The sequence below is a fragment of the Elephas maximus genome, chromosome 21 (genome assembly GCF_024166365.1).
Source record: "Elephas maximus indicus isolate mEleMax1 chromosome 21, mEleMax1 primary haplotype, whole genome shotgun sequence".
Lineage (NCBI taxonomy): Eukaryota > Metazoa > Chordata > Mammalia > Proboscidea > Elephantidae > Elephas > Elephas maximus.
In genome coordinates, this window is record NC_064839.1 from 10433481 (window position 1) to 10505569 (window position 72089).

At 42.7% G+C, this 72089-nt stretch overlaps 1 pseudogene; it reads left to right on the forward strand.

Annotated features, from left to right (window-relative positions):
• The first annotated feature begins 13929 nt into the window (after nucleotides 1-13929).
• LOC126065072 (sphingomyelin phosphodiesterase 2-like) lies at nucleotides 13930-37039 on the forward strand (annotated as a pseudogene).
• Nucleotides 37040-72089: the final 35050 nt, after the last annotated feature.

Below are 72089 nucleotides of genomic sequence, written 5' to 3' on the forward strand. Positions count from 1 at the left end.
GAATGTTACATGCTTTCCAGAATGGTAAAAAAAAAAAAAAAAAAAGCTAAAAAAGAGATAACTCTGTAAAGCTTCATTATCTCAAAACCTTTATTAAAAGAAGTGTTTTAACATAACTTCTAAAGAGAGAATCCCATGCTTTCCTGAGTGCTAAACACACATTTTTACAGATGTAACTCTGTAAAGCTTCTGATACACAAGAAGCACTCTTAAACACACAGAAGCAAACATATCTCACTCAAAAGAATCTTAAATGCTTTCCAGAGTGTTAGACACACTCTTTTACAGAGATAACTCTGTAAAGCTAATTATTAACACACACACACACACACACACACTCAAACAGATTATGTAAACACACATCTCTATAGAGATTGTTATCTGCTTTCCAGACTGGGAAGCACACTCCCTTACAAGAGATTTCCCTGGAAAGATCTTATTCATGAGCATCACACTTGTTCATGTACATAAACATGTATCTCTAAAAATAATCTGACAAGCTTTTGAGGGTAAAAAAACTCTTTTTTATACAGACAACACTGCAGAGCCTCATACTCACAAAACCCCTATTTCACAAATTGTATACATATATTTCTCTAAAGAGAATGTTGCATGTTTTTGAGAATGTTAAACACACACTTTTACAGAGGTAACTCCATAAAGATTCTTACTCACAAGAAGCAGTGTGTTAGCACACTGGGCAAACACACATCATTAAGGAGAATGTGACATGCTTTTCAGAGTGTTAAATTCTCTTAGAGATATAACTCTGTGAAGTGTCACACACACACACGCAAATCTATTTAACGAAGTTTTTTAAGCCCTGCTCCATACATTATCACGTGCTTTCTAGAATGTTAAACACATTTTTCATAGATAATGCTGTAAAGTTTTTGTTCACAAGAAGCACTCTTAAAGTATACACACACATCATATTGAAGGAGTGCTGCATGCTATCCAGAGTGCTACAAACACTCTATTACAGCGATAGCTCTGTTAAGCTGCTTCTTCCTAGGAAACACTATGAAAACACACCCCTTGAGAGGGAATGTTACATGCTATCCAGGTTGTTAAACATACACAGACATGACACTGTATCTTAGATTTTAGTGCTGCTGTCACAGAAATACCACAAGTGGGTGTCTTAACAAACAGAAGTTTATTTTTTCACATTTTAGAAGTCCAAATTCAGGGCACCAGCTCTAGGGGAAGGCTCTGTCTGTCCACTCCGGAGGCAAATCCTTGTCTCTTTCAGCTTATCTTCCTCGATTTCTTGGTGACCACCACATGGCATCAGTATTTCCCTGTTTGTGCCTCCTTTCTTCTGTGCCTAATCTGCTCCTTTTATATCTCAAAAGCGATTGACTTAAAACACACCCTACACTGATACGGCCTCGTTAACACAAAAAGGAAACCCTATTCCAAAAAGAGATTACATCCCCAGGTATGAGGGTCGGGACTCCAGCACATATTTTGAAGTGACATAATTCAATCCATAACACTCCTTGAAGCTTATTATTCCCTAGTAGCACTCTTAACCACACCGTGTAAACACACGTCTGTCCTGGTGATTACACATGCTTTCCAGAGTGTTAAAGACACGCATTTACATGGATATCTGTGTAAAGCTTCTTATTTAGGAGAAGCGGTTTAAACACAGCTTGTAAACACATCTCTTTAAAGAAAATGGTACAGAGTTTCCAAAGAGCTAAACAGAATCTTCACAGAGATAGCTTTGTGTCTTAGGCTGGGTTCTCTAGAGAAGCAAAGCCAGTATAGCATACAAGTACATATAGAGAGATATTTATATCAAAGAAATGGCTCACATGGTTGTAGAGACGCAGAAGTCCCAAGTCCTGGGTAAGGCCGGAGGATTCTCTTGATTCAGGTAGCTGCAGGGGCTGTCAAACCCAAGATCGACAGGTCAGATAGCAGGGCTCTGGCTCACAGGCTGCAGAGACTGACGAATCCCAACATTGTCAGGCGAGATGGCAGGTAAGCCGCTAGCTCAAGTCCTAAGAACCGGAGATCAGATGAACAGGAGCCAGCTGCAGGGCCCAGAGCAAGCAAAAGCCCACTAGCTTTGCCAGAAAGTTCACCTATATTGGATTCAGACAGCATCCCCAAGAAAACTCCCTTTCAACTGGCTGGCTACTCACAGCAGATCCCATCATGGAGGTGAATACATAATATCAGATCTCATCATGGAGGGGATTACATCATTATATGACTGCCAAACTATGCAACTGCCAAGCCAATGAGAATCATGGCCCAGCCACATTGACACACAACCTTAATGATCACACTTTGTAAAGCTTCAAACTGACAAGAAAAAACCTTATATAAGAAATCGTTTAAACATTTCTCTTTAAGGAAAATGCCACATGCTTTCCATTCTGTTGAACATACACTTTTACACAGATAGCCTTTGCCTTAGTCTGGGTTCTCTAGGGGAGGAAAACCAATGAAGCGTATATATAAATATGTAGAGAAAAGATTTACTTAAGGAAATGGCTCAGAATTGTGGGGGCTGGCAGGTCCCAAATCTGTAGGTCAGGTGGTGGGCTGAAGGCTTCTGCTGGTTCATGTGGCTTCAGGAGCTGATAAGCTCAAAATCTGCAGGTCACGTGTAGGCTGAAAGCCTATGCTGACTTATAAGGTTGCAGGGGATGGCAAACACATCCCAAGAACAAGATGTAAGGTCAGATGACCAGAGAGTGCAGGGTCTAGAGAGAGAGAACCTTGCTAGAACATCCACTTATGTACAGGAGACAGGCCATACTCCCAAGGAAACTTCCGTTTCAGCTGATTGGCTGATCACATCAGATCACATCATGGAGGTGATTGCATTATGTTGTGTATGGTAGAGCAATCAGTCCAATGTCTGCCAAACCAGTGAGAATCACAGCCTAGCCAAGGTGGCACATAACATTAACCATCACAGCTCTGTAAAGTTTTTTAAACACAAGGAGCACTCTTAAACACAGCATGCAAACACACTTTTCTAAAGATAATATGCCATGCTTTGCTGAATGTTAAAGTCTTTTACAGAGAAAAGTCTGCAAACCTGCTTATTCACTTGTTGTTGTTGTTAGGTGCTGTCAAGTCAGTTCCGACTCATAGCAACCCTATCACAACAGAACGAAACACTGCCTGGTCCTGAGCCATCCTTACAATCGTTGTTATGCTCGAGCTCATTGTTGCAGCCACCGTGTCAATTCACCTTGTTGAGGGTCTTCCTCTTTTCTGCTGACCCTGTACTCTGCCAAGCATGATGTCCTTCTCCAGGGACTGATCCCTCCTGATGACATGTCCAAAGTATGTAAGACGCAGTCTCGCCATCCTTGCTTCTAAGGAGGATTCTGGTTGTACTTCTTCTAAGACAGATTTTGTTGGTTCTTTTGGCAGTCCACGGTATATTCAATATTCTTCACCAACACCACAATTCAAAGGTGTCAACCCTTCTTCAGTCTTCCTTATTCATTGTCCGGCTTTCACATGCATATGATGCTATTGAAAATACCATGGCTTGGGTCAGGGGCACCTTAGTCTTCAAGGTGACATCTTTGCTCTTCAACACTTTAAAGAGGTCCTTTGCAGCAGATTTACCCAATGCAATGTGCCTTTTGATTTCTTGACTGCTACTTCCATGGGTGTTGATTGTGGATCCAAGTAAAATGAAATCCTTGATGACTCCAATCTTTTCTCCTTTTATTATGATGTTGCTCATTGGTCCAGTTGTGAGGATTTTTGTTTTCTTTATGTTGAGGCGCAATCCACACTGAAGGCTGTAGTCTTTGATCTTCATCCTTTATTCAGTAAAGAAAGAAATATCTGAGATTGTATCCTCAATTTCTGAGTTAACTTTCTCTGTAATATGCTTTCATTTTAATGTAGTTTTTAAATGTGCTTTAGGTGAAGGTTTACACAGCGAATTAGTCTTCCATTAAATAGTTTTTACATAAATTGTTCCATGACATTTTTTGCAATCCCAGAAATGTGTCCACAAGCTCCCCATTACCACCCTTAGTTCCCCATTTCCATTCTTCCTGTTTTCCTGCCCCTTCCTCTCTTCTCATTCTTGCTTTTGGGTGTATGTTGTCCTTTTGGCTGTGTGCTGTCCTTTCGGTCTCATGTGGATGACTGCTCTAGGAGCTCTTTCCTCACATGTGTTATTGTTTATTTATAGACCTGTCTATTATTTGACTGAAAGGTGATCACTGGGATTGGCTTCAGTTCCAAGTTTGAAGGGTGTCTAAGGGCCATAGTCTTGGGGCTTCCTCCAGTCTCTCTCAGACCAGTAAATCTAATCTTTTTTATGAATTTGAATTTTGTTTTACGTTATTAATTTTTTTTTACCCCACTCTAACTGGAACCTTTTGTTGTGATCCTGGTCAGAGCGGTTGGCAGTGGTTGCCAGACACCACCTAGTTCTTTTGGTTATCAGTCTGGTGGAGGCTGTTCCTGTGGTATGTTAGTCTTTTGAGCTAATTGTTTTCTTGAGTCTTTGGTTTTCTTTACCCTCCTGCACTCCAGACAGAAAGAGACCAAGAGCTATATCGTAAACGGCCACTAGTAAGCTTTTAAGATCGCAGATGCTACTCACTGAAGTAGGCTGTAGAATATTTTCTTTATGAACTACATTGTGTCAGTTGACCTAGATGTCCCCAAAGACTATGGTCCTTAGCCCTAAAGCCTAAAGCCTAGTAACTCAGTCCCATGAAGTGTTTAGTTATGTCTAGGCTGCTTTCCTGACTGTGCCCACTGTGAGCTCTATTATATGTATGAATATACATGCAACACGTACAAATATGTATGTAGAAAGCTCCACAGCCAAACCTATATATGCATGTGGTCATACTCCCATGCACCCTCCCACACCTGTTTCAGCATACTTATCTCCCCATGTATCCACTCATAAATTATTGTCTGTTATTACTGTTGTTGCAAGGTTATGTGTGTTATAGTATTTTTTGTTGTTGTTGTTGCCTTTATTTTGTGTACCTCTCAGTGTCTTCCCTTGCCGTGGTTATGTTGTGCTGGGTTGTCCCATATTGTGTACTGCCTTTCCCTTCACCAAAGTTACATGTCCGTTGTCATTGTTATTAGGTGCCGTCGAGTCGGTTCTGACTCATAGCGACCCTATGCACAACGGAACGAAACACTGCCCGGTACTGCGTCATCCTTACAATCGCTGTTATGCTTCAGCTCATCGTTGTAGCCACTGCGTTAATTCACCTCATTGAGAGTCTTCCTCTTTTCCACTGACCCTGTACTCTGCCAAGCATGATGTCCTTCTCCAAGGACTGATCCCTCCCGACAACATGTTCAAAGTATGTAAGACGCAGTCTCACCATCCTTGCCTCTAAGAAGCATTCTGGCCGCACTTCCTCCAAGACAGATTTGTTCGTTCTTTCGGCAGTCCACGGTATGTTCAATATTCTTCACCAACACCAGAATAAGTCTTCCTTATTCGTTGTCCAGCTTTCACATGCATATGATGTGACTGAAAATACCATGGCTTGGGTCAGGCGCACCTTAGTCTTCACGGTGATATCTTTGCTCTTCAACACTTTGAAGAGGTCCTTTGCAGCAGATTTGCCCAATGCAATGCGTCTTTTGATTTCTTGACTGCTGCTTCCATGGCTGTTGATTGTGGATCCAAGTAAAATGAAATCCTCCACAACTTCAATCTTTTCTCTGTTTATCATGATGTTGCTTATTGATCCAGTTGTGAGGATTTTTGTTTTCTTTATGTTGAGGTGTAATCCATACTGAAGGCTGTGGTCTTTGATCTTCATTGGTAAGTGCTTCAAGTCCCCTTCACTTTCAGCAAGCAAGGTTGTATCATCTGCATAACGCAGGTTGTTAATGAGTCTTCCTCCAATCCTGATGCCCCATTCTTCTTCATACAGTCCAGCTTCTTGTATTATTTGTTCAGCATACAGATTGAATAGGTACGGTGAAAGAATACAACCTTGATGCACACCTTTCCTGACTTTAAACCAATCAGTATCCCCTTGTTCTGTCCGAATAACTGCCTCTCGTTCTATGTAAAGGTTCCTCATGAGCACGATTAAGTGTTCAGGAATTCCCATTCTTTGCAATGTTATCCATAATTTGTTGTGATCCACAAAGTCGAATGCCTTTGCATAGTCAATAAACCACAGGTAAACATCCTTCTGGTATTCTCTGCTTTCAGCCAGGATCCATCTGACATCAGCAATGATATCCCTGGTTCCACGTCCTCTTCTGAAACTGGCCTGAACTTCTGGCAGTTCCCTGTCGATATACTGCTGCAGCCGTTTTTGAATGATCTTCAACAAAATTTTGCTTGCATGTGATATTAATGATATTGTTCTGTAATTTCCACATTCAGTTGGATCACCTTTCTTGGAAATAGGCATAAATATGCATCTCTTCCAGTCTGTTGGCCAGGTAGCTGTCTTCCAAATCTTGGTATAGATGAGTGAGCACTTACAGCACTGCATCCATTTGTTGAAAAATCTCAGTTGATAATCCGTCAGTTCCTGGAGCCTCGTTTTTCGCCAATGCCTTCACTGCAGCTTGGACTTCTTCCTTCAGTACCATTGGCTCCTGATCATATGCCAGCTCTTAAAATGGTTGAATATTGACTAATTCTTTCTGGTATAATGACTGTATTTCTTCCATCTTCTTTTGATGCTTCCTGCATCATTTAATATTTTCCCCATAGAATCCTTGACTATTGCAACTCGAGGCTTGAATTTTTTCTTCAGTTCTTTCAGCTTGAGAAATGCTGAGCGTGTTCTTCCCTTTTGGTTTTCCATCTCCAGCTCTTTGCACATGTCATTATAATACTTTACTTTGTCTTCTCGAGAGGCCCTTTGAAATCCTCTGTTCAGGTCTTTTACTTCATCAATTCTTCCTTTTGCTTTAGCTGCTTGACGCTCAAGAGCAAGTTTCAGAGTCTCCCCTGACCTCCATCTTGGTCTTTTCTTTCTTTCCTGTCTTTTCAGTGACCCCTTGCTTTCTTCATGTATGATGGATGTCCTTGATGTCATTCCACAACTCATCTGGTCTTTGGTCACCAGTGTTCAATGCATCAAATCTATTCTTGAGATAGTCCCTAAATTCAGGTGGGATATACTCAAGTTCATATTTCAGCTCTCGTGTACTTGCTCTGATTTTCTTCAGTTTCAGCTTGAACTTGCATATGAGCAGTTGATGGTCTGTTCCACAGTCGCCCCCTGGCCTTGTTCTGACTGATGATATTGAGCTTTTCCATTATCTCTTTCCACAGATGTAGTCAATCTGATTTCTGTATGTTCCATCTGGCGAGGTCCATGTGTATATATAAAAAAAAAATGTATATAGTCGCCGTTTATGTTGGTGAAAGAAGGTATTTGCAATGAAGAAGTCGCTGGTCTTGGAAAATTCTATCATTCGATCTCTGGCATTGTTTCTATCACCAAGGCCATATTTTCCAACTACTGATCCTTCTTCTTTGTTTCCGACTTTCGCATTCTAATCACCAGTAATTTTCAATGTATCTTGATTGCATGTTCTATCAATTTCAGACTGCAGCAGCTGATAAAAATCTTGTATTTCTTCATCTTTGGCCCTAGTGGTTGATGTGTATATTTGAATAATAGTTGTATTAACTGGTCTGCCTTGTAGCCGTATGGGTATTATCCTATTACTGACAGCGTTGTACTTCAGGATAGATCTTGAAACATTCTTTTTGACGATGAATGCAACACCATTCCTCTTCGCGTTGTCATTCCCAGCATAGTAGACTATATGATTGTCCAATTCAAAATGGCCAATACCAGTCCATTTCAGCTCACTAATGCCTAGGATATCGATGTTTATGTGTTCCATTTCATTTTTGATGATTTCCAATTTTCCTAGATTCATACTTCGTACATTCTAGGTTCCAATTATTAATGGATGTTTGCAGCTGTTTCTTCTCATTTTGAGTCGTGCCACATCAGCAAATGAAGGTCCTGAAAGCTTTACTCCATCCCTGTCATTAAGGTCAACTCGACTTTGAGGAGGCAGCTCTTCCCCAGTCATCTTTTGAGTGCCTTCCAACCTGGGGGGCTCATCTTCCAGCACTATATGAGACAATGTTCCACTGCTATTCATAAGGTTTTCACTGGCTAATGCTTTTCAGAAGTAGACTGCTGGGTCCTTCTTCCTAGTCTGTCTTAGTCTGGAGCTCAGCTGAAACCTGTCCTCCATGGGTGACCCTGCTGGTCTCTGAATACTGGTGGCATAGCTTCTAGCATCACAGCAACACACAAGCCCCCACAGTATGACAAACTGACAGACACGTGGGGGTTTACATGTCTAGTTAGTGATTTTCCCTCCCTCCCGCTCCCTGGTAACTATCAGAGAATATTTCTTCCTCAGTGTAAACCTTTTCTTGACTACATATAACAGTGATCTCATACAATATATGTCCTTTTGTGATTGAATTATTTCATTCAACATAATATCCTCCAAGTTCATTCACATTGTGAGATGTTTCACAGATTCATTATCATTGCATAGTATTCCATTGTGTGTATATGTACCACAGTTTGTTTATTCATCCATCCTTTGATGGACGCTTAGGTTTTTTCCATCTTTTTGCTATTGTGAACAATGCTGCAATGAACGTGGGTGTGCATATGTTTATTCTTATCATGACTCTTAGTACTCTAGCATATACACCTAGGAGTGGGATTGCTGGATCATATGGTATTTCTATTTCTAGCTTTTTAAGAAAGTGCCATACTGTTCTCCTTAGTGGTTGTAATAATTTATATTCCCACCAGCAGTGTATAAGAGTTCCAGTCTCCACACAACCTTGCAGTATTTGTTGTTTTCGGTTATTTATTTTTTTATTTATATCAGTTCTGTTTTGCCTGGGTGAGATGGTAGTTTTGATTTGAATTACTTTAATGGCTAATGATCATTGAGCATCTCTTTATGTGTTTGCCACCTGAATGTCTTCTTTGATGAAGTGTCTGTTTATGTCCTTTGACCATTTTTTAATTGAGTGTTTGTTTTTTGTTGTTGAAAAAAAAAATGAAGTGTTGAAATTTTCTATAAATTTTAGAGATTAGACCTCTTTTGGATATGCTGTAGCTAAATTTTTTCCCCCAGTCTCTAGGCTCTCTTTTTATTCTTTTAGTGAAGTCTTTTGGTGAAGGTGTTTTTTTAGAAGATCCCAGTCATCTAGTGCATTTATAGTTATGTTTGATATTCTATTTATGCTGTATATTAGGGCCCTGAGCTTTGTTCCTATTTTTTCTTCCATAATCTTTATAGTTTTAGGTTTTACATTTAGGTCTTTAATCCATTTTGAATTAGTTTTTGTGTATGGTGTGAGGTATGGATCTTGTTTGATTTTTCTGCACATGCATATCCAGTTTTGCCAGCACCGTTTATTAAAGAGACTCATCTCTTCCCCATTTAATGAACTTTAACCTTTTGTCAAAGATCAGCAGTTCATAAGTAAAAGTTCATAAGTAGGTGGATTTAATTCTGGGTTTTCAGTTCTGTTCCATTGTTCTATGTGTCTGTTGTCGTACCAGTCTCAGACTGTTTTTACTGCCTTGGCTGTATAGTAGGTTCTGAGATCGGGGAGTGTGTGGCCTCCTGCTTTGTTCTTCTTCTGCAATAATGCTTTGCTTATCTAGGGCCTCTTTCCTTTCCATATAAAGTTGGTGATTATTTTTCCAATCTCATTAAAGAATGATGTTGGAATTTGGATTCGTATTGCATTATATTTGTAGATCACTTTGGGTAGTATTGACATTTTCATGATGTTAAGTCTTCCTATCCATGAGCATGGTATGTTTTTCCATTTGTGTATGTCTCTTTTGGTTTCTTGCAGTAGTGTTTTGTAGCTTTCTTTGTATAAGTCTTTTGCATCTCTAGTTAGATTTATTTGTAAGTTTTTTTTTTTTTGAGGGCTGTTTTGAATGATATTGTTTTCCTGATTTCCTTTTCAGAGTTCTCTTTTTAGAGCTGAGAAATCCCACTGATTTTTGTAGGCTGACCTTGTACCCTGCCACTTTGCTGAATTCTTTTACTAGTTCCAGTAGCTTTCTTGTGGAGTCTCTAGAATTTTCTATGTATATGATTACATCATCTGTGAATAGGGATAATTTTACTTCTTCTTTACTGATTTGGATGCCCTTTATTTCCCTTTCTTGTCTTATTGCTTTAGCTAGGACTTCCAGTACAATAATGGATCAATGTGTTTTAACACACCTCACCAAAGAGAATGCTGCACGCTTCCCAGAATGTTAAAAATACATTTTTACACAGAAAACACTGTAAATCTTCCTATTCACAAGTAACACTACTAAGCATACTATGTAAGCACACTTCTCTAATGAAAACTGTACATGGTTTCCAGAGTATAAAAGTTACACATTTACAGAGATATCACTATAAGGTTTCTTATTCACAAGAGGCACTCTTAAATATAGTGTGTAACCACACCTCTCTAAAGAGAGTGTACATACCTTCCAGAAAGCTAGACAGACTCTTTAACAAAGACAGCTTTATACTCACAAAAGCACCTCTTGAAAATGAAGTGTTCAAACACTCTTCTCTGAAGAAAATGTTACATGCTTTCCAGAGTATTAAATACATTCTTTTTTTAAAAAAAAAAAAGTTGTTGAGAATAAACATCGTAAAACATACACCAAATCAGCAGTTTCTGCATGTACCATTTAGTGACTTTGATTACATTCTTCAAGCTGTGCAACGGTTCTCACGCATTTTGTCCGTGGCTATTCCTCCTCCATTAACTTAGATTCACTACCTCCTTAGGTTCCTGTGTAGTCTGTCAAGTTGCTGTTGTCAGTTTGATCCCATATAGACTGCTCTTAGAAAAGCATAGTACTCAAGGCAGACAATTTTTACTAGTTAACCTAAACTACTGTTTGATTTTAGGAAGACTTCAGGGGATATTTTTGGTTAAAGGTTTAAAAAGATTATCTCAAGATAATAGTTTCATGGGTTCATTGAACCTTCATGGCTCCAGGACATCTGGAGTCCATGAGAATTAGAAAGAAATAGTCCTGTAAAGACACTTATTCACAAGAAGCACTCTTAAACACAGCATGTAAACACTCGTCTCTAAAGAGAATGTTAGGTGCTTTCCAGGGTGTTAAACAAATTGTTTTACAGAGGTAACTCTGTAAAACTTCATACTCACATAAACCCCTATTTAACGATGTGTTTAAACACTCCTCTATAAAGAGAACGTTACGTGATTTCCACAGTGTTAAACATGCATTTTTAACAGAGATAACTCTGTAAAGTTCTTTTTCACAAGAGGCACTCTGAGACACAGTATGTAAACTCATCTTTCTAAAGATAACTGTGCTTTCTAGAATCAAAAACACTCTTTTTCCTCTGAGATACCTCTCAAAGCTTCATACTTATAATACCCCTATTTAACAAAGTGTATAAATACTCCTCTCTAATGAGAATGTTACACATTTTCCCAAGTGTTAAAAACACACTTTTACAGAGAAAACTGTAAAACTTCTTAATCACAAGAAGCACTCTTAAAACATATAAACACACTTCTCTAATGATGATTAAACATGATTTTCATGTGTTAAAGACACCCATTTACAGAGATGTCTCTGTAAGGCTTCTTATTAACAAGAAGCACTCTTTAACATGTATTTAATTGAATCTCTCTAAAGAGAATGGCTCATACTTTTAAAAAATGCCAGAAGAATGAACAAATCTGTCTCGGAAGAAGTACAACCAAAATGCTCCTTAGAAGCAAGGATGGTAAGACTTCATCTCACATATTTTGGACATGTTATCAGGAGGGACCAGTCCCTGGAGAAGAACATCATGCAGTAAAATAGAGGGTCAGCAAAGAAGAGAAAAATCCTCAATGAGATAGATTGACGTGGTGGCTGCAACAATGGGCTCAGGTTGGTGCAGGACCGGGGAGTGTTTGTTCTGTGGTACATAGGGTTGCTATGAGTCAGAGCTGACTCAATGGCATCTAACAATAACAACAACAACAACAAAACACACTTGTTAAGAGAAACAACTTTGTAAGGCTTCATACTCACCTAAAGCCCTATTTTACAAAGTTTTTAAACTCTCCTCTCTAAAATGAAGGTTACAAGTTTTTCAGTCTTGTGTTGTTAGGTGCAGTTCTACTCTGTCCTTTAGGGTCGCTATAGATTTGCTCTTTGTTTGAGTGCAGCAGATTTACCCAATATGTTGTTTGATTTCTCAACAACTGCTTTCATGGGTGTCGATTGTGGATCCAAGTAAAAGTGAAATCCTTGACAAGTTAGATCTTTTCTCCATTTATCATGATGTTGTTTATTGGTCCAGTTGTACGGATTTTTGTTTTCTTTATGTTGAGGTGTAATCATACTAAAAAAAACCCTGAAGGCTGTAATTTTTTATCTTCATCAGCATTTTATTTCCTCTTCACTTTCAGCAAGCAAGGTTGTGTTATCTGCATATCGAAGGTTGTTAATGAGTCTTCCTCCAATCTGGATGTCCCATTCTTCATATAGTCTGTCTTCTCAGATTATTTGCTCAGAATACAAGTTGAATAAGTATGGTGAAAGGATACAACCCTAAAGCACGCCTTTCCAGATTTTAAACTGTTACACTATTCCCTTGTTCAGTTCAAATGATTGCCTCTTGGTCTAAGCACAGGTTTCTCATGAGAACAATTAAGAGTTCCGGAATTGCCATTCTTTGCAATGTTATCCACAATTTGTTAAGATCCACTCATTCAAATGCCTTTGCACGTCAATAAAAAAACAGCTAAACATCTGTCTGGTATTCTCTGCTTTCAGCCAAGATCCATCTGACATCAGCAATGATATCCCTCATTCCACGTCCTCTTCTGAATCTGGCTTGAATTTCTGGTAGTTCTCTGTCGATGTACTCCTGCAGCCACTTTTGAATTATCTTCAGCAAAATTTTACTTGTGTGTGATATTAATGATATTGTTCAATAATTTCCACATTTGGTTGGATCACCCTTTTTGGGAATAGGCATAAATACGAATCTCTTCCAGTCAGGTGGCCAGGTAGTTGTCTTCCAAATTTCTTGGTATAGACTGGTGAGCAACTCCAATGCCACATCCGTTTGTTGAAACATCTCAGCTGGTGTTCTGTCAATTCCTGCAGCTTTGTTTTTCACCAATGCTTTCAGTGCAGCTTGGATCTCTTCCTTCAATACTATTGGTTCTTGATCTTAGAATCCACTGTTAAAAACTAGGCCCCAAAACAACACCCCTGTGTTTTCTTCTATGAGTTTTATGGTTTTAGTTCTCACATTTAAGTCCTTGGTCAATTTTGCATTAGTTTTTATATATGATGTGGATCCAGCTTCATTCTTTTGCATGTGAAAATTAGTTTTCCCAGTACCATTTATTGAAGAGACTCTTTTTTCTCCACTGGGTGGATTTAGCACCCTTGTTTAAAATCAATTGACTATAGTGGTATTAGTTTATTTTTGGACTTTTAATTTTATTCCACTGGTCTTCATGTATATTATTATACCAATACCAGGCTGTTTTAATTACTGTGACCTTTTTTTTTTATCATATGTTCTGGAAACAGGAAGTGTGAGTCTTCCCGATTTGTTATTTTTCAAGATTGCTTTGGCTATTTCATGCTACTTGTTCCATATGCAAGTTTCCCCTGCTCTCTGAAAGTAGAGTGTTCCTATGAAAACTTTTCTAGTAAGGGGAAGAAGTAATTATCATTAATTTATATGGGAAATTTTTTTGAGTGTTCACAGACCCAAAACTTAACCTACCAATCATATCAAATAACACATAGAACCAGGGCAGAACTGTGGAGGATGGTCCCAGCGGAGCCAGCTGCCTGGGGACCAGTGGGGCACACCCAGGTGGAATGCACCCAGGGGCTGTCAGGTAGGGGAATGGCAGCCACCACTGCCTCCCTGACACAGTTAGAGGACAAGGACACAGAGAAAGAGGAGTGGATAACAGCAGAGGAAAGTGAGGAGGAGATGGAGGCATCAGGGGAGGAGCTGCCAGGCTTTCTGACCAGGCTGCCCTGCTGTTGGCCTGCACTGCAGTGCCCTGAACCAGGCCTGGATCTGCCACCACCTCCTACGGGCACATCACACTTAGAATTCCCTTACTACCATACCCCCAAGGCTACCAAGATGACAACAGGAGACTGGTACCCATCTACCATCGCTGACCTGGTTTTCACTTATATATGTACATTTACCATTTCCAACAGAATCCAAATAATGTCATTAATACCACACCCAAGTAAAATTTTGCTGAAGATAATATAAAAATGGTTGCATCAGAACATTAACAGGGAACTAATAGAACTTCAAGTCAGATTCAGAAGATGACATGGAAAGAGGGATATCATTGCTGTCAGATGAACACATGAATGAAAGAAAAATGTTTATGTGTGTTTTATTGAGCATGCAAAGGCATTTGATTCTGTGGACCATAACAAATTATGGATAACATTGAGAAGAATGGGAATTCTAGGAAAGTTAAGTGTGCTCATGTGGAACCTGTGGATAAACCAAGAGTCAGCTGTTCGAACAGAACAAGGGGATATTGCATGGTTTAGAATCAGGAAAGGTGTGTGTCGGGGTTATAGCCTTTCATCATACGTATTCAATCTGTATGGTGAGCAAATAATCTTCAAGTTGATTCTCACTCACAGCCACCCTATAGGACAGAGTAGAACTGCCCTACAGGGCTTCTTTCCAAAGAGCAGCTGGTGGATTCGACTGCTGAACTTTTGGTTAGCAGCTGAGCTCTTAACCAGTATGGACTCGTGGATATTTATTTTACACTTTGGGTTCTAACCCAAATCTATTTCACTTTATCTTTTGTTACAGCTTTGACTATTGGGAAGTCTTTCAGTTGGCTCCTGAGTTCCTTTGACATACTCTCATTAATTATTTTTTAGCATTTCATTTCTTTTTGGTACTACAATATGCATCAGGTTCATTTTGCTTATTTTCTACCCCAGTTCTATATTCAACCATATCTCAAAGGAGCCCTGATTCCTTTTATTGGACAAGAACGTTAGACATCAAGATACAGGCACTAGGTGTGCTCATTGCTACTGGGGTGCCATTGTTTCTAGGTTCTTTCAACTGACAGAGCAATAAAATGTGTGCATGCATGCGTGTGTGTGTGTGTGTGAGAGTGCATGCTCTAAAAACTAAACCTGTTGCTGATGAGTCGATTCCGACTCATAGCAACCCTACAGGACAGAGTAGAACTGTCTCGTAGGATTTCCAAAGAGCAGCTGGTGGATTCGAACTGTGACATTTTGATTAGCAACTGAGCCCTTAACCACTGCACCACTGGGGCTCCATTTATATACCAAACCAAAGAAACAAATCCGTGGCTGTCAAGTTGATTCCAACTCATGGCAACCCCATGTATTCCCCCAAACCGCATGTATTACAGAGTAAAATTGCTCCATAGGGTTTTCTTGGCTGTAATCTTTATGGAAGCAGATTTTCAAACCTTTCTTTGGCAGTCTTGCTGGGTGGGTTCAAATGGCCAGCCTACGTAGGTTAGTAGTGCAGTACAAACCATTTTCGCCATCCAGGAACCTTGTGTATATACACATGTCTGTAAATATGTTGATTTCTAATTATCTGTATCCATCCATATTAAATAAAACATGAGAGCATATTAATGTCTCCAACTCTAAGCTACTACCACGTAGATGATTCTATCCTCCTCCCCTTGCTTATCTATAAGTTACCACGCCAACAGTGAGAACTCTGTTTCCCACCATCTGCCATCCATTTACTTAATTGTTCAATTACAGTATACATATATAGCCATATCAGAATTGGTAACCAATACCCCAGTGAGAAACAGTTGTATCAACTAGAGTGCAATGCTTGTGTGCAGTTCCTTTTGCCATTAGTCTTAAAGACTCATTCATTTTCAAAGCTACTTGAGACAGCACCTTTTTCTCCCATCATCTTCTGTGAGGTTGTTTAGCAAATTTGTAGTATAGTTAGACTATTTTGTCATTGTCTGCATTCCATCCCGGGATTCTCTAGCCAAAATTCTTTGTTTTAATTTGCGTATATTAAGGTTCACTCTTTGTGCTTTAAAGTTTCATAGGTTTTGACAAATACGTACATCATGTATCTACTACTACAATAGCATAAAGGATAGTTTCTCCACCCTCAGAACTCCCCTGCATTTCATCTATCCAACTCACTCCCTGAATCCCTGGGAACCACTGATCATTTTACTAACTCTATAGTTTTTATAGTTTTGACTTTTCCATAACATGATATAATTAGAATCATAAAGTATGTAACCTTTTTAGACTGGCTTCATTTACTTAGTAATGTGCAATTAAGATTCTCCAATGTCTTTTTCTGGATTGATAGCTCATTTCTTTTTATTTCTGAATAATATTCTGTCATAAGGATGTACCACAATTCGGTATGCATTCACCTGTTGAAGAAGACGCTGGTTGCTTCCAGTTGGGGCAATTATGAATAAAACTTTATGAACATTCACATGTAGGTTTTTGGGTAAACCTAAGTTTTTCAATCAGCCGAGTAAATACCTAGAAGTTCTATTTCTGGCTCATATGGCAAGACTTTGTTTATCCTTGTGAGAAATTGCCCAACTGTCTTCTAAAGTGTCTGTACCATTTTGCATTCCCGCCAGCAATGAGTAAGAGTTACTGTTGATCTTCATCCTTGCCATAATTTGGCATTGTCAGCTTCTTGGTTTTCAGCCATTCTAATAGGTGTGCAGTGGTATCTTGTTTTTGTTCTAATTTGAAATTCCGTAATGACAGATGACGTCAGCCTGTTGTATCTTATTTGCCATCTGTACATCTTCTTTGGTGAGGTTTCTGTTCAGATATTTTGTCCAGTTTTTAATTTTGTTGTTTTCTTATTATTGAGTTTTAAGAGTTCTTTTTGTAGCTTGGGTACAAGTCCTTTATCAGATATGTGTTTTTCAAATATTCTCTCCTAGTCTGTGGCTTGTCTTTTTCTTCTCTTAACACTGCATTTTGCACAGAAGAAAATTTAATTTTACTGAAGCTTATCTTATAAATTTTTTTCTTTCAAACCTATATCACCTAGATTTTCACCTATGTTTTCTTCTTTAATTTTCATGGTTTTCTGTTTTACATTTTGACCTCTGCTCCATTTTGATTTAAGGTTTGTGAAAGATGTAAAGTTGTGTTCAAATTTATTTTTGCATATTCACATCTAATTCTTCTGGTATCTTTTGTTGAAAAGAATATCCTCTTTCCATTTAATTTTTGCTTCTCTTTCAACGATCAATGACTGTATTTGTAAAAGTCCATCTCCAGGCTCTCAGTAATGTTCCATTGATTTGTGTATCTATTCTTTCACCAACTCTTTAATTATTTCACCCCATTATCATCTTGGCTGGATGAATTCCGGCAATAAGTCCACTGTAATTCTCATCCTTCTTGCTTTACAGGAAGATATTCTTCCCCTCTGGATTCTTTCAGAATTTTCTCCTTTTATTTGGTTTTCTAAAGTTTGAATATGAATGCTTAGGCATAGATTTTGTTTTGGTATTTATCTTTTTTGATGTTCTCTGAGCTTCTTGTATCTGTGATCTGGAGTCTTTTTTTTTTTTTTAATTTGGGAAATTTCAGGTATTATTATGCCAAATATTTCTCCTGCCTCATTCTTCTTTCTCATCTGCTATTCCAAATATGCCTACGTTACACTTGTTGGAATTGTCCCATAGTTCTTGGATGTTCTTTTCTGTTTTTGCCTTTTTGTGGTTGTTTGTTTGCTTTTTCTTCGTTTGTCTACTTGGTATTTCAGCTTGGGGAGTTTCTGTTGACATATCTTCAAGGTCAGTAATTCTGTCAGCTGCCATGTCCATTCTACTGATGTACCCTTTAAATGCATTCTTGATTTCTGTACAACGTTTTTTGACTTTTAGCATTTATTTTTGGTTCTGTCTTAGAGTTTCCATCTTTCTGTTTACATTACCCATCTGTTCTTGCATATGTTCAGTTTATTTCCACTAGAGCTCTTAGGATATTAAAGATATCTACTGTAAATTCCTTGTCTGATACTTCCAAAACCCTTGTCCTTTCTGAATCTGATGCTAATACTTACATTGTCTCTTCAGACTTTTTTTCTTCTTGCTTTTTAGCATGCCTGGTAATTTTTTCTTGTTGTTGTTGAAAGCCAGACATGATGTATTGGGTGACAGGAACTGAGGGAACAGCGCTTAGTGTGAAGTTTTATGTTAGTCTGGCTAGGAATTGGGCTGTGTTGAATGTTTTCTGTAGATCTAGTTTCCTCTAGCATCCTTGTTTTAGTCTCCCGTGTTACCTTTGGGCTTCCCTGAGAATGCCTCCTTACATAGAGTCTGTACTTTGCAGCTCTTTCAACTATAATCCACTTTTATGATATTGGATCCATTCACGTGCTGGAAAGGTATGGGAGAGAGAAAGCATTCAATAATGTCAAGATTATATCTCACACTTTTCGTAGACCTGTATCCCTGGGCTGAGATCTTCATAAGTGCTTCTTATCTCCCCAACCTCTCCCCCCACCACGCACACACACTTAGGACAGACAAGAAAGCTGGAGTTAGATAAATGTCCTTTCCCCTAGGTGATACAAGGCTCTTGTAAAGTCTTTTCCCCTGAAGAATAGACCATTGCTATAGAGAAGGCTTTTGGTATGTTTCAGAAGGGTTTCTTTTCCCTTCTACCAGCCAGAATCAAAAGGGGATTTTTTTCTCTGATTTTCACTGTGAGAATCTGGTGGTGTTCCTGGAGTTAAAACCTGTGAAAGTGTGTGTTCCCCACAAGACTGTGGTCTCAAGGGGTTTCTCACTCTCATGCTAGTCCACATGCAGCCTCCATAAATTTGTCAAAATTACCGCTGAAGTGTTCCTACCTGATTACAGCTCCGGTGACTTCTCTTGGAAGCACGTCTCAGCTATGACTCTGTATATGCCTGTCTCTCTAGATTTCAGAGTGGTGATTTGGCCTTCAACCTGAATTCTGTGATGGGTTGGAGGAAAGACATCGATTTTCAGTTTGTTCAGCTATTTTTTTCTTGTATGGATGAAAGTGATGACTTCTAATCTCTGCATGTTGGAGTTGAAACTGGAAGCCTCATACTTTTAATTTAAAATTTTTTTCTCAAATCTTGGATTTATAAATATAAAAAAAAATTTTTTTTTCTGTACTAATTACTGGAAAAGCAACTCACCTCACAACAGCTACTCAAGTCATCACAATGTGTTTTTAACACTCTGATTGAAAACCATGTGCGAGTAATGTGTTTTATAATGTCTTTGGAGGAAGGTAAGCTTGAGGGAAAGGGATCAGGATACAGCTCTGAACATCCATCCGTGAGCTGACATCATTCCCAGCGATGACTGTTTTCCATCCTGGGAGCTAGTGATCTGTTGATCTGATGTCTCTGATAATTGTGTCTCGCAGGAACTGTGAGAAAGGAGGTATTGAGTTTGTAAATTTTAACAGAAAGTTAACATTTCTGTTCCTTGTATATCTGCATCCATAGTTAGCTCTAAAAATCACCAAATATTGGGGGGAAAAAGTTCCTTTTTAGCTATTTGAATCATTTTTAACCATACTTATGTTTGAAGTCTTACTTTCATATGAATAGAGTTTGAAGCAAAGTGTTTAAACACTTCTCTTATTTTATGGATATAATTGTAGGCTCTATTTATTAAACAATAGAAGGAAGATCAGTTCTCAGACTGTCATGTCCTGTTCTCATGTTGGAGAAGAGTCAAGAGGAGTTTCAAGGGATGAAGCACCTTAGATGTACCCTGGATTGTTTAATTAAGTAGTGAATCCTGAAGGTGGCTGTAATTATACCTCTACTGGTTGGCTTCTCATTAATTACAGCTCTGCTAATGGGGGACATTTTTCATTTATCTGCATCTTCACAGAAGAGAACTATGGATAAAAAAAAAAAAATTGTAGAAAGGGAAAACCCCATGTGTTACAGCACGATTTTAGTGCCCAGTGGAGAAGACATCCCGCATTTCAAAGACTCTACTTAGAGATGAGGAGAAAATACTGGGCCCTTCTCCGGAGGGATGCAATCTGTTATAGCTACAATAAAAATGGTCAATAGCTATGTTTTAAGGATCTGAAAGAAGTCTGGATCAGAAACTGTTAGACAAGAGAAATGTAGTATTTGTCAGAGGCTATGATCTGCCATCCCTTTCTTTCCCCCACTGTCCCTGGACTCAGAAGTTTTATTTTTGAAGGGATTATCTTTAGTCAGGGTGAAGGAGTAGAGTAAAAGTTATTCAGGGAGAAAGACCAGGTAATTATGAATCAGATTAATATCAAAAGTACATTTGGCTACTTAATGATTTGAGACTCTTTTATTTTTAAGGGATCTCAAAAGATGAATCTGAGGCAATGACGTGGGGGAGAAGAAGAATTACACTGGATCTAGCTACACCACCCTAGTCTGTGTACCCTATATCATTCACCCTGTGACCCCACTTCTACCCTAACCTCTTTTTCTACTCATAGACTTCATAGACTTCTTCTCTACTTGCTCCTGTTCATGTAATTGTCTCCATTTCTGAGCTTCTACTGAAACCTATGGATATCTTTCACCTGGGCAAACAGAGTGAAAGCTTTATTTAGGCAATTTTCTGTCTCCCCTACAGACCTCTCCTGAACTTCACATCCATCACGGATCAGATGTTAGGCTTGTTGACTTACTGAGGCCTCTTCCAGCTCCCGGACCATGAGCTATGTGAGCAAACAATCTAGTTCCCCTCAGCAAAGTGTTCACCTACTCTTTTAAGATGATTGACACTGTGCCCTGTTCTCAGCAGACTCTTTCAGAGACCACTCCTTAATGCGTGTGGCAGATGCCAGGTGAAAGCCTGGATACCTGAGTGTCATTGTCCGGTGAGAGTTGGAGGATGGCATCTAATTAGCAGTGGGGTAAGAGCCCCAGGCACACATGGGTTCATTTCTTGCCTCTCCCAGCACTGAGACTTCAGAAAAGTTTAATTTTTCCAATCCTCAATCTCCACACTGATAAACAGAAATAATAATAATAATGGAGCTCTCTGCTTTGAGGATAATATGTAATATCATACGTAGACTACTTGGCAAAATGCCAATGTACAGTTAGTGGAGAATAAAGAAAATTATTACTTTAGTTATCTTATAAAACAGACTAAAATAACATCACGATAAATGGAGAATAAACTGAAGTTGTTAACAGTTCCATTCTGCTTGAATCAACAATGTCTATGGAAGCAGCAGTCAAGAAATGAAAGATGTATTGCATTAGGCAAATCTGCTACAAAAGGCCTCTTTAAAGTTTTAAAGAGCAAAGATGTTGCTTTGATGACTAAGGTGCACCTGACCCAAGCCATGGTTTTTTCTATTGCTTCATATGTATGCCAAAGTTGGAAAATCAAAAAAGGGCAGAAAAAGAACTGACGTATCCTTATGTGGAGTTGGCAAACAGTGTAGAATATACTGTGGACTTCCAGGAGAATGAGCAAATCAGTCTTAGAATAAATACCACCAGAATGTTCCTTAGGAGAGAATATGGCAAGACTTCAGCTCATTTGCTTTGAACACATCATTAGGAAAGACCAATTGCTAAAAAAAGGGCATCACGGTTGGTGAAGTAGACAGTCAGCAAAAACGAGGGAAACCCTCAATGAGACGGATTGACACAACAGCACAACAATGAATTCAGGCATACCAATGATCATGAAGATGGCACAGGACCTGGCAGCATTTCGTTCTGTTAAACACAAGGTTGCCATGAGTCAGAGTCTACTTGATGTCAACTAACAACAGGTGGGTCCCAGATGATGAAGTCCACTGATGCCCCCGATTGCAGTTATGTCAGACTACCCTAGGACAAAAACATTTTTCTTCACTAATACAAGACTACCAGTCCAGTCCTTGATACTTATCTAACACTTATTTAGCACCTACTGCATGTTCTCCTGGAGCCCTGGTGGTGCAGTGGTTAAGAGCTCAACTGCTAACCAAAAGGTTGGCAGTTTGAAACCACCAGCTGCTCCTTGGAAACCCTATGGGACAGTCTACTCTGTCCTATGGGGTTGCTATGAATTGAAATCTACTCCTTGGCAGCAGGTTTGGTTTTGGTTGGTATGCTGCCCCATGAGGTGACATTGCCGAACTCAAACCAGTATAAAGAAGAGGAATTTAAAGGGTCAAGAGATTGAGGGAGGAGCTTTCTTACAAAATCATACCAAGCAGATGAATTGTCTTCAGTCTGGAAAGATGGTGACTCAGAGGGGGTATAGATAAAGAAATAAATAAAGTTACTGCTTTTGAGCTCTTGGTCTGTGCCAGAAAATGTGTTAAGGTTTTAGCTCCATTACATGTTTAACCCTCACAAGGGTCCACTTAGGTAAGCACTATTATTATTACTATTAAATTACAAATTAGGAGAAAAAGGCTCTAATGGAGAGGACTTGCTCAAAGGCCATGGTGTAGTAAATGGCATCAGCAGGAAAAGAACGTGCAAAGGCGGATTTAGTAAAACTAGATTTCTGTGGGCTTGAAACCAAAAGTGATTTTGGCTTCATACAAAGAACCACAAATTGATGACTTCCATTAATCTGAAAATCGATATCAGTTTTTATGGATAAAAGATACATTGCATGCCACTAAGGAAAGATAATTGATGATGGATCAATGAGAGTGCAATGACGCCTTTTAATAATGCACTTTTGAAACCAAATTGGGGACTTGGTGGAGTATGAGTGGTTGATAAGGGTTTGGAGGCCATTCTCCCAGAATTCAGTGGCCATAGACAGCTCCGGGCCTCCTGTCCCAGCAAACCATTGAATTGCCTCCGTTTTGTTATCCTAGGTCCCAGCTTGGAGTGGTGGGAGCCTTCAACATCCATGAGAGATGATGTGTATGCTGATGGAGTCACCTCTGTGCTCTCTATCTCCAAGAGTCAGATTTGCCAACTTTCAAAGGGAGACCACTTCATGCTGAAATGAGCCAGAATGATGAAATCTTCCCTTCCAATCAGAGTGCCATAGATACTATCTCAGTTTCTGAGCAGATTGATGGTATTAATTCTGCTGCAACTGTAGCCTTCTCAACTGATGGGGAGAGTAAATCACAATGACTTGATCGTTCATCATTCAGTGACACCAGTCTCCCCCTCTCTTCCTCTTTTCCGGCTGGGATTTAACAAACTCTCATAAATTCTGGGAAGACTCACATTGGCTCCAAGCACTTCTGGAAAAAGCATGGTCAGTAGACCCTCCTCATTTCTAGTAACTGTGAACATTACGAGACTTTTTTCCTTCCAATAACTTGGAAAAGACCCCAATACAGTTGCAAAACATAGCTCAAGACCTCCGAGACAACCCTTCACTAGAGCACACAGTATATAATGCACAAGAAGGGAAGCATTGGTTTTAATAAGGAATAGCACTGATGTCTGCTGTGGTGGATTTACTTAAGCCCTTGAGAAGAGAGATTCCCATAATTCCTACAGTAGTAGATGAGGTGACAAAAAGAATGGGGTATAGAGATGAATGTGTTGACGTAGATCCCTAAGTAATTCTGTACCCATAAAACAAGTTAAAACAGAATATGATTCTCCTATTAAGAACTAAATGATCTCAGCTGTGGCCTAAAGTGCTAATAACATATTATAAATCACATGTTTAGAGGGTGAATGGAATTCAAGAATTATTTTCTCTTAAGTCATTGATGGGTCGAGGCAGGCAGGCCTGTGGAGAACCATTAAAGCTTAAGGTCTGTGTCAGAAAATTGACATAATCACTTTCTGATGAATGAGTTCATTTGTTTTGAATTACTCTGTAGAAGGCCTATTTCTCTCTCCTCAGCCTGCAGAGTCACAAGCCACACAACTCCTTCTGCCAGCACAACTACCAATGCACGCCCTTTTCTTCACTTTTCCATTAAGTAGTCATGGACCCATAAAGAGAGGTACAAAGTTTACACACCAACAGAGACTTGGAATATCGACAAATCCATTCAATTTAGAATTAAGGCCAGAAATAAGGCCACTAATTAATGTGGAAATGAAACATTTAGTCAAGACAGGATGGCAAATTAGGACAAAGATGATAAGATATTTTGGTCCAATTGTTCCTACTTAGACGCCTGTCTCACAGAGAAGATGTCATAAACAACCTTCTGGAGCCAAATCTCCCCCAACACCGAGCGAGTGGGGCCAGAACTCTTTCATTACCCGTCCCTTTCTGTGGACTCCAGTTCCCCGAAATACAACAAAAAGTGAGAGAAAGCAGATGAGGTGGAGGGAGGAGCTGGACCTACAGATGTAAAGAAGAAGGTTGGAGGGGCTGAGCCTAGACAAATGATGAGAATGGCGCTCTCTAGGGTTAAAGTTTGTTTTCTCTTTCTAGCAATAAATAAACCACATTTTTAGTTAAGATTATACTAAAACCAAAAAGAAACCCGTTGCCATCGAGTCTCTTCCGACTCTTAGTGACCCTGTAGGACAGAATAGAACTGCCCCTTAGAGTTTCCAAGGAGTGCCTGGTAGATTCAAACTGCTGACCTTTTGGTTAACTTAACCACTGTGACACCATGGTTTCCAAGATTATACTAATTCTTATAAATTCTCTTAAAGTAAGCAAATATAAACCCATTAGAAGACTTCAACTGCTAGAAAGATAGCTAGAGAGGATGCACCTTAGCCTGGGTGTTCTTGTAATGAAACACAGAAGAGCTGATACTATTTGTGCATCACTCTGGAGGAAGTTTTTGAGGCCACTGTGAGCAGAGGCAATACCTGACCCTGCCTGAGCATTGTGAGTGCTCTACGAGATGATTTTTGATTCCAGAAGGAAGTAGAAACTGCATTACCATTTTATTTAGCAATTGACAAAAATGTGAACACTATGTATCTAATCCCACGGTATATAGCTAAGGCTTTCCTCAAGAGAGGCCTCATGACATATATATTTTTAAAATGTAGTAATTTTATGAAGTTTTAAAAATATTAACAAATAAACCCATTAGTATATTAAAAGAATATTATATTATGCCCAAGAATACAGAAATTATTTCATAATATGTACATGATAAATATTAGTTGTTATTATTCTAAAAGATTTCCTAATATGTACTTGACACTGTTATAAGTACCTCGTTTGTATTATTCAGTTTACAATTCAAAATAGCCCAATAGGTGGTAGTATTATGATCTCCATTTAATGAGTAAAGAAACGGAGACTCAGAAAGTTTTAATAACATGTCTGCAGTCACACAGACCAGAGGTTGTGGACACCAATAACCTAATAAAAATTTTAATGTCAACCCAGTAACTGCTCAGAGGGCTGTTGACACAACCTTAACACCTATTTTTCAAACCATTTTATTAATATATAATTCACATACTCATTTAAGTGTACATTTCAATGGCTTTTTTAAAAAATGATTTTTATTGTGCTTTAAGTGAAAATTTACAAATCAAGTCAGTGTCTCACACAAAAACCCATATACACCTTGCTACACACTCCCAATTACTCTCCCCCTAATGAGACAGTCCACTCTCTAGTTTCATGTCCATTTCACCATCTTCTAACCCCCTCCACCCTTTCATCTCCCCTCCAGGCGAGAGATGCCAACATAGTCTCCAGTGTCCACCTGATCCAAGAAGCTCACTCCTCACCAGCATCCCTCTCCAACCCATTGTCCAGTCCAATCCCTGTCTGAAGAGTTGGCTTCAGGAATGGTTCCTGTCCCGGGGCAACAGAAGGTCTGGGGGCCATGACCACTGGGGTCCTTCTAGTCTCAGTCAGACCATTAAGTCTGGTCTTATAAGAATTTGGGGTCTGCATCCCACAGCTCTCCTGCTCTCTCAGGGGTCCTCTGTTGTGTTCCCTGTCAGGGCAGTCATTGGTTGTAGCCAGACACCACCTAGCTCTTCTGGTCTCAGGATGGTGTAGTCTCTGGTTCATGTGGCCCTTTCTGTATCTTGGGCTCGTAATCGCCTTGTATCCTTGGTGTTCTTCATTCTCCTTTGATCCAGGTGGGTCGAGACCAATTGATGCATCTTAGATGGCTGCTTGCTAGCGTTTAAGACCCCAGACGCCACTCTTCAAAGTGGGATGCAGAATGTTTTGTTAATAGATTTTATTATGCCAATTGACTTAGATGTCCCCTGAAACCATGGTCCCCAGGCCCCTGCCCCTGCTACCCTGGTCTTCGAAGCATTCAGCTTATTCAGGAAACTTCTTTGCTTTTAGTTTAGTCCGATTATGCTGACCTCCCCTGTACTGTGTGCTGTCTTTCCCTTCACCTAAAAAAAAAAAAGTAGTTCTTATCTACTATCTAATTAGTGAATGCCCCTCTCCCACCCTCCCTCCCTGCCCCCTCTCATAACCACAAAAGAATGTTTTCTTCTCAGTTTAAACTATTTCTCAAGTTCTTATAATAGTGGTCTTATACAATATTTGTCCTTTTTTAAAAAAAAATAATTTTTATTGTGCTTTAAGTGAAAGTTTACAAATCAAGTCAGTCTATCACACATAAGCCTATATACACCTTACTACATACTCCTGTTTACTCTCCCCCTAATGAGTCAGCCCACTCCCTCCCTCCAGTCTCTCATTTCGTGACCGTTTTTTGCCAGTTTCTAACCTTCTCTACCCTCCCATCTCCCCTCCAGACAGGAGATGCCAACACAGTCTCAGGCGTCCACCTGACACAAGTAGCTCACTCTTCATCAGCATCTCTCTCAAACGCATTGTCCAGTCCCTTCCATGTCTGATGAGTTGTCTTCGGGAATGGTTCCTGTCCTGGGCCAACAGAAGGTCTGGGGGCCATGACCACCGGGGTCCTTCTAGTCTCAGTCAGACCATTAAGTCTGGTCTTATGAGAATATGGGGTCTGCATCCTACTGTTCTCCTGCTCCCTCAGGGGTTCTCTGTTGTATTCCCTGTCAGGGCAGTCATCGGTTGTAGCCAAGCGCCGTCTAGTTCTTCTCGTCTCAGGATGATATGTCTCTAGTTCATGTGGCCCTTTCTGTCTCTTGTGCTCATAATTCTCTTGTGACCTTGGTGTTCTTCATTCTCCTTTGATCCAGGTGGGTTGCGACCAATTGATGAATCTTAGATGGCTGCTTGTTAGCGTTTAAGACCCCAGACGCCACACTTCAAAGTAGGATGCAGAATGTTTTCATAATAGAATTTATTTTGCCAATTGACTTAGAAGTCCCCTTAAGCCATAGTCCCCAAACTCCCGCCCTTGCTCCGCTGACCTTCGAAGCACTTTATCCCAGACACTTCTTTGCTTTTGGTCCAGTCCAGTTGAGCTGACCTTCTCTGTATTGAGTATTGTCCTTCCCTTCACCTAATGTAGTTCTTATCTACTAACTAATCAGTAAATAACCCTCTCCCACCCTCCCTGCCTCCCCCCTCTCATAACCACAAAAGAGTGTGTTCTTCACAGTTTATACTATTTCTCAAGATCTTATAATAGTGGTCTTATACAATATTTGTCCTTTTGCATCTGACTAATTTCGCTCAGCATAATGCCTTCCAGGTTCCTCCATGTTATGAAATGTTTCACAGATTCGTCACTGTTCTTTATCGATGCGTAGTATTCCATTGTGTGAATATACCACAATTTATTTAACCATTCATCCGTTGGTGGACACCTTGGTTGCTCCCAGCTTTTTGCTATTGTAAACATAGCTGCAATAAACATGGGTGTGCATGTATCTGTCTGTGTAAAGGCTCTTATTTCTCTAGGGTATATTCCGAGGAGTGGGATTTCTGGGTTGTATGGTAGTTCTATTTCTAGCTTTTTAAGGAAGTGCCAAATCGATTTCCAAAGTGGTTGTACCAGTTTACATTCCCACCTGTGTTGCTGACAGTTTCTTTTTCCCACCTGATTTTATGTGTTGCGTAGATTTTCTTTATATATTGTCCTTTCCTCATATTTGTTGTTGATTTTGTTTCTGCTGAGTCTGTATTTTTCCCTTGCATTTTATTTTCATGAGTAGGATAGTTTGTCTCCTTTGTGGTTACCTTATTATTTACCCCCATTTTTCTCAATTTAAAACTAACTTTTATTTCTTTGTATCACCATATCTTCCTCTCCATATGGAAGGTGTGTGATTACATTTCTTAGTCCCTCTTTATTATTTTAATGTTGTCTTCTTTTATATAATAACATCGCTGTTACCCTGTGTTGGGCTTTTTTTTTTTTAATATATAATCTTGCTTTGTTTGTTTGGATTTCCCTGTCTGGGTTGACTTCTGCTTGCTCTGCCCAGTGTTCTCATCTTGGGTTGATACCTGATATTGATTTTCTAACCAAAGAACTCCCTTTAGTATTTCTTGTAGTTTTGGTTTGGTTTTTATGAATTCCACAAACTTGTGTTTATATGGAAATTTCTTAATTTCACCTTCACATTTAAGGGACAGTTTTGCTGGATATATGATTCTTGGTAGGCAATTTTTTTCCTTCAATTTTTTTAAAATATGTCATCCCATTGCCTTCTTGCCTGCATGTTTTCTGCCGAGTAGTCTGAGCTTATTCTTATTGGCTGTCCTTTGTAGGTGACTTTTCATTTATCCCTCGCTGCTCATAATTCTCTCTTTATGTTTGGTTTTGGCAAGTTTGATTATACCATGTCTTGGTGACTTTCTTTTAACATCTACCTTATGCGGAGTTCGATGAGCATCTTGGATAGATATCTTCTCATCTTTCTCAATATCAGGGAAGTTTTCTGCCAACAAATCTTCAACAATTTTCTCTGTATTTTCTGTTATCCCTCCCTGTTCTGGTACTCCAATCACTCATGGGTTATTTCTCTTGATAGAGTCCCACATGATTCTTAAGGCTTCTTCATTTTTTTAAATTCTTTTATCTGATTTTTCTTCAAAAATATTAGTGCCAAGTGATTTATCTTCAAGTTCAGAAATTCTAGCTTCTACTCGTTCAATTCTGCTCCTCTGACTTTCTATTGAGTTGTCTAATTCTGTAATTTTATTGGTAATCTTCTGAATTTCTGATTGCTATCTGTCTATGGATTTTTCCAGCTTATTAAACTTTTCATTATGTTCCTGAATTATCTTTCTAATTTCTTCAGTTGGTTTATCTGTGTGTTCCTTGGCTTGTTCTGCATATTGCCTCATTTCCTTCCTGATGTCTTGAAGGGTTCTGTATATTAAACTTTTGTATTCTGCATCTGGTAATTCCAGGAATGCTGTTTCATCTAGAAGATCCCTGGTTTCTTTGTTTTGAGAGCCTGTTGAAGTGATCATGGTCTGTTTCTTTATGTGACTTGATATTGACTGTTGTCTCCAAGCCATCTATAAGTTATTGTATTAGTTTATGCTTGCTTACTGTGTCATAGCTTCTGGCTTTGTTTTGTTTTCATATATCCCTATGGGTTGCTTGAGTGAGCTAGCTTGATTATTTTCGCCTTTCGAGCTCTGGTGTCCTGTCCCCAGCTGGCTAGAGCTGTTATCAGGTATATCAGTCTAGGAGTCCATTCAGTTTTCTTGTATGAATTCAGCTCAGGTTTCCAGGTAGCTGATCATCAAGTGTGTGGTACAGGCTCTGTCCTACAGTCTTAGAGGGGCAGGGGTGATTGGCATATATACCGGTATCTGATTGCAACAGGGGGTCATGCTCTGAACAAGGCAGGAGGCTGAGAACTGACCCCCGAGTGTCTCTGAGGAAACACATCTCTGTTCTCTAGAGCGTGCTGGTGGGTGGGTTCTGCAGAGGGACCGTGAGCACCCAAAGTTTTTGGTTGTAAGGACTGGGAAGTACCAGTTATCTTTGGACCCTTGTCGCAGGTGGTTGGGTGACCTGAGTGGAGCTACCAGTCCTTAGGTCCCTGATGTGGGTAGGTGAGGACCTTGTTTAATAGGCAAAGCAATGTCAAACGTCAAACCCCCACCTCTCTACCGCACAGCTGAAATGGTTGGAGTTTGCCAACAAGGACCTATTCTCCCAAAATAGGCCCACACAGGTCCATGCAGAAGGGAAAGGTGCTCAAGGTCCACGGATGCTTTATGCCTGGACAGGAGCTGCTTCTGTCCTGATCTCCCCCAGTTAATGGAGCTAGCAAATTATCTTTTCCCCCCAATTGCGAATTTTTTCCTTCCCCAAGGCTGAGAGGATAGCTCTAGGTGCTCACCAGGGTCTATCTCAGGCCCAGGGTGGGGGAGGGGGGCGTGGTAAAACATATGCAAGTACTTAGCTTTTGCCAAGAGTGCTGTTCTCCTCAGGTTCCGGAGGTGTGAGTGGGCTGGGTGGCTGGCTGCTTCTCCCTGAGGAAACTGCAGCCAAAACCGAATGCTAGTACCAGCCCACCTCTACCGCCACCGCTCCAGGAATGGCACCTGAGGGCTTCCTGTGGTTCAGGTCTGGTAACTCCTCTCCATTTCTGAATGATCTTTTCCTCCCCCTGCCCCTCAGTTCATTGCCTAAGCTTGCCTTTGATGCTCAGGGTTCCCAGCTTGTCACAAATATACTCGTTTCACTTGTTTTTTTGGGTCTTTGTTGTAAAGAGGGCTCGCTGGAAGCATCTGTCTATTCTGCCATCTTGACTTCGCCTCTCAATGGCTTTTGAAGTCTACAAAGTTGTAGCCATCACCACAATCAATATTAGATTTTTTTGTGTGTGTGTGCTTCAGATGAAAGTTTACAGAACAAAGTAGTTTCTCATTAATCAATTAGTGCACATATCATTTGGTGACATTGGTTACCAATCCCACAGCATGTCAACACTCTCTCTTCTTGAACTTGAATTCCCTATTATCAGGTTTCCTGTCCTCTCCTGCCTTCTAGTCTTTGGCCCTGGGCTGGTTTGCCCCTTTAGTCTCATTTTGTTCTATGAGTCTGTCTAATCTTTGGCTGAAGGGTAAACTTCAGGAGTGATTTAATTACTGATCTAAAATGGTGTCTGGGGGCCATACTCTTGGGGGTTACTCCAGTCTCTGTCAGGCCAGTAATTCTGGTCTTTTTTGTGAGTTAGAATTTTGTTCTATATTTTTCTTCATCTCTATTTGGGTCCTTCTGTTGTGATTCCTGTCAGAGCAGTCAGTGGTGGTAGCTGGGCACTATCTACTTGTGCTGGACTCAGTTTGGTGGAGGCTATGGTAGTTGTGGTCCATTAGTCCTTTGGACTAATCTTTCCCTTGTGCCTTTGATTTTCTTCATTTTCCTTTGCTTCCAATGGGATGAGACTTGTGCAGTATCTTAGATGGCTGCTTATAAGATTTTAAGACCCCAGCTGTTACACACCAAAGTAGAATGTAGAATATTTTCTTTATAAACTACGTTATGCCAGTTGAGCTAGATGTTCCCCAAGACCATGGTCCCCACAGCCCTCAGCCCAGTAATTCAGTCCCTCAGGGAGTTTGGATGTGTCTATGGAGCTTCCATGACCTTGCCTTGAACAAGTTGTGCTGGCTTCCTCAGTACTGTGTACTATCTAAATAGACAATAGATAGGTGGTAGCTTTGATGAAGGATAAGACAAAACAATTTTAGAATGCTTTTATCACTCCATAAAAAAAACCCACACCTCTTAGCTGTCACCCCCTAGACCCACATGACTTCTACCATAGCCAGTCATTAGTACCCTTTCAGTCTCTATAGATTTGCCTGTTCTGGACATTTCATACTAATATAATAAACAGGGAAACCCTTGTTGCCTAGTGGTTAAGTGCTATGGCTGCTAACCCAAAGGTCGGCAGTTCGAATCCACCAGGCACTCTTTGGAAACTCTAAGGAGCGGTTCTACTCTGTCCTATAGGGTCGCTATGAGTTGGAATCAACTCGGCAGCAGTGGGTTTGGTTTTGGTTTATAATAAACAGTATATAGTCTTTTACGAGTGACTTCTTTCACTTAGTCAAATATTTTCAAAATTCATCCATGTTGGAACATGTATCAATTTTTCGTTCTTTTTTACAAATAATATTTAACTAAATGGCTGTACCACATTTTGTTTATTTATTCATCAGTTGATAGACATTTGGGCCACTTCCACTTTTAGGCTCATATGAAAAATGCTGCTATGAACACTTGTGTACAAGATTTTACCCGGGTGTATGTTTTCATTTTTCTTGGGTGTACATCTAGGAGTGGAATTGCTAACCAAAAGGCTGGCAGTTCGAATCCACCAGTCACTCTTTGGAAACCCTACAGGGCAGTTCTACTCTGTTCTATAGGGTCATTATGAGTCAGAATTCATTTGAAGGCCATGTGTTAAGGTTTGGTTTTCTTTTGGTTTTCTGTCTGCCAGATGACCTGTGAGGACCTGTGTTTCAGGTGGTGTAGCTACAAGATGGTGGAGTGATGCCCATTATCGCTGTGCATCATTGAACCGATTCTGACCCATAGTGACCCTGTAGGACAGAGCAGAACCGCCACCAGAGTGTTTCCAAGGCTGTACTCTTTATGGAAGCAGATTGCCACAACTTTCTCCCACAGAATGGCTGGTGGGTTTGAACTGCCAACATTTCGGTTAGCAGCCAAGCACTTAACCACTCTGCCATCATGGACGGACATTAAATTGGTTATGAGTGAGAAGTACACTGTTGATAAACCACTGAGGTTTTAACAGCTTTTCTATTTTAGCTGCTATTGGTAATTTTCTGAACAAATACAACACAAAAATAAAGTAATACAACAAATGCAAACAAAAAATGGAGACTATTTTAAACCAAACTTTAGTAACATTATTAATGAGAAGCCCAAGATATATTTATTGAATTGCAGTAACAAGGTTAAGTATGCCAGCTATTTTTCAAACTACGACGTGAAGTAAAAAATTTGAAGCTTTCTTTTATAATGGTAATAACTGCCTAGAAGATATGGAGACAAAGAATCCCAATTTATTAAAACAGTTACAAACCTATAAAATATTTATAAATAAGCTAACAAAAACGTCTATGTCTAAGACGGGGGGGGGGAACCCTACAAGATGTTATTACACTGGGTAAAAAAAAAAAAAAAAAAAAAACTAAAATTTTGATGAAGAGACTGACTGAGTCAGCCAAGGTCCCAGAAGAAAACAGGTGGCATGCTGTAATGGGGTAGCTGAGGAGAGCTCAGTAAAGGACACAAACAGAAATGTAGGGGCTGGTGAAACACTGTGAGGCTACCAACATCCGGGAGCTGTTACCACCACCTCTAGGCCTGAAGGCATGTAGAGAAGGAGCATGTTCCAAAACCTGGAGGGAGTAGGTGTAGTTAAAAGACAGACAGTAGCATCAGTAGAGGGGTACAAGGTGTGTGGATCGTACTGGGTGGCACTGTCAGAAAGGGGTGACTGCAAAATGACTGTCTATAAAATTTTTGTGCAGTGTTTCAGCAGAAATTTTTTTTAAATAAAAATATCTCTGAGAGTCATGTCTTAGGCTGTTGGCTCTGGAGGAAGGTCCTTGTCATCAGTCTTCCTCTGGTGTAGGATCTTCTCTGCACAGGAATCCAGGGTCCAAAGAATGAACTCTGCTTCTGGCACTGCTTTCTTGGTGGTATGAAGTCCCCCTGTCTCTCTGTTCGCTTCTCTCTTTTATATCTCAAAAGAGATTGGCTTAAGACACTATCTAATCTTGTAGATCTCATCAATATAACTGCCAATAATCCATCTCATTATATCACAGTGATAGGATTTACAACGCCTCGGGAAATCACATCAGATAACAAAATGGTGGACAATCATACAATACTGGGAATCATGGCCTAGCCGAGTTGACAGATATTTTGGGGGGGACACAATTCAATCCATGACAGGTAGTTATAACAACAAAAACATTTTTTTTTTTAAGCCCAACTTATCGTTGTTGCTGTCAGGTGTCATCGAGTCAGTTCCCATCAAAGCGACCACATGTACAACACAACAAAGCACTGCCTGGTCCTACACCACCCTCAGTCATTGTTATGCTTGAGCCCATAGCTGCAGACACAGTGTCAATCCACCTGGCCGAGGGCCTTCCTCTTTTTTTGCTGATCCTCTACGGAGCATAATGTCCTTCTCCAGGGACTGGTCCCTCCGATAATATGTCCAAAATACATGAGAGGAAGTCTTGCTATTCTTGCTTTTAAGGAGCAACCTGGTCGTACTTCTTCCAAGACAGGCTTGTTCATTCTTCTGGCAGTCCATGATGTATTCAATATTCTTCAGCAACACCATAATTCAAAGATATCAATTCTTCTTCTGCCTTCCTTATTCATTGTCCTGCTTTCACATGCATATGAGGTGATTGAAAATACCATGGCTTGGGTCAGACACACCTTAGTCCTCAAGGTGACATCTTTGCTTTTTAACACTTGAAAGAGGTCTTTGCAGCAGATTTGCCCAATGCTTACATGTATCAATATACCCACAGGGCTAAACTCTATGCCAATTTACTTTTTGAACCTTCTAATGAACTCTCGTCAGAGCTGCCATTATTATCCAATTCCAGTGATGCTTTGAATCACATGGTTTCATCTGTACATGCTGTTTTTGTTGCCATCGGTGTTTTTCAGTTGCTGATTTTGTCAATTTTTCTGGTGTTTTAGCTACAATACTGTGGTAGTTAGTGTTTGTGAACCTACATCAATAACTTTTTTGAGAATTAAGTAGTAATTATAGAAAAAGAAGGAGAAAAATAAAAAAGGCTTCCACTCAGTTACCATTTCAGTGTGGAAAGATTTTACAGAACAATTTTGTTGTTAGTGTTCATATAATGTAAGAAATATTACATTTAAGTAATTTGTAACTATACATATCACATACTATTCTATGACTAAAATTGATAATAAAAATTACTAAGGATTCTCTATGGTCTGGCATGGGATGAGGTCCATGGGATGGTGATACCATGTGTTACTGCACTGGGTGATACCAACCCTAGTGAAGCCACTGGCATTCCTTACTGGAACAAGCATCACGTAGACCACCTGAAGCACCTGGGAGACATTCTGAACATTGAGAGCTTTGATCTGGCTCTACTGGAGGAGGTAGGGTTGTGGGGAGCTGACATGAAACTGAGACTGGGAGGAGGGCAGCTAGGGGTGCAGGAGGGGACGTTTCCCCTAGGAGAAGGGGCCAATCAGGCATCCTCACCTCTTCCTCCACGTGTATAGTGAGCAGGACTTTGAGTCCCTGAGACAGGAGCTGTTACTCACCTACCTGGTTGCACGTTTCTTCAAGGTGTGAGAAGAATACTGTCCTGGCAGCCTGTTCTCAGAGCAGGAAGCTCTTGGACCTGCCAGCCATTTCCTATCAGGCCTGCACCTTCACCTCCCCCCCACCCTCTTCCAGCATCCTCTCCCTCTGGGTGTGGGAGCAGAAGACGGTGGAAACAGGAAGAACTTCCGCCCAACTCAGCCTTATTATCAGGCCACCCCATCATCCTCCTACAAAGGCCGTAGGAGGTTTGTTCTTTGTTCCAGGGCTGGTCTCATCAGCAGAGAGAAAGAAAGCAACCAATCAGAGTTGGGAGACAAGGGAGGGGATGAGGGAGGAAAGTGGGGTGGGGTATTTCTCTTCCTGCCTTTCTGGCTATTTAACAGGGCTTGGTTCTCAATAGAGTCATTGGCAGTGGCCCTTGAAGCCTAATCCTGAGAGGCAGAAGTGGGACTCCTCTAGCTGTGCAGTCTGGGGTGGGGTGTAGGGACAAGATCTTGTAAGGTCACAGCAGGCAAGTTTCACCCATTCTATGCTGAGCATAGTGCCAAGTGACACACAAGCTTGATTTAGACTTTGCTCCTTGGACTCTCAGCCTTATCTGCCGTAATCTCATTTATCTTGCTCAGCTCCATCCAGAGTACAATTGACAGAGGAATATCTACCTGGCACATCTTATGACCCAAGCTTGCCAACTGGCCCAGTTTATCCAGTGTGTGAGATGGGGAAGTGGGATGGGACCCAGGGACTGAGGGGTGGCCAAGGCCCCATTTATAGGAAGAAATTCCTGCCTCACCAGCCTGGCTTCCCCCAGTCACACATCCAAAAGGGCAGACATGGTTCTGTTGTGTGAGAACCTCAACTTGTACCCAAAAGACCTGGCCTGCTGAAGGAGTGGACAGGGCTGCAAGATGCCTACTTCGAGACCCAGGACTTCAAGGCATGGCCACAGCCCAATGTTTCCCCACTTACACCCTAGCTTCTCTCCCTCTTCTTCCCCTCATCCTAACACAAGCAAGTATTCACCTGTGAGGAAGGTGCCCCAGAACTGCTATGTCAACCAGCAGAGGGCATCTGCACTGACTATGTGCTTTACAAGGTCAGGTTCCTCCCCCACAATGTGCCTCCACCACTGTGTGCCTTCCCTCACCTGCCTGTACTGATTCTTGCCAACTGATCTCTGGAGCATGGGGTAGCCGGGACCTGGTTCTCCGGGAAGAGGCCCTCAGACAGATGCTTCTTTAGGCCCTCACTCTTCCTAGGCGGTTTCTGGGGTTTACATCTCCTGCAAAACCCTCAAAACTACTACAGGCCATGACCCTCACAGTGACACCCCCCTCTCTGGTCATGAGGCTCTGATGGCGACTCCGTGTGTGAGGCCCCTCCTGTAGTACAGCCCCAATCCTACTCACGGTGAGTCCTTGGCTGCTCCCTGCTCAAGGTAGCCCCTCCGCTCTGACCCTCTCTTTCCTGCCCACTGCCCTGACTTGTTCTAGGACCAGCAGAGATGTTGTCATTGATCACTGTGCTAAAGGAGGCCTGGATGGAGCTAGGCTTGGATGTGGCTCAAGTTCACTGGTGGGCTGCCTCTGCTAGACATGTAATTGGTATGGGGCTGCTCCTTCTGGTATTGCAGTGTGCACCAGGGACCAGAGGAGAGGGCAGGGAAGTTAGCTTGCTGCTCTTGAGTCCTTGCATGGGACAGGTGCTGGTGGTAGGTGCATTCTAGCTCTTCCACATGCAAGGGGTCAAAGGCTTATGTTGGGCCTGAGCTGAGCTGCAGCATGTGCTGGGAAGGGCCAGGGAAGCCCAGGACCTGTACTCAGTGCCTCTGTCAGCCTAGCTCCTGGGGTAGCAGGTGGAGGACAGAGCTGAAGAGCAATAAAGCTTGACACTCTTCAGTGGCTCTGCCTTTTTTCTTAAAGGCGCAGTGATGGGGCCAAGGGTCAGTGTAATTGTCACAGTGTAGGCCACAAGGCTCCCACACATCTTCTGCCCTCTCTGCACACCCCTAACCCCAACCTCAGGCAGCATGAGCCTTGTTTGTGGCAGAAACATTTTTATTGTAAACAATGAGGCCCTCTCCCAGGCAGCCTAGATAGGCAGGGGTGGCACTGTCCTCGGCAAGGTTGTGATACCAGGCACTGGTCCTGCAGACGTCTCTGGGAGATGCACTATGGCCATCTTCCTTACAGCTTGCCAAGCCTGCATTCTTCCCGGAAGCACATGAGGGCATCTTGCTGGCCCACCACGTCCAGCAGCTTCTTCAGGACCTGATCCTCAGCCTGCTCATCAGCTGCTGTCTTTTTGGGAGAGACGGCTGGTGTCGAGAGACGGCTGGTGTCAGACTTGTTGAAAAGGTTGGAGGGCCGAGGTTTGTCTGACCTCCGCCTCATAGGATCAGCCTGGAGCTGTGGATGCTGCTACTGATTCCCCTCCTTGCTTGTGAGGTTAGACCAGGCAATTCTACTCCCCTACGCCACCGTTTTCACAATCAGACACACCCACACTTAAATACATGGTACAAAAATGTTCTAAAGTCCACTACGAATGGGTTACCAGCCTTTAGGACCATCCCACTTCCCTTTCGTGAGCTGCTAACAACCAGCCGCTCCAGCATTTGCAGGGGCCCAAAAGGGTCGGGCCCTTGACCCAGGAACTTCCTTACAGCCAAACAGGACAATTAGGCTCTCTGAATGGCAAATGGTAAAACTGACTCTCCAAAGATCACAGAACAAGAATGACTTCACCAGTGCAAAGAAACCCCTGCCTTGGAGTTTCACTTTATGATAATGAAAGGTACACGCCAGAGCATAAAGCAAGGAGGAATACAGAGGTCTGGGACCCAGCTCTGTTCAGCTTCCCCTTTGTTTCATGCAAGCCTCCTGAGATCTAGGAAACCCTATGGGGCAGTTCTACCCTGTCCTGTAGGGTTGCTGTGAGTTGGAATCGACTCAATGGCAATGGGTTTGGTTCTGTTTTTTCTGACCTGGGAAAAGTGACTAATGACTACTCTGCCGTCTTCTTGTCTCTAAATGGAGGCAATGTAATTACTCAACCTCCTCGGTCCATTTCGATTCTAAAATCCTCTTATTCAATGTTAGTGGCTCCAAGAATTGTACAGACTGGAAAAACCCAAACCAAGCTCTATTTATAGAATTTTTTTTTTTTTTTAAAAAAGACCTCTATTAAAGCTAAAAGAATAAATTTATTATTTATCTGCAGATACTTCTCGCCTTCTTTAGAATCTTCTGTGAGTCGTGACCCACGTTATATCTGTACATAGAACTTAAATAGTGGCACCGTCATGTTGGATAATTCCTATTGAGTCAAAGAAGAGGCTGAAACATGAAAAGTCAGCTTGAAAGGATCACAGTCTAGTGCTTTTGCCAATAGTCATGCCAGCAGTGGCTTCCGTTTATAAACCTGAGTCATTAAGACAGGCTCCCCTTTCCCCTAACCCTCGCTGTGTTCTGTCTTCTTGCAATGCCATCTTCTGGGCTTGGAGCCAGAAACTAGGCCCCTCGCATTCCACGTGACATGTCTAAGCCAACCTGTAATATGGCCTTGCACCTGCAGGTCAGTGCATTCAAACAATCCAGGAGCTGTGGATACAGTGTGACCAGAAAGACAGTTCCTGACGTGAACAGAATTACAAACTAAGCCCAAAGTACACAGGGTGCCATGAAAGGATATGACAGGGTGGCTTGATGAAGATTAGGGGGTCATGAAGAGCCTCCCTGAAGAAGTGACACTTAAGATGAATCCTGACAGATGAGCAGACATTAGTCAGAGAGTAGGGGGCTGAGACCTTTCAAGGCTGAGACACTGCCTGCCCCAAAGCCAGGAAGCAGAAAAGAGCTGGGTGTGTTTGGGGAAGAGCAAGGAAGCTGCCGTGACTGGAAGTGAGCTGGGGAAAGAAGAGCCCAAGAGGAAGCTGGTTTGCGGTTTTATTCTAAGTGCAGTGGGATCAAGGATTTTAAGCAGAGGCCTGATCATACTCGCATTAGTAAGATCGCAGGCCCATTCATTTCGCAAGGCACTGTGCTTGATGCTAAGGGGACAATGCAGTGCACAAATAGGATACTGCTTCCAGCAGAGAAAGAAGGTGGGTGCGGGCTGGAAAGGATCAGTCAGGCCTGGGCAGGAGTGCAGCAAAAGCCATGTCATCACAGTGGGGATGGGAGAAGTGGAGGGATTCAAAATGCACCTTAGGTGAAACTGGCATGACTGGGGATGGGTTGTGTGAGTGTGTGTGTGATGTGCGAGCGGTAAAGAGGGTGCTATTAAGAATGGCTCCCAGCTTTTTCTCTTGGCTGATTAGGGTGGGAGAATCACAAATTTGGGTCCCTCATTCTTTCTCACTATTTATCTTTATGCTGGAGCCCTCCTGGCACAGTTGTTAAGAGCTTGGCTGCTAACCAAAAGGTCGGCAGTTTGAATCCACCAGCCACTCCTTTTAAACTCTATGGGGCAGTTCTACTCTGTCCTATAGGGTCACTATGAGTTGGAATACACTCGACAGCAACAAGTTTGGTTTTTTGGTATCTGTATGCTGGGAGCTCTGGTGGTACGGCGGTTAAGCACTTGGCTGCTAACTGAAAGATTGGCGGTTCACACCCACCAGCCTCTCTGAGGGAGAAAGATGTGGCAGCCTGCTTCCATAAATATTAAAAACGAAAACATTGTTGTCTAGTCAATTTTTACTCAAGGACCCTGTGGAACATGGTAGAACTGCCTGAGGGTTTCCAAGGAGTAGCTAGTGGATTCAAAGTACCGACCTTTTGGGTACAGCCTTGGAAACCTTGTGGGTTGGTTCTACTACTGTCCTATAGGGTTGCTATGAGTTGGAATCGACTCAACAGCAATGGGTTTGGTTTTGGTTTTTATCTGTATGCTGCTTTTTATTTAAGTACCTTACTCAGAAGTCAAAGTGGAATCATTTCATAAACTCCAAAATAACACAAGGAACTCTACTCTGAGAGGCTGTGAAAATTAAAAATAAAAATAAGTTCAGGATCAGTTTAAATATTTTCTGGTATTTTTGTAATGAGAGTGCCTACATGCTTCAAAAACTAAGATTATTGGAAAAATTTGCCCAGAGGCCACTTAATCATACTAAAATTTTCTATGAGAGGTAGATTCTAAAAACGTAGACTGTTTTGTTATTAACTCTAATTTAGCCTAAGGAAGCTTCAGTTTAACTTTTCATTTAACAAGGTTAAAAGCAACATGAGCTAAAACCTAGAGCAAAGCTATTCTTTTGAAAAATCATATTCAGATTCATATTTGATTTAATCCTATGCATTTTTTTTTATATTAAGCATTAAAAATAAATAATAAATCCATGCTGTAAGATTGAGGAGGTTCCTTGTCCTGACCCCAGCTCGATTTTTTTCCCTATCTTTCTCCACTTCACATTGTATTTGTTGTTGGTAGGTGCCATCGAGTCGGTTCCAACTCATAGCGACCCTATGTACCACAGAATGAAACACTGCCCGGTCCTGGGCCATGCTCACAACTGTTGTTATGCCTGAGCCCATTGTTGCAGCCACTGTGTCAATCTATCTTGATGAGGGTCTTCCTCTTTTCCACTGACCCTGTACTCTGCCAAGCATGATGTCCTTCTCCTGGGACTGATCCCTACTGACAACGTGTCCAAAGTATGTAAGACACTGTCTCACCATGCTCACTTCTAAGGAGCGTTCTGGTTGTACTTCTTTCAAGACAGATTTGTTTGTTCCTTTGGCAGTCCATGGCATATTCAATAGTCTTCGCCAACAGCACAATTCCAAGGGGTCAATACTTCTTCAGTCCTCCTTATTCATTGTCCAGCTTTCACACGTGTATGATGTGATTGAAACTACCATAACTTGGGTCAGCACACTTTAGTCATCAAGGTGACATCTTTGCTTTTCAACACTTGTTTCAAGAGATCTTTCGTGTCAGATTTGCCCAATGCAATGCGTCTTTTGATTTCTTGACTGCTGCTTCCGTGGGTGTTGATTGTGGATTCAAGCAAAATGAAATCCTTGAGAACTTCAATCTTTTCTCCACTTATCATGATGTTGCTTATTGGTCCAGTTGTGAGGGTTTTTGTTTTCTTTATTTTGAGGTGCAATCCACACTGAAGGCTGTGGTCTTTGATCTTCGTCAGTAGGTGCTTCAAGTCCTCTTCTCTTTCAGCAAGCAAGGTTGTGTCATCTGCATAATGCAGGTTGCTAATGAATCTTCCTCCAATCCTGATGCCCCATTCTTGTTCATATAGTCCAGTTTCTCGGATTATTTGCTTAACATACAGATTGAATAGGTATGGTGAAAGGATACAACTCTGACACACACTTTCCTGACTTTAAACCAGCAGCATCCCCTCGTTCTGTCTGAACAACTGCCTCCTGATATATGTACTGGTTTCTCATGAGCACAATCAAGTGTTCTGGAATACTCGTTCTTGACAATGTTATCCGTAATTTGTTATGATCCACACGGTCGAATGCCTTTGCATAGTCAATAAAACACAGGTAAACATCCTCCTGGTATTCTCTGCTTTCAGCCAGGATCCCTCTGACATCAGCAATGATATCCCTGGTTCCATGTGCTCTTCCGAATCTGACTTGAATCTCTGGCAGCTCCTTGCCCGTGTACTGCTGCAACTGCTTTTGAATGACCTTCAGCAGAATTTTGCTTGCATGTGGTATTAGTGATATTGTTCTATAATTTCTGCATCCATTTGGATCACCTTTCTTGGAAATAGGCATAAATATGGATTTCTTTCAGTCTGTTGGCCAGGTAGCTGTCTTCCAAATCTTGGCATAGACGAGTGAGCACTTACAGCACTGCATCCATTTGTTGAAACAGCTCAGTTGATATTCCGTCAGTTCCTGGAGCCTCGTTTTTCGCCAGTGACTTCAGTGCAGGTTGGACTTCTTCCTTCAGTACCATTGGTTCCTGATCATATGCTGCCTCTTGAAATGGTTGAAAGTTGACCAGTTCTTTTTGGTACGGTGACTCTGTATGTTCCTTCCATCTTCTTTTGATGCTTCCTGAGTCATTTAATATTTTCCCCGTAGAATCCTTTACTATTGCAACTTGAGGCTTGAGTTTTTAATTCAGTTCTTTCAGCTTGAGAAACACTGAGCGTGTTCTTCCCTTTTGGTTTTCCATCTCCAGCTCTTTGCACATGTCATTAGAATACTTTACTTTCTCTTCTCGAGCCGCCCTTTGAAATCTTCTGTTCCGTTCCTTTACTTCATCATTTCTTCCTTTTGCTTTAGCTGCTTGATGTTCAAGAGTAATTTTCAGAGTCTCCCCTGACATCCATCTTGATCTTTTCTTTCTTTCCTGTCTTTTCAATGACCTCTTGCTTTCTTCATGGATGATGTCCTTGATATCATTCCACAACTCACCTGGCCCTTTGGTCGTTAGTGTTCAATGCGTCAAATCTATTCTTGAGATGGTCTCTAAATTCAGGTGGGATGTACTCAAGGTCGTACTTTGGCTCTCATGGACTTGTTCTAGTTTCCTTTATTTTTAACTTGAGCTTGCATGTCAGCAATTGATGGTCTGTTCCACAGTTGGGCCCCGGCTTTGTTCTGACTGCTGATGACATTGAGCTATTCCATCATCTCTTTCCACTGATGTAGTCACTTTGATTCCCGTGTATTCCACCTGGTGAGGTCCATGTGTATAATTGCTGTTTATGTTGGTGAAAAAAATATTTGCAATGAAGTTGTTGGTCTTGCAAAATTCTATCATGCGACCTCTGGCATCATTTCTATCACCAAGGCCATATTTTCCAACTACCAATTCTTTGTTTCCAACTTTCTCATTCCAATCACATTGTATAGAGTATCACATTTCAGATTCATGTTTTTAAAGAAAAAAAGCTAAGACAATCTCTTGCTGTTATCTAAATGTGTTTAAGCTCCTACAGTTTCTGTCTTGAAAATTCTGATTGAATGAGCGTCAGTTTACAACCTCTCTTAATATGATTCAGGTTTCAAGATGAGAATGAAATACACATGAACAGATGTATTCCAGTCAACAAAAACCTTTGCTGCTTAATTATGTGTAAGGAATTTGAAAGCAAGGCAAATAATCACAACAACTTTCAGCTTCTTTTAGAGGGCATTTCTTGATATCTGCTATTTATAAAAGGAAGGCAAGGGGACTTTTCTAGGGGTCGTTCCCCCATACCTAATATTTACAAAGGCAAGGCAAAAAGGGGTTTTCTTTCAAATCTTAAGAACTCCGTTTATTTAAACCTGGAAACTGAGGATGAAAACTTACTTCATTGCTTAACAAGTAAGTGTAGAGAAAATAAAACATGGGTACTCTAAATTTGAAATGTTCTCCATCAAAAGTTCGAAAACTGGACTCACTTAGCTAAGTCATTTTCATTTTAGCAGTAACTTTCGTACAGTTGGTAAATTTCAGTTCAGCTTTAAGTCAGTTTTAGTCAAAAAGGTGTTATTACATCAAGCTGACCATATATCAAGAGAAAGCCAGCTCAAAGTTTCAAAAGACTGGTGAGAGTAAGCAGCAGAATGGGATTAGGTGGTCCTATGCCCAGTTCTAGCTCTACTGCTTAGTGTGTGATCCTGAGACAGTGACTTCATGCCTTTGGGCCTCAATGTCCTCATCTGTAAAATAGGCATAATATTGCAGGAATGTCATGGAGATTAAGATAAATGTGCTTCAGATGGGTTACATGTGTGTTCCAGATGCTGCCCTCTGGGTGCCAATCATGGCCTGAGGTGACTGTCATCCCCTAAACACAAGGTACTATTATGCATCCTATTTTTTGTGTGCCAGGACATGAAAAAGTTTTGAGAAATGCTCAGCTAAGACATTGCTCTAATGCACTAGCTTCGCTTCCAGCATTTGTAAATATGGGGCAGATGTTAATGTTGTTGCTCCAATTTAAGATGTAAGAGTGTCATTTTACTCCTCAGGATTATCTAACCGGCTGCCTGCAATATTTAAACCACAAGAAACAACTGCAGAAAATACACAGGAGAGAAGGGTTTTAAGAAACATAGGAGCCAGCACATGAGTAACTTACTTTGATGATAACGGTTCAAGTCTTCCCAAGGCTAGCCCCCTACTGCAAGCAAACCAGTGGAATTCATCTTAAAAAGTGACAAAGTGAGTTTCAGTAGCTGTTGTCGTTGTTTTTAGGTGCCATCAAGTCGGTTCTGTCCTTCAGGGAAACTGTGTATAACAGAACAAAACACTGCCCAGTCCTGTGCCATCCTCACAATTGTTTCTATGTTTGAGCCCGTTGTTGCAACCATTGTATCAGTCCATCTCATTGAGGGTCCCCCTCTTTTCCACTGATCCTCTACTTTAACAATCTTGATGTTTTTCTCCAGGGACTGGTCCTTTCTGATACTAAGCCCAAAATATGTGAGACAAAGTCTCACCACCCTTGCTTCTAAGGAGCATTCTGGCTGTACTTCTTCCAAGACAGACTTGTTCATTCTTCTGGCAGTCCATTCAATATTCTTTACCAACACTGTAATTCAAAGGCATCAATTCTTCTTTGGCCTTCCTTATTCATTGTCCAACATTCACGTGCATATAAGGTGACTGAAAGCACCATGACTTGGGTCAGGTGCACCCTAGTCTTCAAGGTGACAGCTTTGCTTTTAAACACTTTATAAAGAGATCTTTGCAGCAGATTTGCCCAATTCAATGTGTCCTTTGATTTCTTGACTGCTGCTTCTATGGTGTTGATTGTGGATCAAGGAAAAATGAAATTCTTGACAAAGTCAAACTTTTCTCCATTTATCATGATGTTGCTTATTGTTCCAGTTGTGAGGATTTTTTGTTTTCTTTATGTTGAGGTAAGTATAATCCATATTGAGTACTGTAGTCTTTGATCTTCATCACTAAGTGCTTCAAATCCTCTTCACTTTCGGCAAGCAAGGTTGTGTCATATGCATATCACAGCTTGTTAATGAGTCTTTCTCCATTCCTGATGCCATGTTCTTCAAATGGTCCAGCTTCTCAGATTATTTGCTCAGCATACAGATTGAATAAGTATGGTGAAAGGATACAACCCCTTCCAGATTTTAAACCACACAGTATCCCCTTGTTCTGTTTCCTTAGCTAGAAATCATAATACTCTACAGTTTCCTAAGAAGTACACTTTGTATCTCCATACTCACTAAAAAAAATAAAAAATTGTACACATTTAGTAGGGAATGAATTGTGAAACATTGTGACGGCAATATAAGCTCCTAAAAATATGTTAGAAACATTTTTACGTATATAACATTTCCTTTGTGTTTAGCATTCATTGAACTTTAGAGATTTCATTCAAAGGGGAGAATGTGTGTTTGGTACACGGAAAAGATGCTAGATTTATAAAGCCATACTTTTCTCCCTTCCCTTTGACAGCTGGTCAAATAATCCAGAACTCTTCCAGAAAATATGTTTATGGCTGGGCCTGGCTCTCAAGCTGGAAACAGCAGCCACGACCACATGTGGCTATCGAGAACTCGAAGTATGGCTAAAATGAGCAAGAAACTGAATTTTAATTTTATTTAATTTTAATATAAATTTAAAAATTGATATTCGTTTCAGTTATTGAAGAAAATTTTAAACATGTTTGGAAGTACTTGACCATTTGAACCTAGGTTTCAGCTGCAGCCCCGGTGGTGCAGTGGTTAATAGCTCAGGCTGCTAACCAAAAGTTTGGCATTTCAAATCCACCAATCTCTCGTTGGAAACCTATAGGGTCACTATGAGTCGGAATTGACTTGACAGCAATGGGTTTGGGTTTTTTTTGGTTTTATATAGAGATCAAGTATATCTGATGAACATTACATCCACAGTGAGGTGTGCAGTAAGTAGGTATGAAATACACACCACGCTCTGAAGACTAGTATGAAAAAGAGGGTGTAAAATATTATTTCATTAATGCATTTTTATGTTGATTACATAATGAAATTATATTTTTTAAATATCAGGTTAAATGAAATAGGTTATTAAAATTAATTTCACCTTTTTTTTTAATGTTTTTAACATGGCTACTAGAAAATTTAAAATTGCACACATTGCCTGTATTGTGTCTATGAGGCAGCACTGAAGCAGACTGTCATAAGGCTAGTCAAACATGTCTTACAAATAGCCATGTAACCACATTACCTGATTAATTACCTAGCGATTCAGAGTGAGTAGTCAAATATTCATTTACTTTAATACCATGTACACCTCCTGGAGAAAATGTGGGCCAGTAAAAGCTTTCTGTTTTAAGAATAAGGTTAAACGGTTTAAATGACTAAATCAAGAACCTGAAATAATACTTAAGATGTAATAGTATTTGTAGAATTTATACCTTTGCGTTCGTCAGGTCTGATTTAACATTACTTTGGTTGATACATGTAAATTGTATCAGTTTGCAAATTTCATGAATTATACACCATAATGTATAGCTTGGCGGATATGCTACAAAATAATGCATTCATCTTGCCTCAGATCTGAAGAATTCACTATTACTTCAACCTCCAAAAATCAGGGCTTCGAACCAGTTCATTCCGGTTTGAACCTTTGCTGAGAATTTGCATTTCCACACTTAGATACACTGAATCAGAATCTATATTTTAACGAGATTCCCAGGTGATTCCTGGTCTGCGGAAGAGGTTCAGAGTGCTTCACTCTTCACTCTGCAAACATAAAGCTTATTAGAATGGAATAGGGAGGTGGTGTTTACCTGTGTGTTCCTAGAAGTTTCCTTAGCTGAGACACGTCTGTGAATTTGTGGTGGCACTGGTTGTATTCTGGTAATGAGTGGCCTTGTCACAGCAATAAAAAAAAGTATCAGTGCATTTATGTTCTCCCTGTGTTTCTTCAGTGATTTGTGTTAAAGCACTTCCCTGATAAAGAATCACTTTAAATATGGTATTTTAATGGAAAAACAGTAATTTTTTAAATTAATTTGGTAACAGTTGATATTTTCTTATGCACTTTAACCCACAAGAATGCACTGCTTCCCCAAGAGAGCTGCGACCCTCCCAATCTTCCTAAATGTAACCTCCTTTTTTCTTGAAGCACAGGTGTGCCTACAGTCAAGTGATCTCAAAGGGCACTCTCAACCCCCTTTATCCTTTCTTATCAGCTGACAGGAAAGTAAAAAGGACAACGGGTAGAGCCAGGTGGGAGAGAGCCTGGACTTAGAGCCATAGAGCGGTGACGACTCTGTCTGGGCACCACCACTGACCAATTGCCTGGTGGCGCCCTTCTAGGCAAGTGGTGCTTTTGAAAGATACCAATTCTGAAGGGCTTCTGTGCGTCACACGAAAACTAAAAAAAACCCTTTGCAGTTGAGTTGATTCTGACTCATAGAGACCCTATAGGACAGAGTTGAACTGCCCCATAGAGTTTCCAAGGAGTGCCTGGTGGATTCAAACTGCTGACCTTTTGGTTAGCAGCTATAGCACTTAACCACTACGCCACCAGGGTTCCCCACACAGAAACTGTAGTATAAAAATTAAATATAAATCACACAGCAAGAGAGAATAACGCAAGGCCATCTAATTTTTATTGCTTTTAAGACCCTTTCCCCTAAACACTCCCTTCTCATCTACAATTTGAATCTAATGTTTCAGAAACTATTCGTTTGTATCTGTGTTCCCGCCACCACCAATCAAAATTTTCTCCTGCTTTATTGTATCTGTGTGAACTCGGTAATGGCCCTTTAATTGCCTTTTCTGGATGAAATACTGTGCACAATGATCACAGGTAAAGGACTTCTGTTCTGCTGAATAAAAAACAAAACACTAAAACATAGAAAAACCGTACAGAACTAGAACGCTCACCAATAAGGTAATTCTGATACCCGTTTTCTACAAAATAATACACATGACTTATCTGCCAAGCCAAATGTCTTCAGAGTCTATGGCAATAACAAAGATGAGCAAAAGTATGTGAGACAATAGGGAGTGGCAGAGATTGGGTAGAGCTGGAGAATTGAGATTCCCTCAAAGGCCTTCAAAGTAAAATCATTCTAACCTCTATGGCTAAACAAAACATGTTCGCACACTGAAGTCCTAGTGGCCAGCTTACAAGCCCTATTTTTAAGGCTTAATGATGAGCAGAACTTTAAGCTATACTGTGAGAGGCATAATTCCATCTTTCAAAGACACCATGTGGGAAATGACACCAGGCTTAGAAAATACCACTTAGATCACGGGAATGTCCACCCTGAGAATGGGAGCCTGGTGGTAGTTGGCTCCGTGGTGCATGTGGGGCTGCCTGAGTGCAGGCTCATGTGCTCTGGCAGCGAGTGCTTGGTGGTCACAGCTTTGGTGCACACAGTGCAGGTGTAGGGCCGCTTGTCCATGTGCATCCTGGTGTGGACCTGCAGGGAGCGCTTCTGGGCAAAGCCTTTTCCACATTTGAAAGGTTGCTCCCCTGGAACAAGAGCCCCAGAGACATGGTGTAAGCAAGGATCAGCATGTCTTTCTGTTCCCTCCTAAATTAAAATGACAGTAAAGGGATCTCTCTTAAAAGGCATAGACCCCAAAGGACAGTGAGCAGGAGAGAAAACACCAGCAAAACAATTTTGGAAGTGGAGACAGATGAACTTGAAGCCAGCAGTGAGGAGAGTGGAGACCGGATCTAATTTTTTAAACCCAGCCTCCAAAAGGCTCTGGAATTGGTGGCATGTGATAACTCTGAAAATGGAGGTGAGGGAGGGTAATTGACAGACCATTTCAAAGGCAGTTAGCCTCCCCAGATTCAGTCCCCCATTCCATGTAGCCAGGAGACTGGCCCTCCCCTAAAAAGAAGATGGAGATTGATCTCTGAAGAGGGTAAAATAGAGGGACTGAAGGTTACCAGGAACAGCTGAGTGGGACTACCTCAGGGAGAGCAAGAGCAAATCAGATTTCACATCTGAGGTGAGACGACCTCCCTGGCCTTCTCCTGCCTCCTGGTCCAGGACATTGGCAGCCAGGCCTCCAGCCTCCAGGCAAGAGAGCAGAGTATCTTCTCCCGGAATGTGAAGGGCCCAAGGTGAGAGAGCTCAAGATGCTGATGCCAGACACCACCAAGGAAATGGGGCCCATACACACCAAGTCCAGTGAGGCCACTGTCAGCAGGCCCTATTCATACTCAGAAAGTTCCCACTTAGCTTTTTCTTACATTGAAGATGAATTTAAAAAACCACCAGACATTCTCGGGAAGCCTCTAACAGTAGAGGCAGTGGCCAAAACGAACAAGAAGATAAAAGCAACTTGCAGAAAGCAGAGACTGCCCAGGGTAAAGAAAACATTAAAAAATAACAAACAAGTGAATGTAATCACTAACATGCTCACAGAGGTAAAATATCACATTGTGAATAAAAAAAAAAGAGGATGCTAAAAAAAAAAAAAAAAAAATCCAAAAACAAGAGCTCCTAGAAATAAAGAAATAAGATTAGAAATAAAAAAGGGGCTGAAAGATAAAGTGTAAATCTCCCATAAAGTAGAACAAAAAATAAAGAAAAATATGAGAAAAGATAAGGAAGTCATAGGATTCAACCAGGAGGTCCAACTACAAATGGCAGAAGTTCCAGGTAGAAAAGACAGAGAAAACAAAACGAAACAAAAATGACAACAGGGGAAAGGAAATCATCTATGAAATAATTCAAGAAAATTTTCTAGAAATAGGGTATGAGTTACCAGACTGTACAGAGATGCCTGATGTCCACTCCAATGCAATAAAGCACACCCACACTAAAGTGATTGTCTTAGTCATCTAGTGCTGTTATAACAGAAATACCATGAAGGGATGGCTTTAACAAACAGAAGTTTATTCTTTCACTGTCTAGGAAGCTAGAAGTCTGAATTCAGGGCACCAGATCCAGGGGAGGTCTTTCTCTCTCTGTTGGCTCTGGAGGAAGGTCCTTGCCATCAATCTTTCCCTGGTCTAGGAGCTTCTCAGTGAAGGGACCCTGAGTACAAAGGATGCGCCCTGTTCCTGGCACTACTTTCTGGGTGGTATGAGGTCCCTCTGTCTCTCTGCTCCCTTCTGTCTTTTATATCTAAAAAGGGATAGACTCAAAATACAACCTAATTGTGTAGATTGAGTCCTCCCTCATTAACATAACTGCCTCTAATCCTGCCTCATTAACATCATAGAGGTAGGATTTACAACATGTAAGAAAATCATATCAGATGACAAAATGGTGGGTAGTCACACAATACTGGGAATCATGGCCTAGCCAAATTGGCATACATTTATGGGGGACACAATTCAATCCATAATAGTGATTCACTGCAAAATTTCAGAATACTTCAAGCTGTTTCTCTCAACAAGCCTTTCTTAACTATTTAAATTCTCTAAACTATATATATCTTTGATAAAACATCTATATATCTTTGATAAAAATGATAACCAAATTTACAAAACAGAATTTAGTACAGTTCAATGAACATGCATCAAGTGTCTACTTTTTTCAAAGTACCAGGATTTAGGGCTCTCAACTTATCTGTACTTAAAACCCCTGAAAACCCATTGCTGTTGAGTCATAGCGACCCTGTAGGACAGAGTAGAACTGCCCCACAGAGTTTCCAAGGAGCATCTGGTGGATTTGAATTGCCGACCTTTTGGTTAGCAGCGTTAGCACTTAACGGCTACGCAACCAGGGTTTCCAAAACCCCTGAGGAGCTTTTAAAAACACTAAAACTCCAGGTAGTTGAATGAGAAGTTGTGTTTTTTTCACCACATTACAGATGTCAGATGAATCCTGGCTAAAAAAAAAAAAAGGCAGAGAATACCTGTGTTTTATTGATATGCAAAGGCATTTGACTGTGTGGATCATAACAAATTATGGATAACATTGAGAAGAATGGAAATTGCAGAACACTTAATTAATTGTGTTCATGAGGAAGCTTTACACAGATCAAGAGGCAGTTGTTTGGATAGAGCAAGGGGATACTGCATGGTTTAAAGTCAGGAAAGGTGTGCATCAGGGTTGTATCCCTTCACCACACCTATTCAATCTGTATGCTGAGCCAATAATCCGAGAAGCTGGACTATATGAAGAAGAATGGGGCATCAGGATTGGAGGAAGACTCGTTAACAACCTGCGTTATGCAGATGGCACAGCCATGTTTGGAGAAAGTCAACAGGACTTGAAGCACTTACTGGTGAAGACCAAAGACCACAGCCTTCAGTATGGATTGTACCTCAACATAAAGAAAACAAAAATCTTCACAACTGGACCAATGAGCAACATCACGATAAATGAAGAAAAGATTGAAGCTGTCAAGGATTTCATTTTACTTGGATCCACAATCAGCACCCACCGAAGCAGCAGTCAAGAAATCAAAAGACACACTGCACTGGGCAAATCTGCTGCAGAGGACCTCTTCAAAGGGTCAAAAAGCAATGATGTCACTGTAAGGACTAAGGTGCACCTGACCTAAGCCATGGTGCTTTCAATTGCCTTCTGTGCATGTGAAGCCTGGATGATGAACAAGGTAGACCAAAGAAGAATGGATGCCTTTGAATTGTGTTGGAGGAGACTACTGAATATACCATGGACTGCCAAAAGAGTGAACAAAGGATGGCAAGACTATGTCTCACATACTTTGGTCATGTCGTCAAAAGGGATCAGTCCCTGGGAAGGACATCATGCTTGGTGAATTAGAGGGTCAGCAAAAACGAGGAAGATCCTCAATGAGATGAACTGACACAGTGGCTGCAACAATGGGCTTAAGCATAACAACAATTCTGAGCACGGTGCTGGACTGGGCGATGTTTCATTCTGTTGTACATATGGTCCCTATGTGTTGGAACTGACTTGATGGTACCTAACAACAACAATAATGCACTCTAAGCTCTCATTATTACTCAATTACAATGATGCTTCAAAAAAAAATTTTTTTTTTTTTTTTTTGTCTGCAGAAGTTACCAGCATGGGTTGTTTTGTTGCTGCTGGTGTTTTTATAGTCACTTTTTTTGTCAAATTTTCTGGTGTTTTAGCTACAATATTGTGGTAATTAGTATTTATAAACCTGTGTCAATAGCTTTTTTGAGAATAAAGTAGTAATTAAAGGAAGGGGAGAAAAATAAAAAAAGGTTTCCGCTCAGTTACTAACAATTTTGCAACGAATAATGTAATCCAATGTAAGAAGATTTTACAAAACAATTTTGTTGCTAGTATTCATATAATCCAGGAAATACTACATTTAAGCAATTTACAACTGTATCACGTATTATTCTATTATTAATATTGACAATAGACACTACTAAGGATTCTGTAGGGTCTGGTATGAGAGGAGGTCCATGGCGGGGAGTGACACCATGAGTTACCGTACTGGGTGACACCAACCCTAGTGATGCCACTGGAGAGAGATCAGTTGACAAGAACTATGGCCTTCAGGAGAGGAACGCAGCCAGCAAAGGCCTGTTATCAAGGAAGCTGGTTGGTAAATCTCTCTCTTTTCTCACCTTCCAGTGTCTCGCCAGAGCCTCCCAGTAGCTAAACCCAACTGGAAGTCATAGAGCAAGGGAGCCTGGTGATGCTTTCATAAAACTAAGCCTCCTGGGTGCACAGCAGGATGGGAAAGGGTAGAAAAGGAGTCTGGAGGGATATATGAAGACTCAACACAATACCATTTTCCTAAGTGGAAAGCCAAATGAAAAATGTCACCTCTCCTCAGATTAATTTATAGATTATCTTAGTCATCTAGTGTTGCTATAACAGAGATACCACAAGTGGATGGCTATAACAAAGAGAAATTTGTTCTCTCATAGTAAAGTAGGCTGAAAGTCCAAACTCAGGGTGTTAGCTCCCGGGGAAGGCTGTCTGTCTGTGTCAGCTCTGGAGGAAGGCCCTTGTCCTCAATCTTCCCATGGTCGAGGAGCTTCTCAGGCAGAGGGACCCAGCGTCCAAAGGACACCCTCTGCTCCTGGTGCTGCTTTCTTGATGGTATGAGGTCTCCTTGTCTCTCTGCTAACTTCTTTCTTTTATATCTCAAGGGATTGCTTTAAGACACAATCCAATATTGTAGGTTGAGTCCTTGCCTCACTAACACAACTGCTGCCCATCCTCCCTCATTAACATCACAGAGGCAGGATTTACAACATATAGGAAGATTGCACAATACCAGGAATCATGGCCCAGTCCAACTGATTCACATATTTTTGAGGGGACATATTTCAATCCATGACATAGATTTAGTATCATTCTAATTACAATACCGATAAGAGTTAGAGAAATTTTACAAAATAATTCTTAAGTTTATCTGAAGAGTAAAGAGGTGAGATAGCATAATATTAATAATAATAATAACTTAAAAGAATGGTATTAATGGGAAATTTTAATTCACAGATACATAATAACCTACATAATTTTGATTTTAACATATGCATTTAAGTGTGTGTATATATGTTATATATACATGTGGTCTCCATGAGTCAGAATCAGCTCAGTGGCAACTTTTTCTTTCTTTTTTTTGGTTGTATACGCCCACACAGACACACGGGCAAATTAATGAAATCAAATGAGTGACTCACTTCCATCCAAATCACCTAAATACATGGCTGAGTTAGATCAGAGCAGGATGTATAAACGAAGGGACCACCTAGAGAAATTGAAGAAGGCTAGACACTTATCAGACAGCTCTTTGGACTTGAGTACTTACACATACACCCCTTCGCTCTGTGTAAGACATGGCCATTCTTACCATCTTAGAACCTGATTGTTGGGAAAATCTGTTTATTAATGGGAAATTCATGGCAGAAAATGAAGATGACTTAAAACACTTACTGATGAAAGTTACATCAGAATGTAAAAAAAAAAAAAAAAAGAAAATCCTAACAAGTGGACCAATAAACAACATTATGATAAATAAAGAAGAAATTGAAGTTGTCAATGATTTCATTATACTTGGCTCAACAATCAATGCCCATGGAAAGCAGTAGTTGAGAAATCAAACAACATATTGAATTGGGCAAATCTGCTGCAGAAGACCTCTTTAAAATTTTAAAAAACAAAAATGTTACTTTGATGACAAAGGTGCGCCTGACCCAAGCCATGGTCTTTTCAAGCACCTCATATGCATGTGAAAGCTGGACTCTGAAAAAGGACAACAGAAAAAGAATCAATGCACTCAAACTGTGGTGTTCGCAAAGAATATTGAACATACCACGGACTGCCAGGAGAATGAACAGATCGGCCTTAGAAGAAATACAACCAGAATGCGTTTTAAAAGTGAGGATGGTGAGACTTCATCTTGCTTACTTTGGGCACATCATAAGGACAAAGCAATCACTAGAAAGGGCCATTATATTTGGTAAAGTCAGTGAAAACAAGGGAAACCCTCAATGAAATGGATTGACACATAGCCAAAACAATGAACTCAAACATAGCAACAATCGGAAGATGGCACAGGACCAGGCAGAGTTTCATTCAGTTATACATATGGTCACTATGGGTTGTAGCTGACTAGTTGGCTCAATGGCAAACAACAAGCTGTAAGATAGAATGCCCATTGTAGGAATTTTCCTCTCGGTCAGCATCTCTGCTCACGTAAATTATGATTTAATTCTGTGGCTCGTTATTCTCAGTTTCCCTTTCAATCTACGTTTCATGTAGCTGATCTTTCCCCATGGTGGATTCAGATAAAAAGCTGGACATTATGGGACAGGATCCCTTCATTAATGCAACACTAATTTTCTCTTGCTGGGTTAATTTTCTGCTCCTGTCACATCCTCCACAGATCTAAGGCAAGAACTCCAACATAGCAACCTCCACGCTGCTACCCAGGGAAATTCTTAACCAGCAGGCCCTCTCAGACAAATGGACCATCAAGTATTTCATAGATGGATGGGAGAGCTTGGCTCATCTGCTTTCTTCTTATTTCTCTTCCTTCTATTCAGTCTCTTTGTTCTAATTGAATTAGTCTCATAACTCACATCTCTCTTTTTTTTTTTGAGTGCAGCTCAGATAAAGCCTAATGAGGTCAAAGGTGTTATTACTCTGCATAGAGAGGTGGTTTAAAGCTGAAAAAGCACATATGTCTATCCTTAGAAATTTCTATGATGCTATTTTGATGGGCAGATAGAGCCTGAACTAGAGGCTAGGCCAGATTTCAGGAGAAGACAAAGAAAGGGTTGGAATTTAAGCATTTTATGCTTCCTTAAAAGGGACAGGACTACTCTCCATGCTACCCACCTCCAGGGGCATGGCTTACATCATACTCAATGCATGGCGTACAGGTACACTTGTCAGGCAGCAGGACACTGACAGAGGGGCTTCTGCTCATAAGATGGGAGCAAGCATACTTTTCTTATACTAGTTCTGTAAGACTCACCACACACTCAGAAAAGTTCTATTTTGGATCTCCTGGACGTGCTATTCTGTGATATTAGGGGAAATGTGCCACAATGTGTTGTCACTGTGTATGTGGACGGAGTGTAGGTGGGTGTACCTCTTAATGCTGTAGTAAAGATCCTAAACTGGACCTCTGCTATGCCCACTTCTGGGATTCAGTCACCTGTGAGCATGTCCATAAAATGGGTGTGAATTCCTCTATAAGGGCACAGTCCTAAAAGAGGGAGGGATCGTACACAACCAGTTTGACTCAAACGCAAAACGTGCGTCAACAAAAGTAAGAATTAATTATGAACAAAGAACAGATCCCGGCTCCTGGGAAGTGCATTTGGGTCCTAGGAAGAGAGCAAGGGATACAAATCAATACCAAGAGACCTGTGTCACTGAGGCGATGTGAGACGTGGAGGCACACCCAGTACTACTATGGAGTCCAACTAACAGAGAGGAACACAGGGAGAACAAACTCACCCACTTGGCCAAGCACCACCCCAGAGCCTGGGCGGCACCAGGGACCCAGCATCCCAGTGGTATAGTTGGGAAGAAGACCAAGGTGCTGGTGCCACTGCAGTGACCCCTAACCAGGCCAAACCCATTGCTGTCCAGTCTAATCCAACTCACAGCAACCCTCTAAGACAGCGTAGAACTGCCCCATATGGTTTCCGGTGAGCGGCTGGTGGATTGGAACAGCCAGCTTTTTTTGGTTAGCAGCCAAGCTCTTAACCATTGTGCCACCAAGGCTCCACAGTGACCCCTAGTGGGAGACTAAAGCATCAGGCAAGAGAAGAATTTTTTGTGTGCTCAGAAGTGACACCTTGTAGGGACCCCCAGGAAATTTAGAGAGACCTTTCAAAGAACTGAACTGTACAAGCGTGTGGTGACATGAACCAGGAGTCAATGCCACTGCTGTCAATGTGACCCAGGCTATAGCAGCAGGCTGGTCTGGTTCTGCAGAAATGTAGAATATACTAGAAAAAGCACTTTTTTTTTTTTCCCATTGAGATATAAAAGGGCCTGAGAGACAGGTGGGAAACCCTCAGAGGTGTGGAAAACCTTATACCTGTGAGAGCCAAGTAAATCAGAAGTGTTTCAAAGGTGCACTTTATGTCTCCCGGCGCCCTGATGGTGCAGTCCTTAAAAGCTTGGCTGCTAACCAAAAGTTCAAATGCACCAGGTGCTCCGTGGAAACTCTATGGGGGCAGTTCTACTCTGTCCTGCAGGGGCTGCTATGAGCTGGCATAGACTTGACAGCAACCAGTTTTTATTTTCTGTTTGTTTGGTTTTACATCTCCCAGCTCTTGGCCAGCACTACATATCCTGAGATGTTAACAGTATCTTATTCCGGTCTCCATGTGACCCAATGTTCCTTAGGATATTTAGGTATTAGCAATGCCGCTACTAGGATAGTACAGTATAGTGGTTAGCTAGCTGTCACTGAGTCAGCTCTGACTCATGGCAACCTTACGCACAACAGAACAAAATGTTGCCTGGTCCTGTGTCATTCTCACAACTGCTGTCATGTTTAAGTTCAGTGAGGCAGCTATCGTGCCAATCTGGCCCACTGAGGGTCTTCTTCACTCTCGCTGGCCCTCTCCTTCACCAAACACGATGTCCTCCCCCAGTGATTGACCCCTCCTGATGATGTGTCCAAAGCAAGTGAGCAGGATAATGTTCTGTTGTCATCCATAAGGTTTTCATTGGCTAATTTTCAGAAGTAGGTTGCCAGACCTTTCTTCCTAGTCTGTCTTAGTCTGGAGGAGCCCTGGTGGCACAGTGGTTAAGTTTTCAGCTGCTAATCAAAATATCGGCAGTTTGAATCCACCAGCAGCTCCTTGGAAACCCTATGGGACAGTTCTACTCTGTCCTATATGGTCGCTATGAGTCGGAATTGACTCAATGGCAACCGGTGTGATTTTGGTTTTCCTAGTTTGGAAGCTTCACTGAAACGTGTTTACCATGGGATACCCTGCTGGTTCGTGAAATACTGGTGGCATAGTTTCCAGCATTACAGCAATACGCAAGCCACCACAGTGGAACAGACTGACAGGTGGTATACTACTAATACACCAATGAGTCGATTCCTGCTCATAGCGACCCTATAGAACAAAGTAGAACTGCCCCGCAGGATTTCCAAGCAGCAGCTGGTGGATTCAAACTGCCGACCTTTTGGTTAACAGCCTGGGCTCTTAACCACCGTGCTATAGGCATGGAAAACCGAAAGGCTCCCATTACAGAGGAGAACACACTTGTTCTGTGTAATGCCCTCCAGAGACATTTATTGTGATTCTTACAGCAGGACATCGATGAAGAACAGGGAGTTTAAGCTCAGGGTTACCTACATGCTGTCTTCCGCTCCTTGTTGTTACTTGTTTTTATTCAACCACTCGACTCCTAACGCTGCCACTGTGTGACCCAATCTGGCTGCTTAGGTTAGGTTCAGAGCACCCTGCTAGGCACTGGGGATAAAGAGAAGGATAGTCCACAGCCCCTGTTCTTAAGGGAACCCCTTTTGGGAAGAGGGGAGCCATGTTCTCTGTGAGAGCAAAGCTTATGCCTGTCATATTCCAGGGTGTGTGTGTGTAGGGAGTAGGGGTCAGGGGGTTCAGTTGGCAACTGAGTGACAGACCAGGGGCTAGAACATAGGTGTTCTGAGCCCTGACTAATTGCCCTTCCCATACACTGCACCACTTTGTGTTTGAAATCCAGAGTAAAATTATTCTCTGGGCATTTTGAGTTCTAACCTTACTCCAGGGCCAGTTAGGTCTTCTAAAAGAACTAGGGATTCAGGATTTGGGTCCTGGTGACCCAATCCCAGGTAGCTGAAGGACTCTCTGCTTTCTGCAGTGTCAGCATTGGCTGGTCTGCAGGCAGGATCGGGGGGGGGGGGGGGTAACAGGGAACTGCACACTGAATGCAGCCCCCATGTAGCATTCGACTTCCTCAGACGGTGGGTATCCTGTGAGCGATGGAGAGGGCACACATTTAAAACCAGCCAATCATACCGGTACCTCCTCCTTTGAGTTGATATTGGCATCTTGTGTTGGTGGCAATCCTCCCAGCGAGGTCTGAAGCAGGTCACTTGGAAAGTGGTGGTCATTGAGGTGCTGGGTTGGGACTCCCTTGAGGCTGACGCAGCTGCATGGTGCATGTCCGGAGCTGCCACTAAGCTCCCTGCCAGCCCTGTGACCCCCTGTCTGTGGGGGGATGTGGGAGGAGAAGCCTCCTGTCCTTAAGCACCAGGAGTTCTAGAGCAAGATGCCTTCAAGGGGTGGAGAGCGAACCCAGGCTTGCTGGGGCAGAAATACATCTCTGTTCTGGCTTTCTGTAGTGAGCTTCCCCACCTGGGAGTGAGTGGGTGTCCTCACCAGCTCAGAAGCTGGCCAGCCAGGCTCTTGTGATATCTGACATACTCCCATTCCAATGGCTGAGGTTTCAGTTAGAGCTGAGGTCTGTATTTGCCACACACTTGTGCCCGACAGCCATAAAACTCTGCGTTCACAGAAACCAGCCATTCTCTGTGCTTAAGTTACCATGAGGGTGGATCCTCCAGTCCAATGAAGCTTGCATTCGGTACGTATGCTCTGCAGCTGTGGGCCCATTGTCAACACCTAGCCATGTGAGGGGTAGGGGGTGGGGTGATGCTGTTCCTTCTAGCCTCTTCACCCCAAAATGTCCCCCCGCAGGGCTGAGTTGAAGCCAACTGGAAGGAACCACTCTTTTATTTAAGTGCCTTGGAATGGAAGCCTCCAGAATCCAGGCCCTCTCCGCTTGGCTCCTGGCTGCCTCTTCAGAGCTATTAGTCACCCAAATTGATGGCAGATCTACAACTGGCACAGCAGCTTGTGTCTGGTTTCTGCTATATTTATTCAGTAAATGTTCTGTAAAATCATATTATGAAATCAAAACAAGATCTTAATAAATCACAGTGTATGAGATTTACCAACAACATTGGGAAGCCATTTCTGAGGGCAGAAACTACGCCGCTTTCCCCCAGGTGGCCTTGCTTGGCACCATGGAATGCTGTTCCCCAGGCCCTGGGGTGCCTGAGTTCTGCAGTTCCACAGCTCGGCAAGGGCTGTTGCGGGTCTTACTGGGACTGATCCACGTTGTGAAATGTTCCTTAAATCGGATTTGTCGTCAAGCTCTCAACCCTGCTCTGAAATAGGTCCAGCTCCTGCCTACTGCCTCGTGCCCACTGTTAACACTTTATTTCAGGTGCTCAGAAGCCAGGGGTATTGCAGGGCCTCTTGCCTAGTCTCTGTCAAGATGTCATCCTTGCTCTGATAAACCGTACGCCCACTGCTGTAAGATTACAATCCCCAGTCACTCCCTGGGCCAGATGACTTCCCTTGTCCCTCTAGGTCGCCTGGCTACCTTCTGCACTTTCCTCTGTGCCCAGCATCCTGGGTACATTGGTGGTTTCTCTTGTATTCTGGCTATAGGTTGGGTTTGGCCAATTGATGGAGATGTGCGGGCTGACAGAGAGCAGAGCGAGAGAGGAGAATGAGGCCAGGATATTTATCCTGACGATGCTTTCCTGGAAGGTCATCACAGGCTGGTTGTCTCCCTCAGTGAAGATCCCAGTTCCTCGCCTTGCGGATTCTGGAATAACTGTTTCCCCAGCTCCCTGTGGCCTAGGACCCTCCCTAGACCCAGGTTGCTCTACTATCCTTGGAGTCGCTGAACACTCAGAGCACGCCTTTGTTAACGGTCCCTTTATGAAGTCATCTTATCATTATTCTAATTTTAATTTACCATCCTTTTCATGCCCAGCCCTGGACTGAAACACTTCCTTTCCCAAAGCCATCCTGGGCTTCATGTTAAACTCATAGACTCGCCTCCACTTTTCTTGCCAATGTGGACCCTTTTCACGGTGTTTGCCGTGGCCACGAACCATTGTTTAATACTCCTTTTTGTAGCTTCTCTCTTTTTACTACAATAAATGTTTCAAAGGGAAACTGTATAACTGCCATAAACAAAAAACAGGTATCACTTGCCGTAAATAAAATATAACCATAAACATAAACAGAAGATATACAAAGCAGTGTTATTGAATTTTTTTTTATTGTTGCTTAAGGCTCTAAATCTGAGGCCTGCAATTGCTCTGGTAAAAAGGGAGATTAAAAACAGAGCACTGTTAAAGGCACCCTCTTTGGTATAGAAAGGACTGGAAGTGGAGCACATAACGTGAAAGTTACCAGCTTTTCAATTCTGTGTTCCAAGCCCGTTGCTGTCGAGTCCATTCCGATTCATAGTGACCCTATAGGACAGAGTAGAACTACCCTATAGGGTTTCCAATGAGTGGCTGGTGGATTCGAACTGCTGACCTTTTGGTTAGCAGCTGAGCTCTTAACTACTGCACCATCAGGGCTCCATGATATATATGTCCACAAACCTGTACAAATCATGTACCATCCCCCCAGTGGTCCGTGTCCCCACTTTGGGAGCACCGGGTATGGGAGAAAGCACAGCCCCTCAGTTGGGCATTCAAGACCCTCCCTGCTCGGGCTGCACCGGCCTTTCCACCATCTCTCCAGATCCTCTGAGCATCCTAGGCTGTCAAGTTAAACTGCCTGACATTCCCCACAGCCCCTTCTACTTCCCTTCCTCATTGTTGCCTGTTCACAATGAACTCCACAGTTATTCACCCTCCAGGCTCAGCCCAGGCCTCACCGTCTCCTTCAGGCTTGTCCTCCAGGGGCAACCTCTGCCTGCCCTGCGTTTATAGGGCATTTGGTCAGTCCCTCTCTCTTGCAGATCTATCTACTTGGGCTGGGATTATCCATATGCTCACCATCTCTCTCCTACAATGTCTACTCCCGGCTGAAGGAACAGCAAGAGAAATTGGAAACTGAGTCAGTTGTAGCCGTGACTAGCTGGTAAACAGATTTTGTGTTGCTTGGCTGGCAAAACAGGCCACCAAGACCTCTTCCTGCATCTTTCCAGAACAGCCCACTTCTGGGACCCATTTCTGCCCACTAAAAATGACAGAATGCTTCAGTCATTTTGGTAAATTTCCTGCTATTCTTTAAGAAAAAACCAGGCCACGACTCTAGAATGAGGCCTTGATAAGGAGCTACCAGGCTGAGCTTTGGTCCTACACCAAAGACCTTCTGCAGAGATGTTAAGTGGGCTGCTTTCTCACCTGCTCTGGGCTCCAGCACCTCTGCTGTCACCCAGGGCCCGCCCACCTGAGCACGGCACAGGAGGGGCTCTGGAGCCCCACTGCCCACATTCAAATCTTGGCTCGACTGCTTAAAAACTGCATGATCCTTGGAAAGTTCCCTGAAGTCTGTGGATTTCAGTTTTCTCAACTATAAAATGGGCTTGATAAAAATACCTGTCTTATTAGGTGAAGATTAAATAATTTGATTTGTAGAAAGTGTCTAGGATAGCGCCTGGCTCCTGGCTCATTCTACGTTAGCTGTTATCAGTTGGAGGAGGAAAGAAGGTGCGGAGGACGAGGAAAAGGAGGAGGAAGGCCCCCCCTAAGCACCAGCGTCCCCTACCTGGACAGAGGTGGCCCTTGGTCAGCCCACATCTACCCAGAAGACTGACCGTTGGTGCGTCAGAGCTGATTTCCTAAGGAGGTGGAGAGCTCCTGAGGGCCCTGGTCCACCACCTTCTCCTCCTGGCCACCTTCTAGGTAGGGTTATCCCGGTCCCCAGAGGTCTGCAAAATGGTTCCATGTCTTGGGGAGGGAAATGAATTAAGGAAAGCCTGGCTCCTGAGTGGCTAGCCCCTCTTTCGGTTTAGCACGGTGCGGTCGCCACCCCTAAGTCTGAAGGGACAAAAGGAGGGTGGTTACAGAACCCAGAAGCACAGGCTCCTTGAGGGGAGCATGGACCTTTTTGCAGGGGGCAGAACCATCCCAAGGCAACCCCGTGGGTAGGGAACCTGAATCTCTTTCTTCCCTCCGGGTTCCTGCCCTAGTTCTTTAGAGGCTGAACGTAACCTGAAGCCAGAGGAGAGTGACCTGCTGCTGAAGTGGACCCAATGTCCAGCCTCCTGGAGTAGAAGAGTGGAGAGCAGACATTTAGAATCCTGGGAAGGGGGTGGTACCCCAACCAAGAAAGGCAATAGGGGCAGAACTGCAGATTTGAAGGAGAACATGATTAATACAAAATATACCAGGAAAGGAGTTAGTGAAGATTCCCTAAAGGACGTAGCATCTGGGCAAAGTTTGGAAGGAGAAAATCAGCAAAAACAAAGCCTGCTGGGGGGAGAATGGGAAACAGAAACTCATAAAACAAAATGAGCTGCTGTGGAGTCAATTCTGACTCTATGGCGCTCTCATAAGGGTCAGAGTAGAATGCCTTCCATAGGGTTTTCAATGGCTGATTTTTCAGAAGTAGGTGGCCAGGCCTTTCTTCCCAGGCACTCTGGGTAAGTTCACTTGTAGTAGTTGAATTTTTAACTGTTCGTGCTACTTAGTGGCTCCTAATGTCTGAGCAAAGGCGTGGAGGGGTGACAATACTAGGTGTATTTGGGGACTGCCCCCCACGGAGTAGGGAGGGAGGCTGGGAGGTGAAGAGCACAGGAAATTGTTCCCGACAGAGGCTGGCCCTTTCAGCCTCAGGGCGAGGTTGGAATCTCCTCCATGTGTATTACATCTGGGTCCGTGGGAGAGAGTGCATCCAGCAAGAGGGAAACATCACTGGCTGCAGACTTGGAGCAATTATCCTTTCGCTGTGGGGGGATTCACATGTATTCCATTTCCTGTGGGAGGGGATCCTGGCCATCTGAGGGGGCAGTTGGGGAGACGCAGAGGGAGGAATGGCCTCACCCTTCCATCAGTCTGTGCACACTCCAGGCGCCTGAAGGCAGAGCTTTCAATTATCATTAGCCGTGAACACTGACAAGCAGAAAATCAGAATTCACTTTGCCTCCTGGATTTGTGATTGTCTGCCGGGCTCTGAAAAGAGCTTTTCTTTACCCAGGCCTTCTCTCCAAGTATTTCCTCTCTCTTTCTCTTGTCATATTTTTCTTTATTTTCATTCTCATTCAGCCTCAGTCAGGCAGTCAAGATGATAATCTCTCTAAAGCAAAGATCTGCTTCTGTCTCTCATCCTTTCTGTTTTCACTCTGTACGGAAGAGCGGTTTGGCAGCACCTAGTATATTGCAAGTGTAAACCTACATTGCAGTCGCTCCCGTCTCCTTATGGATGGAGTCCCAGCCCCTCGCCACACACTGAAGGCCCTATTCTCACTGGCTGCAGCCCTTCTTTCTCGTTTCTTTCCCATCACCATGCCTCACCTGTGCACGTCGGACCCACCAGACTAACCTGCAATCCCCAATACATGTTGGATTTTCACCCCTTCATGCTTTTGCCCCCTGGTTCCTGCCCCTGAATTCATCTTGCCGGCTCTCCCTCCAGCAGCCTTGGTTGTTGTTGATTTTGTCCTTCCAAACATTGCCCAAATGCCATTTCCTCTATGAAATCCTTCTTTGGTGTATTTTGCATTAATCATGTTCTACAAACCTGCAGTTCTGTCCACAGTCCCTCTCTTGGTTAGGGGTACCACCACCTTCCCAGGATTCTCAGCCAGAAAATGAAAAGGGGGAGCTCCCCTTGCCTGGCCTCTCTTCCTCCCTCCATATGTAATCAGCCACCCAGATCTGGCTGGTTCAGCCCCCTAACTATTTCTCAGATCTGTTCCTCTCTCTTTCCCACTGCCAGTGCCCTACGTCAGCTGCTTGTCATCTCTCTCCTGGACCATTTCAACAGCGTTATAGTTGGTTTCCGTGCCTGCAGTCTTTCTCCTCTCCAATCCATTTTCCACCCCGCGGTCAGAGTGATTTGTTTAAAACACACATCTGACCTTGTCCCTTGTCCCCTGCTTAAAGCCCCTTCACCTGTAGGAGAAAGGCCAAGCTCTGTAATTCGGGGATGAGCCAAGGCCCAACTCTCCACTCTCCTCACTTGGCATTCCCCTTCTGCTTCTCCCTCCTGAGCACACGGTGTCCCACACGATCCAGAAGGCACTAAGCCCCTCTGTCCCCTCGGCGTATGCAGCACCCTTTGCATGGGATGCCTCCTGGATACCAGCTCTCCCCTGGACTCAGCGAGCGCGTGCACGCGCACACACACATGCATGCACACACACACACACGCACAGTCTTGTCTGGTTGGTGAACTCTTTCTCAGCTTTCAAAACTCGCTTCTGCTCACCCTCGGCTCTGGAAAGCAATTTGGCAGCCTCTGGAACAGGGGTCAGCAACTGCTGGCACAGGCCAGACCCAGGCTGACTGCCTTTGTTCGCAAATGCAGCTTTATTGGAAGAGAGCCACAGTGTTCGTTTATACACTGTCTATGGTTGCTTCCACCCTGCAGTGGCAGGATTGAGTGGCTGCGACAGAGACCCTGAACATTTACCACCTAGTCCTTTACAGGAAAAGTTTGCCAAGCTGTGATCTAGCGCACTGCAAACACACATCATTTTACGATCCAGTCATTCCACGTGCTGTTGCTGTTGGCCGGGGCCGAGTGGGCTCCTGATTTATGGCGACCCCGTGGTCAAGGGAAAGAAATGCTGCCTGGTCCTGTGCCATCCCCTGATCAGTTGCAGAGCAGACTGCTGTGTCCACAGGGTTTTCATTAGATGATTTTTGGAAGTAGATCATGAGGCCTTTTTCTTAGTCTGTCTTAGTCTGGAAGCTCTGCTGAGACCTGTTCAGTATCATAGCAACACATGAGCATTGTCTGGGACTCAAACTCGGGTCTCCTGTGGTGGTTCAGGGGTAAAAAAAACTAAACCAGCTGCCATTGAGTTGATTCCGACTCATAGTGACCCTATAGGACAGAGTAGAACTGCCCCACAGAGTTAGAGGGCAAGAATTCTACCCCTGAATCACCACTGCCCTCATACGTGTGTGTGTGTGTGTGTGTGTGTGTATGTATATATGGAGAGACCTGAGAAACACAATTTTGAGTGAGAGCAAGCTGCACAGTGTACTATTTATGTGCATGTAAAAACACATACAAACCAATACTTGTATACTCAAACATACATACGGCACAGTATCGCACAAACAGATCGGAAAGGTACACACTAAGTACACGACAATGGTTGCTTCTGGGGAAGGGAAGAGAAAAGGAACTCTAGCAAGCTTTCAAAGGGCTTTAGCTTTATTTTATTTCTTTTAAAAAGAATGGATGCAAATATGACAGAATACTAATAACTGATCCTTCTGGATGGTGGAAACCAGGGCCTTTATTATCTTCCTTTTGTACTATAATCCTTTCAGAGTTCTAAACATAAAACATAAAAACAAAACCACCTCCAGAGATCACCTTCCTACAAGCCTTCCCCTGTCCCTTGATTTCCAAGTCGAGACAATGGCCCCCGTCTGCATGCTGCCTCTGTTCCTGCCATGCGCTTTGAAATCACCGTGGTTTAGCAATCAGCAAGGGCATCACCTGTATGTTTGCCTTCCCCACTGGGACATGAGGTCCCCAAACACAAGTGCAATTCAGAATTCATGCCATAGCGGGTGTCCAAAAATGCTTGCGATAAATTGAATTTACTTCTCCCATGGTGATAATCAAATTTTATTTTGGCTAACTAGTCATTTTTTTTTTTTTCCTGACATATCATGAATTAGCCAAGAGCTGCTTGCAGGCAGAGGCTATGCCTCGCTGGTCTCTGAGTCTCTTGAACCTGGCACCCAGCTGTCACTCAAGGAAGGTGTAGATGAGGGGCCAGGGCCCCAGCCTGGTTCAGCGCAGCCATGGCCAGTGGAGGCAGAAAAAATGAATCCAGCTTTAACTTCCGTAATTAACCCACGTGAAGAAGGAGAGAAGGTCAAAGGGATTCATGGATAAAAGCAAGGGGCCTGGAGAAACAGAGATCAGATTGTTTGTATCCAAAGCAGACCCTAAAAGGCAAGTGTGTAAATGCCCTGATTTTCTCCTGCTTTCTGGCCACTGTCTCTCTGTTTTCTCTGCAGCTCCTCCTCACATGGCCAATAGCCATTAGCTCAAGCATAGGTTCTCAGAGCTTGATCCCCACACCAGCAGCATCAGTATCACCTGGGAACTTGTTAGAAATACTTGGGACCACCCAGGACCTACTAAATCAGAGAGTCTCCGTCAGGGGCCCAGCAGCCTGTGTTTTGTCACGCTCACCTGGTGATTCTGACACACCTTCACATCTGAGAACCGCTGCTGTACCATTCGGTCACGGACCACCCTCTCCACTTGCTATACTTGTCTCTTAAAAAAAAAAAAAAAGCTGCCATTGAGTCAACTCCAACTCATGGCGACCCCACATGAGGGGTAAAAAAACTAACTCTATGGATTACAACTGTGCTCCATAGAGTTTTCAATGACATTTTTTTCACGTAGATCTCCAGTCCTTTGTTCTGAGGCACCTTTGGGTGGACTTGAATCTCTAGCCTTTGGGTTAGCAGTCAGGGGTATTAACCATTTGCACCATGTAGGGACTCCTCTTGCCTCTTACTTGGGCAAATTCATATTCTCCCCTGGCAGTCGTTATGGCCCACCAACTGAAGATTTCTAAACTCATACTCCAGCACAGATGGTCCCTTAACTCCAGCCTGCGTCTCGAGCTGTCCACTTAGCTTCTAGCTTAGATCTCCCAGAAGCCCTGCATACCACATGTCCTGGGTGTGATCCTCCCCCAGATCTGGCCCTTGATCTGATTGGATGACACCGTCATCCACCTATGTGAATAAGCCTGATACCTCTCTCTTTTTATCAACTTGCTCCCTTCCTGTGGCCCAGTGGTTAAGAGCTAAGGCTGTTAACCAAAAGGTCAGCAGTTCGAATCCACCAGCTGCTCCTTGAAAACCCTATGGGACAGTACTACTCTGTCCTATAGGGGGTAGCTATGAGTCATGACCGACTTGATGGCAACAGGTTTGGTTTTTGGTTTTGTGTCCCTTCCTTTACCCAGTCTGCCACTGTTATGGATTTAACTGTGTCCCCCCAAAATGTGTGTCAACTTTGCTAGGCTATGCTTCCCAGTATTTTGTGGTTGTCCTCCATTTTGTGATCTGATGTGATTTTCCTATGTGTTGTAAATCCTATCTCTATGATGTTAACAAGGCAGGACACAATCTACAAGGTTAGGTTGTATCTTGAGTCAATCTCTTTTGAGATATAAAAGACAGAAGCAAGTGAAGAGGAGGGGGACTTCCTACCACCAAGAAAGAAATACCGGGAGCAGAGCGTGTCCTTTGGACCTGGGGTCCCTGCACTGAGAAGCTCCTAGACCTCCCCCAGAGCCAACAGGGTGAGAAAGCTTTCCCGTGGAGCTGGCACCCTGAATTTGGACTTCTAGCCTTCTAGACTGTGAGAGAATAAATTTTTCTTTGTTAAAGCCATCCACTTGTGATATTTCTGTTATTGCAGCACTAGATAACTAAGGCAGCCACCAGCCCCAGGGGGTTTTACCTTCTATGTGTCTGTCATCTCTACCCACACCCACAAGGACAGTGCACTGCTGTCACAGGGTCATTAAACGTGCAAAGTAGGCCCTATCCTTCCACTTAATGAGATCCTGCCTGACCTTGCATGGTCTGGTCCTGCTACCTCCAGCGTCACCTAACAGTAGCCTCCCCCTTGCCCTCTGAAACCCAGCTACTCACTTTCTCAAACAAGCCCTGCTCATGTCCATCACAGGGTCTCTGAGCATGCAACCCCCTCCCCCAGAACTGTCTTCTCACCCCCTTATACCTTCACCAACTTTTGTTTCTGCTTACCTTTCGTGTCCCAGCTTTGGGATCATCACCTTGGGGAGCCTTCCTGTCTAGGCATGCAATCTGTATTGGTTTTCTATTGCTGCATAAGGAATCACCACAAACCCAGTGGCTTACAACAATACTCATTTACTAGCTCACTCGTATATTAGGCTGGAAGTCTGAAAACAAGGTGAGTAGATTCTCTGTTCAAGGTCCTACAAGGCTCAAATCAAGATGGTGTGCTTTCTGGAGGCTTTGTGGAAGAATCTGCTTCTCTGCTCATTCAGGTTGTTAGTTCAGTTCCTTTAAGTGCAGGACTGAGATCCTTGTTTCCTTGCTAGCTGTCGGTTGGGGGCCACTCTCAGCTCCCGGAGGCCACCCACATCCCTTGCCATGTGACCCCTCCATCTTCAAAGCCAGCACACATAGCCACTGTCACATCAAATTCTTCCCATACTTCAAATCTCTGTCTCCAACAACAGCACAGTTCCTTTTAAGGGCTTACCTGATTAAGTCAGGCCCACCCCAAGCCAGAATCCAAACCAGCTGCCATGGAGTAGACTCTGACTCAAAGTGACCCCGTGTGTGTCAGAGTAGAACTGTGCCCCATAGAGTTTTCTTTTTTGTGTTTCTTCTCCTTCATTTTTTTATAATTGTGTTTTGGGTGAAAGTTTACAGTGCAAATTAGTTTCTCATTCAAAAACTTAAACACGAATTGTTTCGTGACATTGGTTGCCATCCCTGTAACGTGTCAGCACTCTCCCCCTTTCCCTTTCTACTCTGGGTTCTCCGTGTCCATTTGTACAGTTTTCCTGTTCCTTCCTGTCTTCTCGTCTTTGCTTTTGGGCAGGGGTTTCCCATTTGGTCTTGTATACTTGATTGAACTAACCCGTAGGGTTTTCAGTGGCTGTAATCTTTCAGGGGTAGATTGCCAGCCTTTTCTTCTGGGGCACCTTTGGGTGGATTCCAACCGCCAACTTTTCAGTTAGTATCAAAGCACTTAGCTGTTTGCGTCAGACCCACCCAGGATAATTTCTTAAGATCAACTGATTTGGGACCTTAATTATATCTGCAAAACCCTTCTCAGCAGCATATAGATTCTTGTTTGGTAGAATGACTTGGAGAAGGTGTGTATGCCAGGCCGGGGTAGGTGGGGTGCAGGGGCTGGATCTTGGTGGCCATCTTAGAGTTTTGCCTACTACACAATCCTCTGATATTTGTTCCGTGTCAGTCCCCCGCACTGATGTGTTCTACTTCGTCTCCCACTGAGCGTCTTTTATACCCACTGGGCCTGGCAGTCCTGTCTCTGTACCTGTGCTGACACCTCTGCCTGGAATGCCCTTCCCTTTCATCTTTGCATGCGGTTACGCCATGCCCCCAGATTGGGGACAGCCCCTCCTCCTCTGCATTTCCCCGGATTGGGGACAGCCCCTTCTCCTCTGTGCCCCATCACCCTTTTTCCATCTAGCACAGAACACTGTCATTGGCCGGCCTGGAGCCACAGTTGCTGCACTTATTAGGCCTCCTTTACCTGGGGTCTGGCAGAGGTCAGGGAGCACAGCTCATTACACAGTGAGCTAAAGGAACTGAACCCAGAGATACCCAGGCTGACCCCCGAGAGGAGACTTGAGGGCAAGTCACGGTGAGATGAGGTGACAGTAAGTGGGGGGCTGAGGAGGGGAGAAGAGCCCCTGGGATGCTGAGCCCCCTCCAGGCACCTCAGCCTCATCTGCACCTACAGAAGGCAGCCTTGCCTTGGGCCACTGAAAGTATTGATGTGGGTGAAATACCCAGGGTGGGGTGAGGAGGACCATCCTCTCCAGTGACTCATTAATTATCCCACAAAGGAGTCGGGCTGTCAGCAGAAAATATATATAGGTGTGGATTCTAAAAAGTTTCATGCACAATAAAATCCAAGCCTTTTAAGACTGGTGTTTATCTTAGCTGATATTCAGGCAGTGAGGGCAGAGAGACAGCTACCAAAAGAGAGAGGCAGTGGCCCGTGGCCTCATCCAAGAAAATGTGGGAGGCAGGCGTTTGAATTCAGGGAGGGAGCCGGGGTGCAGCTAGGGTGGGCACGGCAGGGTCTGCTCTTTGAGATGCAGTGGTGGTTCCCTGGTAGGATTCTCGCTTTCCCTGTGGGAGACCCAGGTTCAATTCCCAGCCACTACACTTTATGCACAGCCACCACCCATCTGCCCGTGGAAGCTTGTGTGTTGCCATGATGCGGAACAGGTTTCAGCAGAGCTTCCAGACTAAGACAGAGTAGGAAGAAAGGTCTGGTGATCTATTTCTGAAAAATCAGCCAGTAAAAACCCTGAGGATCACAGTAGTCTGATCGGCAAGCGATCGTGAGGGTGGTGCAGGACCGTCGTGCGGGGGACCACCGTGAGTCGGGGTGACTTGATGACAGCTAACGTGAAAGAGCTCAGACTGCATTGTCAGCCAGAGGTGGGGTCTATCAGCAAGGCAGCACTGGCGGCATGGGAGCACTGGGCAGGGAGCCGGCCAGGCAGAGGTTCGTGCCTGACTGCGAAACTCCGGGTAAGTAACTGATAAAATAATAGAGGCAGAATCAAAAACAAAGGAACTAGAAACGCCGTGGTCCTCAACCATGTCTATTACCACATGGTCCTGTTTACAAGCTTTAAAATTTTAATTGCAAAATAACAAGAAGAATCCTGATAGAAAAGGTGCGGAAGTACTAAAATGCCTCCTGCGGGTCAGGGTACCAGCTCAGTGCAGTGATTACTACAGCTCACATGTCTGCGGCCCTTGAAATGGCTGTGTAGGTGCTTTGCCAACAGCAACAGTCACCCGGCCTGCTCCCGGCCGGCCCGGAAGCCAAGCACAGCTTGCCCAGAGTGTCTGCTCCCTGATCAGGGGCATCCGGCTGCCGCAGCAGGACTCATTACTCTGGGAAAAGTGCTTCCCATACACTAATGTGCCCTGCTGGCACCCGTGGGGACCTGGACCCCAAACGCTGCTTAAAACCGACCGTAAAATATTTAGAGCTGGAGACATGACTTTGAAAATGCTTAGGAATGTAAAACTTTATCCAGAAGAAGGCTCCACCTCTGCTCATTAGGGCGGTGATTGAATGGGGTCTCCATTACAGAGTATTTATTCTGTGATAATCTGTTACCCCCAGTAAATTAAAAGATCAGTTAGACTTGGAGGGGGAAAAAGAGAGAAGTTAGAAATCAATTGGTTCAGGACACATACAAAGCAGATTTTATGGTGATGGTTCTCGACTTCCAGAGCCAGGCCTCAGCAGTAGGACCTGCCAAGTGGTGGTGTCTTTGCTCTGCGCAGGCCTGGGATGGGGCTGGTGGGATTTCTTTTCTCTTTTAAAAAATCATTGCAATGATTACGGTATTAGCTGGCACTACTGCAAGGAGCCCTGGTGGCACAGTGGTTAAAGTGCTTGGCTGCTAATCAAAAGATCAGTGGTTGGAACCCACCAGCTGTTCTGTGGGAGAAAGATGTGGCAGTTTGCTCCTGTAAAGATGACAGCTTTAGAAACCCTATGGGGCAGTTCTACTCTGTCCTATAGGGCCACTCTGAGTCGGAATCAACTTGATGGCTACGGGTTTGGGGTTTGGCATTACTGCATGTTTTTATGTGCCGAGCACTATGCAAAATTATTTATGGCGACCAGCTTCTTGAGCTGCCAAAACAAACATATAATGTGGACTCTACTAATAGACCAGGAAACTGAGGCAGAGAGACCTTTAGTCCAGATCTCCCAAATCAGCAACGCGGAGGCAATTTGGGATCATAGATATCTTTGCTATTTTGAATAATAATGTGACATATATATATATATTTCAGTTTCAGTGCCTTTGGGCAGAACAG